Genomic DNA, 72,089 nt, shown 5'->3' with positions numbered 1-72,089 from the left:
CGAGGTCGATTGGGAAGATGGCCTCGGAACCGTAGACCATGAAGAAAGGCATGTAGCCGGTGGCCTAGCTGGGAGTTGTCCTCAGGCTCTAGAGCACCGCAGGGAGCTCGGTGACCCAGTGTGCGCCGAACTTGTTCAACCGGTTGAAGATCCTAGGCTTGAGGCCCTATAGGAGCATGTCGTTTACGCGCTCAACTTGCATGTTCGTTCGAGGGTGCGCGTCGACAGCCCAATTGACCCGGATGTGTTGTTCATCATAGAATCGAAGGAATTTCTTGCCGGTGAACTATGTGCCATTGTCTGTGATGATGGAGTTCGGTACTCCAAAATGATGGATGATGTCGAGGAAGAATAGCACGGCTTGCTCGGACTTGATCACGGAGATCGACCGAGCTTTGATCCATTTTGTGAACTTGTCTAAGGTGACAAGCAAGTGGGTGTAACCCTTGGGCGCCTTCTTGAGAGGCCCAACCAGATCGAGCCCCAGACCACAAAGGGCCACGTGATGGGGATCATCTAGAGTGCCTAGGCCAAGAGGTGAATTTGCCAAGCATAGTACTAGCACTCTTCGTAGGTGTGTATGATTTGCTCGGCGTCAGCTACTGCAGTGGGCCAGCGGAAGCCCTGTCAGAATGTGTTCCCAACCAAGGTTCTAGGTGTGGTGTGGTGACCGTAGACCCCATCGTATATATCGCTTAGTAGAAGCTTCCCTTGTTCGATGGGGATACAGAGCTGCAGGATCCCAGTGTGGCTCCATTTGTAGAGTTCACCCTCTACAAGAATAAAGGACTTGGCGCGACATGCGAGCCATTGAGCTTCCATCTTATTTGTCGGCAGCATGTCATAGAGGAGGTAGTCGAGGTAGAGCGTTCTCTACTTGTCTAGAGGGTCGGGCTCTATCACTAGATCCTCTTCAAGCTCCATGACCTCGAGGTCGGATGGAGCCATCGGTTGGTCAGCCCCTAAGGCTAGATTAAATGGGCCATCATCAGCCTGCTCTGACCCATTGCAGCGCACTGAGGGTTTGTGTTGGTCGTTGGCGAAGACACCTGTTGGCATCGACTCTTGACCGAACGCCGCTTTTGCAAGCGCGTTGGCTGCCTCGTTGAGGCACCTTGGGATGTGATTGAGTTCGAGGCCATCGAACTTGTCCTCCAGCTGTCGGACCTCTTGGTAGTATGCAACCATCTTGGTGTCGTGGTAGCTTGACTCCTTCATGACTTGGTTGACGACCAGCTGGGAGTCATCCCTGGATGTCGAGGCATAGGATGTGATGAGTATAGGCCCAATCTTCCGAGAGGTAGCCGGTAAGTTTGATTTGTGAAGATCTCGACGTTGGCGATCCGGCTTCAAATCAGACATGATTCGAACCCTGCAACCGTTACACTACTGCTCTGTTGGTTATCAACCAAGCACAACTTGATTGACCTCGCCAAGAAGGCTTTTCCTGCAAGCGAATCGAAGAGCACAAGCAAGAAGGTAAAACACGCAATCTGAAATTGCAAATATGAATGACGCGAATATCAATAGAGGGTTCAAGAACTCGGTTCCAAAGGACTAATCGACACAGTGGAGGAGATCAAGAACGGGGGCCCTGGATCACTGTAAAAGGATTTGTCACCACAGTTACAATGAACGATTCAGTTTCTCGATGGAAAACTAAACTCTAAACAAAAACCCAATTATGTAGCAGCGGTGGCGGCTGTGTTTATAGTCTAAGACTTGACCTAGGGTTGGGGACGGCCAGGGGTTGGGCGCCCACAACTTGGGCTTAAGGCCCGACACGATACATGGCCAAGTTGGCCCAAATAGGTGATGCAGCACCTTGCCGTGGTCACACAGAATGATCCATGGACCTTCTGGAGCTAGGACCAGATCCAAAACGACGGCATCGTCGTCCCCTTTCCAACGCATCCAAGAACGGCCCGTTTCGATGTCGTATGAGGAAGTTATGACCGAAACAGTGACGACGTGTCTGCTGAATCCGAGGACGACGTGGCAGCTGAGTTGGAAACAAATTGCAACTTAGGGAAGACCATGGCGTCGATGTGTCCAGCGTGGCGATGTCCTCATCATCCTCCCCTTCTCGAATTGGAGTCGTCCTCGACTCCATCTTGGTGATGTCCTCATCATCCCCTCCTTGTAGAATTGGAGTCGTCCTCGACTCCATCCCATCATCAGCGAACTCCTACAAAAGGTTAGTGACAGCAGGCAATGCACCAGACATAAAAGGTTGACAAAACATAGTATAACATAGTGCATCAGGATTATCACATAACTCAGCAGTAGCAGGAGTTGTAGCAAGAAAAGCACCTCCTTTTAACTTAATCCCATTATTTTTAGCAATGTCTGTTGGAGGTTTATTTTTGATCTCATTAGCATGTTTAATAATATCCGTAGGAGACAAAGGCAGCAATGTAATTTTCTTGTCCTTATGTATGATAGTGTATGTATTAGTTCTACCATGGTGTAAAGCATCATTATCAAATTCCCATGGGTGACCTAACAAAATGGAACAAGCTTGCATAGGGACAACATCAAAATCAGCAGTATCATGATAAGAGCCTGTGAAAAAGCTAATGCGTGCTGATTTAGTTAGCTTAGTTTTACCACTATTATTGAACCATTGAAGTTTATATGGATACGAATGTTGTCGTGTGGTCAAGCCAAGCTTGTCAACCAAATCTGAACTCACCAAGTTGTTGCAACTTCCGCTATCAATGATAGTGAGAACACGACAACCCTGCACAATGAGATACATGTGGAACAAATTGTGGCGTTGGATCTTCATCTCTTCTTCATGACCCACACGTGTACTCAACACACGCTGCACAAGAAGGCTAGGGTAGTCTGCGGCAGCAGCCACAGAGTCAATGGTGATGGCCTCCTTGTCATGATCGCCCTCGGTGGGATCTGCATCAATGTTAGCAGCAAGGGCTAAATCATCATCACTAGCACTTACATATCCATCCTCGGTAGCAATGAAAGCGCGACGACTGGGGCATTCCTTCATGACATGTCCCATGCTTTTGCATCGGTGGCAAATGATTTTAGAGCTGGACGAAGAGGAGCTAGTAGAAGCACCCGGAGTGCCACCTTTCTTCAGCTGTGGAAACTGCACATTAGACAATTTACTTACCCCAGAAGAAAATGAAGGTGTAGATGGCTGTGGTGCAACAGGAAGCTTAGACGTCTCCGGCTCAGAACGCTGCTGAAAATTCCTCGCCCGATCTTCCGAGAGGTAGCCGGTAAGTTCGATTTGTGAAGATCTCGACGTTGGCGATCCAGCTTCAAATCAGACACGATTTGAACCCTGCAACCATTACACCACTGCTCTGTTGGTTATCTACCAAGCACAACTTGATTGACCTCGCCAAGAAGGCTTTTCCTGCAAGCGAATCGAAGAGCACAAGCAAGAAGGTAAAACACGCAATCTGAAATTGCAAATATGAATGACGCGAATATCAATAGAGGGTTCAAGAACTTGGTTCCAAAGGACTAATCAACACAGTGGAGGAGATCAAGAACGGGGGCTATGGATCACTGTAAAAGGATTTGTCACCACAGTTACAATGAACGATTCAGTTTCTCGATGGAAAACTAAACTCTAAACAAAAACCCAATTGTGTAGCAGCGGCGGCGGCTATGTTTATAGTCTAAGACTCGACCTAGGGTTGGGGACGGCCAGGGGTTGGGCGCCCACAACTTGGGCTTAAGGCCCGACACGATACATGGCCAAGTTGGCCCAAATAGGTGACGCAGCACCTTGCCGTGGTCACACAGAATGATCCACGGACCTTCTGGAGCTGGGACCAGATCCAAAACGACGGCATCGTCGTCCCCTTTCCAACGCATCCAAGAATGGCCCGTTTCGATGTCGTATGAGGAAGTTATGACCGAAACAGTGACGACGTGTCTGCTGAATTCGAGGACGACGTGGCAGCTGAGTTGGAAACGAATTGCAACTTGGGGAAGACCATGGCATCGATGTGTCCAGCGTGGCGATGTCCTCATCAGGATGCCCAACTCAATGGCAATTCATAGGCCATTGATGAGCGCTTCATACTCAGCCACATTATTTGATGAGGGGAAATAGAGCCAAACCATGTACCTCATGCAGACCCCGAGGAGTGATACGAAGACCAGCTCTACGCTGGCGCCCTTCTTCATTAGCAATCTGTCAAAGTACATAGTCTAGTACTCTTGATCAACGACCGCGCGGTGGTGTCTGGACCTCAGTCCATTCCGCGATGAAGTTAGCCAACACCTAGGACATGATCACCGTTTGGGACGCATATGTGATGCCTTGATCCATCAACTCGAGTGCCCACTTTGCGGTTCTTCCCATGGCATCCTAGCTCTAGACGACCTCGTTGAGGGGGAACGATGTCACGACCGTCATGGGGTGTGACTCGAAGTAGTGGCATAGCTTCCTCTTGGTGATGAGGACGGTGCATAGGAGCTTCTAAATTTGGGAGTAGCGGATCTTAGAGTCAGATAGTACCTCGCTGATGAAGTACACAGGGCATTGTACCTTGAGGGCGTGCCCCTCTTCCTCCCACTCTACTACCAGAGCAGCGCTGACCACTTGCATGGTGGCCGCTATGTATAGCAGGAGGGATTCTCCATCGCTTGGAGGAACTAGGATCAGGGGCCTTGTTAGAAGTAGTTTGACCATGTCAAGTGCCTCCTGGGCCTCGGATGTCCACTTGAAACGGCCGGCTTTCTTCAAGAGTCGATAAAGGGGAGACCTCATTCGCCGAGGCGTGAGATGAATCGGCCAAGGACAGTGAGGCACCCTGTGATTTGTTGAACCCCCTTTATATTCTGAATCGAGCCCATCCTTGTGATGGCTGAAATCTTCTCTGGGTTGGCTTTGATGCCACACTCAGAGACGATGAAGCCGAGCCCATGGCCCTTGGGACCCCAAAAACACACTTCTCGGGATTGAGTTTGGTGCCATTCACCCGGAGCTTTGCAAAGGTTTGCTCAAGATTGGCAATGAGGTGGTCAGCCCATTTGGACTTAACTATAATGTCGTCAACGTAGGCTTCAACGGTCTATCCGATGAGGTCCCCAAAGCATCTGAGCATACAGCGCTGGTACGTAGCCCCAGTGTTCTTCAGTTCGAATGGCATTGAAACATAGCAAAACAATCCGAAGCGGGTGATGAATGACGTCGTGAGCTGGTCGGCCTCTTTCATCGTGATTTGATGGTAGCCGGAGTACGCATCAAGGAAGCAGAGGGTTTCACACCCCAAGGTAGAGTCGACTATTTGGTCTATGTGTGGCAAAGGAAATGAATCCTTTGGGCACGCTTTGTTGAGGCCCGTATAGTCAACATATATCCTCCATTTTCCGCTCTTCTTTCATACAAGAACAGGATTAGCTAACCACTCTAGGTGGTGTACTTCCCTGATGAATTCAGTGGCCAAAAGTTTTCCTATCTCTTCATCGATGGCCCTGTGCTTTTCCTTGTCGAAGCAACGCAGGCGTTGCTTCACTGGCTTAGAGCCTGGATGGATTTTTAAGGTATGCTCGGTGACCTCCTTCAGAATGCCTAGCATATCAGATGGTTTCCACGTAAAGATGTCTTTGTTGCCGTGGAGAAAGTCGACGAGCGTGCTTTCCTATTTGGAGGGAAGTGTGGTACCAATGCATACCATTCTACCCTCAGAGCTTCTAGGATCTATGAGGACCCCCTTGGAGCCCTCTGCCGATTCAAACAACCTGATCGACTTCTTCGTGTCGGGCGCTTCTTCAGCGACCTCCTCCCTGAGGGCGATGAGTTCCTCGGAGGCGATGATTGCTATGGCGTGGCCACAACACTTGACCTCGCACTCATAGGCGCGCTGGAAGGAGGTGCCATTAGTGATGACCCCATGGGGGCCCGACATCTTCGGCTTGAGGTATGTGTAGTTAGGGACATCCATGAACTTCGCGTAGCATGGTCATCCTAGGATGGCGTGGAAGGTTCTAGGCAATCCAACCACCTCGAAGGTGAGGGTCTTAGTCCAGTAATTGAACTGATCCCCAAAGGTAACAGGTAGATCAATCTGCTCGAGTGGCATGGCTTGCTTCTCGGGCACGATGCCATGGAAAGGCACTCAGGTTGGGTGGAGGCGCATCCGGTCGACGCCCATTATGTCGAGCGTCTTGGCGTACATGATGTTGAGATCGCTGCCTCTGTCTATTAGTACTTTGGTGAGTCATTTTGGGCCAACGATCGGGTCGACCACAAGTAGATATCTCCCTAGGTGTGGGATGGTATCCGAGTGGTCGGTCCGACCACCGGAGGAAGGGAGGTGTGGCCAGTTGGGCCATGTAGACTTGGCGGCACACGACCTTCTGACGACGTCTAGAGTCGTAGGCTGCTGATCCTTTGAAGATCATAAGGCAGCCGTCTGGCATTGGAAAGCTATCATCCTTCTCCTCGGCGTCATCCGTAGTGGGGGCAGGTTCCTTCCCCTACTCCCCTTTGTTGGAGCCTCCAGACAAGAACCGCCGCATGAGGCTACAGTCCTTGAGCAGATGCTTAACAGGAAAGGCGTGGTTCGGGCATGGTCCTCGAGTATTTTTTCGAAGTGGTTTGGAGTGACCTCCATGGGCTTCTGACCACCCTTGCGGTTAGTAGCGGCCATGAGTGAGTCCTAACGATGTTGCTTCTTATTCTTCCTTTTGGCAGAACGATTGGAGGTGCCTTCGCCAGTACCCTCCTCCCACCTTGCCTTGCCCTCGAGGCGATCAAAGATCACTCTGATCGCCTCTTCTCTTGAGGCATGGCTGGTGGCAATGTCTAGGATTTCATTGGCGGTTCATGGGCCCTTGCTTCCTAGCTTAGATTCCTCTATTTTCCTTTTTTTTGCCTCTCTGTTTTTCAGTGTGACCTATGCTTTTTAACTTTTGTAGACTCTTGCGATGGGGCAATTCCTTGGCACTGGCGCCCAAGAAGAGTGTTGCTCTTCAGGTGGAATAGGTGTCGTCGCCTGACATCGCTCCTGTTTCGAGCAGGAGCAGAGCTGATGTTGCGGCCTCGTCGGCCGGTCAGGCACCACCCATGGTGGTGCCCGTGCCCTCGGTGGGACAAGTAGGCACCGGGGCTGAAGAAGCGCCCTTGGGTGTCGCTGAGCAGACGACGACAGAGGTGACTCCACCACCTACATTGGAGTGGACAGAGCTATCACCCATGCTTGTGGTGCCCTCTATAGTGGGTGCGGCGCCGCAAGTCAAGGCCTCGGCGTCGCAAGTGGAGGTGGCCACGACCACACCAAGCCAGGAGCAGCCAGACGCAAGCATGGTGGTGTCCGAGGGGGTGGCGCAATCCACGCCTCCAGTGGCCTAGGCAACGGAGCCTGAGGCGGGCCGGACAGAGGGAGACACGGCCAGAGGGTCCTTGGGCACCATGGCGGTGGTAGAGAGGACTAGTGGGAGGTCACCTTAGGCCCCGATGTCAGGGGGCAGCCACTCGCTCGCGCGGGGCAAACTGTCGCTCCAGTGGATGGATCCCCGAGATCCAACTTCGACTCTTTTCTCACTCGACGATGCTACCAAGAACATAGAGCGGGGGAGTCTCGACAAAGGGATCTCGGCGATGATGGATGTCCTGAACTAGGCCAATGGCGTCCTACGTGATGTCATTGTTCCCAATGGCCGAGTATCTGCTTGATCTTCTCGCTTTCCTCTTTCTTCATGTATTTTTGTATTTTTGACACTGGTCTTCTTTTTAGACCCTCATTGCTCGTAGCCGAGAGAAGTCCTAGTTCCTCCATGAGCAGAAGGTGGAGTGGGACTACCTCGCTGAGGAGGCTCGGCTACATGGAGATGTGAGCACCTAGCTTGCTACTGCCCAACAGCAGGAAGCCAAAGCGCATTAGGATGCAGAGGAGGTCCATGGGATGTTCTAGGATCTACCAGTGAGGGTGCAGCAGGACATGGAGGTGGCCGCCAGGGTCCAAAAGGAGTGGGATGAGCTGCTCTAGAAGGATGCCGAGGCCAGCTAGTGGGCCGTCGAGCTCCTAGAAGAGCTGGAGAGGGAGCAGAACCTCAAGCTGGAAGCCAAGGAAAGGTTTGTGGCCCTGTAGTAGAGGGCAAATCAGGATGCCGAGGTGATCACCCAACTGTGCAGGGAGCAAGACGAGCTGTGCTAGACCATAGAAAGACTCCACTCAGAGCATAGCTAGGCCATCTAAGAGTGTGACAAGGTGCGTCAGGTGGTCAAATCCTTCCGGGCGGATCTTGGAGCCACGGTGACCCAAAGGCTGGAGGCCGAGAGCATCTCCGCTGGGCTGGGCATGGAGCTTGCCGAGGTGCAAGGGGGACTCTTTAAGCCGAGAGTGATGAGCACGATCTTCTATGCGCCACCATTGAGGTGGTCTTCAATGACTTGGGGGTGGCACGGCCGGAGGAAACCAGCTCACTTGTGGCCCATGCAGTGGATATCATGGCGCGGGTGGGCCAGCTTGAGGAGAACGCCTTTCACGCTGGGCTCACCCAAGCCTTTGATGTTGCCCACTCTCATTATGATTAGGAAGTTAACTTAGAGGTAATGAGCCTTGGCTTCACGCCTAGCTATGAAAACTCCAATCTAGATGAGATTGAGAAGGCGATGACTCCCATTACATGGAACCTGGCGAACAGGCTAAAAGACATAATTCTCCCTTCGAGGAAGTAGTTAGTTTAATAAGTTTGATAAACATCTATCTATAATATGTGGACAAGTGTTGGTACTTTTGTGTTCGAAAATAGATTCGTAATTTGTTTTGCAATTTTGTTTTGTTTTATTGAGCTTACTTTCTTCCCTTTTGCATTCGAGAAAAAAAGGTTTATGTGATCTGATCTTTCTGTTCGTTAAGACTATAGGGCCCGAGGTGTATAAGGGGAAATTTTGATTGTGCTGGTGAGCAAAGTTATCATAGCCGTCGGGGCATGGGCTTTTTGAAGTCTTTCCAGGCGTGCTCATTTATCTTTTCCCACAAACCTTGCCGCCAGTCTCGATGCGAGGAAAAGGTCTGATGTAATGACTATTTCAAAAATAAAAGAGGTATTCGTACCTTTATTAGCCCCCGAGTGAGATCCAACCCCTTGCAGTCACTGGGGCCGGATGTTACTAGAGACCGGAGCGAGGGTAGCTAACTTACTCTTGTATTTACACGTACCCCATACTTAGGATTTTGGCGATCGTTCCATGACCATGCGTTTGGTCTTATTGCTAGCCCGGCCTTCCCTGAGCCCTCGCGTGTGGTGGCGGTTCGGTCAAGGGTCGGCTTGTTTTGCCGTCTACGGTTTCCACAACTGGTGGGGTTGAGGCGACGTCACTTGCCTCGATAGCTCGAGTGACGTGCCTGATGAGTTCGCTAATGGGGATGTTCGAACGGAATCTGATCCTATTGCTTTACAACAGGGTCGGTGAAGCCCTCGAGTGGCGTTCCGTTGCTCCTCGACCTGCCTTCCAACAGATTCCCCCTCAATAGGGATTCTATAGGCTCAGCTAAAGGCTAGATTGAACTAGAAGGTTGAGATGACCCTAGCTCATTTTTTATGCGAGGAGGCCTCGGACCCTTTGTGGGTCAGCCTTCGAACCTTGGCCTCTTGATCTCAGATCGAGCGGCTCGAGCCCCTGAGCCCCATAGGCTCTAATAGGGGTCGGCCGTGTTTCACACGTCACCCCGTCCTTGGTTTCCACAACCGAAGGGGCTGAGTTGATGACATTTGCCTCGACGGCTCGAGTGTCACCCTCAATGAGCTCGCTAACGGGTATGTTCATGTGGAATCTGGGTCCATCATTCGCTAATGGGGTCAGTAGAGCCCTCATGTGGCATTCCACTACTTCTTAACCCGCCTCCCGACAGATGCCCAAGCTGTTCGATAGGCTGAAGTGGTCCGTTGGCCTCTCCTCAATGAAGATTCTGTGAGTTTGACTCAAGGTTAGAATCGAACGAGAAAGGTCGAGATGTCCCTGTCCGCTTCTGAGCGGGGTCGGGCAAGGCCGCTGGCACTTCTCTTGGTTTTTCTCCCATGGCTCTGTTTGACGCGAGGTGCTCTTGAGCCCTTTATAGGCCGGCCTTTGAACCTCGGTCAGTTGCCGCTCATATTGAATAAGGCGGGTGCCGCTTCGTGGCACGATACAAAGCGTTGAGATGCGACGATCTCATATGCAATATTTGGATGTATGGGTTTAATGTATGATTTAATTGAAACAAGAGCAGGGGTTAGTTGTGTTACCTTAGCGGTATGAGCGACGAGAGGCTCTTACTAGACATGCTCGTGCAGGGTTCAAGTCCAACGTTCATGATGGGGCCGGCGTGACCTGCATGAGTAGCGCAATTTTTCATTTCCGTCTCTTGATGGCAATTTGAGCCGTTCGATTGACTTTAAGCGACCTGACAGCTTCTCCTTGAAGGAGATTCTGTAGGTGGACCCCTCCAAACCCTTCACGAGAAGGCGGATGCAAAAGCTCAGGGTATGGAAAACTGTGAATTCGATTATCCTGGTGAACAAAAATACCATAGCCGTCGGGGCGTATGGTCTAGCGGTTCGTCTAGTTTTACTCAAAGCTTTACACCCACACCCCGTGTCTCCAGTTTTTAAATGTAAGGAGGGGTCAGGCGATGAGGATGTCTAAACAAGTAGACACTCTTCGCAGCCCTCAAGCGATGTCCATGCCCCTACTGTTGCTAGGGTCGGAAGGTCGGTAATGAAATTAACACGCAAAGTAAGTAAACAGAGGTGCTTATCTTTCAGCAGTCGTTAGTTCATCATTTTACATAGGCCATTTGATCGACCCAGGAGGCCCGTTGGGCTCCCCTAGATAGGGGTTCCATCATCGGGTCGTTCCATGGTCCTGCATGGGGAAGCGAAGAGTCGCCTACATGCGGGTGGGCCCTAATTCTCATGCTCGGTGTGTGGTAGTGGTGGGCCATGCCCAGGTAATGTCCTGTTTGACCAGGCGATGTCTCATTGACTAGAGCGTGTCCCCTCGGATTCCTATCAGCATTGATTTCCCATCTGCATTGAATAGGGGAAGGGAGAGAGTTTTTTGTCCCAACCTTTCGCTTTTCCTCAGCTGCTGTGCCTCTTCCTTAAATAGGGAGGGGGAGGGGAGTTCTCATCCCATTCCTTTGCCTACTTCTAAGCCGCTACTTCTTGTCCTTTCTCCTTCTCACCGAGCGTGTTCGTATGTCACGGTGATTCCTAAGTGAGAGAGGGTAATGCGAGGGAGAGTAGAACTCATAGATCCGTTCATGAATCTAGAGTGCAATGTCGAGTTGGAGGTCATCCAACATAGATGAGATGGTCCTGGCTGCCTTTGTCGAGAAGGGGCCACCTTCGCCAAAGGAGGAGGTGCACTGGAGGGTGCTAAGCGTCGTTGGCTTTGCCATTGTTCATGGTGGCCTTTCTTCGGTGAGAAACACCCCTCGCCTAGACACCATTGTTAGGGTTGTGGCTGATCATAGTAGCATAGTCCCTGGATGCCCTAGCGTAGGTGCCGTTGTTAGGGTTGTGGCTGATCATGATGGCGTAGTCCCTGGACGCCTCATCGTGGGCACCACTGTCGTTGACGTGGTGGTCAACATTGCAGATGATGGCGCCCTCGAGGGTCTCGTAGAGCGGTAGGACGTCATTGATGGAGAGCGTGGCATGGTGGCCATAGTAGTGCTCATAGTAGAACTGGTCAGAAATTATAATCGAATAAGTTGTGGGGGAGCTGCCGAGTGAATAGTCTTTTGTATTTATGAATACATCAGTCCATTTCGTGATGAAATCACTTTGTAAGTGATGATTTTGTGTGAAAAATGAATAAGTTTTCAACTTTCGTTACGTCAAACAGCCTTTCGGCTCTTCTCCCTCTTTCTATAAATGAGGTTTGGTGCCTTTCGACCCTTCCCATGGTTAAGGTCGTAAAAAACTCGACGTGCGGGTGAGCCAATTCTGATCATGCTGGTGAGCAAGAAGGCCATAGCCACTGGGGTGTGGGTTTCTCGCAGTCCTACCAGTTATACTCAGATTTTGTTCCTGAAATCCTAGCATTTAGGACTTGACATGCGAAAAGAGGAAAGACATAGAGAATGTTTGCAAAGATAGCATAGAGAGTGTTTGCAAGATAAACATACTTATATCAGCCCTCGAGTGAGGTCTGACCCCTCGCACTTTGCAGGGGTCGAATGTCACTAAAGATCGGGGATTTTTTCTAACAAAAAGTGACAAGAGAAGGTATGTGTTTATTTAAGGGTAAAAACGACGTAGCTGCTCAATGTTCCAGGCGTTGGTGAAGTCCTCACCGTCGATGGTTTTCAACTTGTAGGCGCCTGGCCAGAGTACTTCCACGATGACATAAGGCCCCTCCTAAGGCAGGGAGAGCTTGTGACGGTCCTTGTTGCTCTGCATGAGGCGGAGAACAAGGTCTCCGATGTTGAAGGCTCGGTCTCTCACCCGTCAGCTGTGGTACCATCGCAGCGCCTGTTGGTACTTGGCCGAACGGAGGTGGGCGATGTCGTGGGCTTCATCTAGCTAGTCCATGGCATCTTTGTGGGATGCCTTGGCTCCCTATTCATCATATGTTCTGATTCTTGGTGCTCCATAGTCGAGGTCGATTGGGAAGATGGCCTCGGAACCGTAGACCATGAAGAAAGGCATGTAGCCGGTGGCCTAGCTGGGAGTTGTCCTCAGGCTCTAGAGCACCGCAGGGAGCTCGGTGACCCAGTGTGCGCCGAACTTGTTCAACCGGTTGAAGATCCTAGGCTTGAGGCCCTATAGGAGCATGTCGTTTACGCGCTCAACTTGCATGTTCGTTCGAGGGTGCGCGTCGACAGCCCAATTGACCCGGATGTGTTGTTCATCATAGAATCGAAGGAATTTCTTGCCGGTGAACTATGTGCCATTGTCTGTGATGATGGAGTTCGGTACTCCAAAATGATGGATGATGTCGAGGAAGAATAGCACGGCTTGCTCGGACTTGATCACGGAGATCGACCGAGCTTTGATCCATTTTGTGAACTTGTCTAAGGTGACAAGCAAGTGGGTGTAACCCTTGGGCGCCTTCTTGAGAGGCCCAACCAGATCGAGCCCCAGACCACAAAGGGCCACGTGATGGGGATCATCTAGAGTGCCTAGGCCAAGAGGTGAATTTGCCAAGCATAGTACTAGCACTCTTCGTAGGTGTGTATGATTTGCTCGGCGTCAGCTACTGCAGTGGGCCAGCGGAAGCCCTGTCAGAATGTGTTCCCAACCAAGGTTCTAGGTGTGGTGTGGTGACCGTAGACCCCATCGTATATATCGCTTAGTAGAAGCTTCCCTTGTTCGATGGGGATACAGAGCTGCAGGATCCCAGTGTGGCTCCATTTGTAGAGTTCACCCTCTACAAGAATAAAGGACTTGGCGCGACATGCGAGCCATTGAGCTTCCATCTTATTTGTCGGCAGCATGTCATAGAGGAGGTAGTCGAGGTAGAGCGTTCTCTACTTGTCTAGAGGGTCGGGCTCTATCACTAGATCCTCTTCAAGCTCCATGACCTCGAGGTCGGATGGAGCCATCGGTTGGTCAGCCCCTAAGGCTAGATTAAATGGGCCATCATCAGCCTGCTCTGACCCATTGCAGCGCACTGAGGGTTTGTGTTGGTCGTTGGCGAAGACACCTGTTGGCATCGACTCTTGACCGAACGCCGCTTTTGCAAGCGCGTTGGCTGCCTCGTTGAGGCACCTTGGGATGTGATTGAGTTCGAGGCCATCGAACTTGTCCTCCAGCTGTCGGACCTCTTGGTAGTATGCAACCATCTTGGTGTCGTGGTAGCTTGACTCCTTCATGACTTGGTTGACGACCAGCTGGGAGTCATCCCTGGATGTCGAGGCATAGGATGTGATGAGTATAGGCCCAATCTTCCGAGAGGTAGCCGGTAAGTTTGATTTGTGAAGATCTCGACGTTGGCGATCCGGCTTCAAATCAGACATGATTCGAACCCTGCAACCGTTACACTACTGCTCTGTTGGTTATCAACCAAGCACAACTTGATTGACCTCGCCAAGAAGGCTTTTCCTGCAAGCGAATCGAAGAGCACAAGCAAGAAGGTAAAACACGCAATCTGAAATTGCAAATATGAATGACGCGAATATCAATAGAGGGTTCAAGAACTCGGTTCCAAAGGACTAATCGACACAGTGGAGGAGATCAAGAACGGGGGCCCTGGATCACTGTAAAAGGATTTGTCACCACAGTTACAATGAACGATTCAGTTTCTCGATGGAAAACTAAACTCTAAACAAAAACCCAATTATGTAGCAGCGGTGGCGGCTGTGTTTATAGTCTAAGACTTGACCTAGGGTTGGGGACGGCCAGGGGTTGGGCGCCCACAACTTGGGCTTAAGGCCCGACACGATACATGGCCAAGTTGGCCCAAATAGGTGATGCAGCACCTTGCCGTGGTCACACAGAATGATCCATGGACCTTCTGGAGCTAGGACCAGATCCAAAACGACGGCATCGTCGTCCCCTTTCCAACGCATCCAAGAACGGCCCGTTTCGATGTCGTATGAGGAAGTTATGACCGAAACAGTGACGACGTGTCTGCTGAATCCGAGGACGACGTGGCAGCTGAGTTGGAAACAAATTGCAACTTAGGGAAGACCATGGCGTCGATGTGTCCAGCGTGGCGATGTCCTCATCATCCTCCCCTTCTCGAATTGGAGTCGTCCTCGACTCCATCTTGGTGATGTCCTCATCATCCCCTCCTTGTAGAATTGGAGTCGTCCTCGACTCCATCCCATCATCAGCGAACTCCTACAAAAGGTTAGTGACAGCAGGCAATGCACCAGACATAAAAGGTTGACAAAACATAGTATAACATAGTGCATCAGGATTATCACATAACTCAGCAGTAGCAGGAGTTGTAGCAAGAAAAGCACCTCCTTTTAACTTAATCCCATTATTTTTAGCAATGTCTGTTGGAGGTTTATTTTTGATCTCATTAGCATGTTTAATAATATCCGTAGGAGACAAAGGCAGCAATGTAATTTTCTTGTCCTTATGTATGATAGTGTATGTATTAGTTCTACCATGGTGTAAAGCATCATTATCAAATTCCCATGGGTGACCTAACAAAATGGAACAAGCTTGCATAGGGACAACATCAAAATCAGCAGTATCATGATAAGAGCCTGTGAAAAAGCTAATGCGTGCTGATTTAGTTAGCTTAGTTTTACCACTATTATTGAACCATTGAAGTTTATATGGATACGAATGTTGTCGTGTGGTCAAGCCAAGCTTGTCAACCAAATCTGAACTCACCAAGTTGTTGCAACTTCCGCTATCAATGATAGTGAGAACACGACAACCCTGCACAATGAGATACATGTGGAACAAATTGTGGCGTTGGATCTTCATCTCTTCTTCATGACCCACACGTGTACTCAACACACGCTGCACAAGAAGGCTAGGGTAGTCTGCGGCAGCAGCCACAGAGTCAATGGTGATGGCCTCCTTGTCATGATCGCCCTCGGTGGGATCTGCATCAATGTTAGCAGCAAGGGCTAAATCATCATCACTAGCACTTACATATCCATCCTCGGTAGCAATGAAAGCGCGACGACTGGGGCATTCCTTCATGACATGTCCCATGCTTTTGCATCGGTGGCAAATGATTTTAGAGCTGGACGAAGAGGAGCTAGTAGAAGCACCCGGAGTGCCACCTTTCTTCAGCTGTGGAAACTGCACATTAGACAATTTACTTACCCCAGAAGAAAATGAAGGTGTAGATGGCTGTGGTGCAACAGGAAGCTTAGACGTCTCCGGCTCAGAACGCTGCTGAAAATTCCTCGCCCGATCTTCCGAGAGGTAGCCGGTAAGTTCGATTTGTGAAGATCTCGACGTTGGCGATCCAGCTTCAAATCAGACACGATTTGAACCCTGCAACCATTACACCACTGCTCTGTTGGTTATCTACCAAGCACAACTTGATTGACCTCGCCAAGAAGGCTTTTCCTGCAAGCGAATCGAAGAGCACAAGCAAGAAGGTAAAACACGCAATCTGAAATTGCAAATATGAATGACGCGAATATCAATAGAGGGTTCAAGAACTTGGTTCCAAAGGACTAATCAACACAGTGGAGGAGATCAAGAACGGGGGCTATGGATCACTGTAAAAGGATTTGTCACCACAGTTACAATGAACGATTCAGTTTCTCGATGGAAAACTAAACTCTAAACAAAAACCCAATTGTGTAGCAGCGGCGGCGGCTATGTTTATAGTCTAAGACTCGACCTAGGGTTGGGGACGGCCAGGGGTTGGGCGCCCACAACTTGGGCTTAAGGCCCGACACGATACATGGCCAAGTTGGCCCAAATAGGTGACGCAGCACCTTGCCGTGGTCACACAGAATGATCCACGGACCTTCTGGAGCTGGGACCAGATCCAAAACGACGGCATCGTCGTCCCCTTTCCAACGCATCCAAGAATGGCCCGTTTCGATGTCGTATGAGGAAGTTATGACCGAAACAGTGACGACGTGTCTGCTGAATTCGAGGACGACGTGGCAGCTGAGTTGGAAACGAATTGCAACTTGGGGAAGACCATGGCATCGATGTGTCCAGCGTGGCGATGTCCTCATCAGGATGCCCAACTCAATGGCAATTCATAGGCCATTGATGAGCGCTTCATACTCAGCCACATTATTTGATGAGGGGAAATAGAGCCAAACCATGTACCTCATGCAGACCCCGAGGAGTGATACGAAGACCAGCTCTACGCTGGCGCCCTTCTTCATTAGCAATCTGTCAAAGTACATAGTCTAGTACTCTTGATCAACGACCGCGCGGTGGTGTCTGGACCTCAGTCCATTCCGCGATGAAGTTAGCCAACACCTAGGACATGATCACCGTTTGGGACGCATATGTGATGCCTTGATCCATCAACTCGAGTGCCCACTTTGCGGTTCTTCCCATGGCATCCTAGCTCTAGACGACCTCGTTGAGGGGGAACGATGTCACGACCGTCATGGGGTGTGACTCGAAGTAGTGGCATAGCTTCCTCTTGGTGATGAGGACGGTGCATAGGAGCTTCTAAATTTGGGAGTAGCGGATCTTAGAGTCAGATAGTACCTCGCTGATGAAGTACACAGGGCATTGTACCTTGAGGGCGTGCCCCTCTTCCTCCCACTCTACTACCAGAGCAGCGCTGACCACTTGCATGGTGGCCGCTATGTATAGCAGGAGGGATTCTCCATCGCTTGGAGGAACTAGGATCAGGGGCCTTGTTAGAAGTAGTTTGACCATGTCAAGTGCCTCCTGGGCCTCGGATGTCCACTTGAAACGGCCGGCTTTCTTCAAGAGTCGATAAAGGGGAGACCTCATTCGCCGAGGCGTGAGATGAATCGGCCAAGGACAGTGAGGCACCCTGTGATTTGTTGAACCCCCTTTATATTCTGAATCGAGCCCATCCTTGTGATGGCTGAAATCTTCTCTGGGTTGGCTTTGATGCCACACTCAGAGACGATGAAGCCGAGCCCATGGCCCTTGGGACCCCAAAAACACACTTCTCGGGATTGAGTTTGGTGCCATTCACCCGGAGCTTTGCAAAGGTTTGCTCAAGATTGGCAATGAGGTGGTCAGCCCATTTGGACTTAACTATAATGTCGTCAACGTAGGCTTCAACGGTCTATCCGATGAGGTCCCCAAAGCATCTGAGCATACAGCGCTGGTACGTAGCCCCAGTGTTCTTCAGTTCGAATGGCATTGAAACATAGCAAAACAATCCGAAGCGGGTGATGAATGACGTCGTGAGCTGGTCGGCCTCTTTCATCGTGATTTGATGGTAGCCGGAGTACGCATCAAGGAAGCAGAGGGTTTCACACCCCAAGGTAGAGTCGACTATTTGGTCTATGTGTGGCAAAGGAAATGAATCCTTTGGGCACGCTTTGTTGAGGCCCGTATAGTCAACATATATCCTCCATTTTCCGCTCTTCTTTCATACAAGAACAGGATTAGCTAACCACTCTAGGTGGTGTACTTCCCTGATGAATTCAGTGGCCAAAAGTTTTCCTATCTCTTCATCGATGGCCCTGTGCTTTTCCTTGTCGAAGCAACGCAGGCGTTGCTTCACTGGCTTAGAGCCTGGATGGATTTTTAAGGTATGCTCGGTGACCTCCTTCAGAATGCCTAGCATATCAGATGGTTTCCACGTAAAGATGTCTTTGTTGCCGTGGAGAAAGTCGACGAGCGTGCTTTCCTATTTGGAGGGAAGTGTGGTACCAATGCATACCATTCTACCCTCAGAGCTTCTAGGATCTATGAGGACCCCCTTGGAGCCCTCTGCCGATTCAAACAACCTGATCGACTTCTTCGTGTCGGGCGCTTCTTCAGCGACCTCCTCCCTGAGGGCGATGAGTTCCTCGGAGGCGATGATTGCTATGGCGTGGCCACAACACTTGACCTCGCACTCATAGGCGCGCTGGAAGGAGGTGCCATTAGTGATGACCCCATGGGGGCCCGACATCTTCGGCTTGAGGTATGTGTAGTTAGGGACATCCATGAACTTCGCGTAGCATGGTCATCCTAGGATGGCGTGGAAGGTTCTAGGCAATCCAACCACCTCGAAGGTGAGGGTCTTAGTCCAGTAATTGAACTGATCCCCAAAGGTAACAGGTAGATCAATCTGCTCGAGTGGCATGGCTTGCTTCTCGGGCACGATGCCATGGAAAGGCACTCAGGTTGGGTGGAGGCGCATCCGGTCGACGCCCATTATGTCGAGCGTCTTGGCGTACATGATGTTGAGATCGCTGCCTCTGTCTATTAGTACTTTGGTGAGTCATTTTGGGCCAACGATCGGGTCGACCACAAGTAGATATCTCCCTAGGTGTGGGATGGTATCCGAGTGGTCGGTCCGACCACCGGAGGAAGGGAGGTGTGGCCAGTTGGGCCATGTAGACTTGGCGGCACACGACCTTCTGACGACGTCTAGAGTCGTAGGCTGCTGATCCTTTGAAGATCATAAGGCAGCCGTCTGGCATTGGAAAGCTATCATCCTTCTCCTCGGCGTCATCCGTAGTGGGGGCAGGTTCCTTCCCCTACTCCCCTTTGTTGGAGCCTCCAGACAAGAACCGCCGCATGAGGCTACAGTCCTTGAGCAGATGCTTAACAGGAAAGGCGTGGTTCGGGCATGGTCCTCGAGTATTTTTTCGAAGTGGTTTGGAGTGACCTCCATGGGCTTCTGACCACCCTTGCGGTTAGTAGCGGCCATGAGTGAGTCCTAACGATGTTGCTTCTTATTCTTCCTTTTGGCAGAACGATTGGAGGTGCCTTCGCCAGTACCCTCCTCCCACCTTGCCTTGCCCTCGAGGCGATCAAAGATCACTCTGATCGCCTCTTCTCTTGAGGCATGGCTGGTGGCAATGTCTAGGATTTCATTGGCGGTTCATGGGCCCTTGCTTCCTAGCTTATGAACCAAGGACTCGTAGGTCGTCCCGAACAGGAAGGCGCTTATCACGTCGGCGTTGGCGATGTTAGGGAGCTCATTGTACAGTCGGGAGAAGCACTGGATGTACCTACAGAGGGTCTCATTGGCCTTTTGATGATAGTTCTTGAGGTCCCATGGGTTCGTAGGGTGCTTGTACGTGCCCTGGAAGTTTCCCACAAAGATCTCCTTCAGATTCGCCCAACTCTAGATTGCGTCGGACGATAGGTGTTCCAACCACGCTTGTGCTGAATCGGCCAAGAACAATAGAAGGTTGTAGATAATGAAGTCATCATTATCCACACCACCGGCTTGATAGGCAAGGCGATAGTCTTCAAGCCAAAGTCTAGGGTTTGTCTCCCTAGAGTACTTAGGGATATTGGTAGGTGGTCGATACCTTGGCCGGAACGCAGCATTGAAGATGTGTCGGCTGAAGGCCTGAGGCCCTGGCAGGCCAGGGCTCAGGCTTCGGTCCTCACCGCGATGAGGATGATAGACACAGCAAGCTCCTTCCCTTAGATCATTGTAGGTGCGTCTACGAGCATCGAGGGTGCTGCGTGTGTCGTGGTTGCGGCCGGGACATTGATGTATTAGGATTGCAGCATGTTGCCTGCCTCCTTGTGGTGCCTAGTGGACTGATGCATCCCTGGCAAGATGCACCGAGGGCGTGCACTAGCTGGTGTCAAGCTCACATCACCAAGACAATGAGCTTTCCGCCTGCTACGCCGTCGCACGCTCGAGCAGCATGTGAATTTCATGGTGGGCCTAGCGATCCTTAGGCGTTGCGGCCTCTAGAAGGCCATGGAGCAAGGCCATTGCAGCGGTGATGTTCTGGCTTGCCTGAGCGAAGTGAGGAAGGGTTTCATCATCGGTGATGATCCTTCGATTCACATCATGGGCCACGGCGTGTGCGTGCCCACCGTCTCCACGGCGTTCGATCTCCCAATCGACCTCCGCGTATTCCCGCACAAGCGTGAGTCCAGCTTCATCGATCTCCCGCTTTTGGGCTCTCAACTGCTCCACCCCTACACGTGGTGGGATCACCATTCCCCCTTTGGTTCTATCGCCAGGGTTGCCTACCGGGGTAGCCTCCTCCGTGGTGACACTCTCGACATGTCCCTCGGGGGTACCTGCCATGAAACATTCCCGGGAGGGGTGATAGCTCCCCCTGGTAGAGTCAGAGCCAGAGTCCGACCCTAGCCCTCCACGAGGAGGCCATGGAGGGATTCCATGACGCTTTTGATCATCCCCACGAACTCGTTTGCAAAGGACGGGATCGTGCGCTATGCCACAAGGTGGCTAACGGTCGTCGTGGTGTTGCGGAGATCGAACAGAAGCACCATCGGGGCGCTCCGTATGGATTGTTCCAGAGAGAGGGTGAGGCGGCGCGGGTCCCCCTAGACAGTTGGGGTCCAAGGGAGACGTCGTGCTAGCACTCAAGCCTCCCATAGTTGAAGCTGATGGAAGGGAGAGACTAGATGGCAGCATGGGCCAACGCCAACTCTCCTCCCACCGTGACGATGAAGTTTAGGTCACCGAAACGCACGTGTGCACCCAAGACCCAGCTGATTGTGTGGCTAGCCATCCGAGGCTTGATTTGGAACGTGCAAAGGCCCCTACCTGGCGCGCCAACTGTCGGTGTTTTGAACAAACACCAACTAGTAAATTTATAATTGTTGCACGTTAGGCTTGGATGGTGTACTAAAGGACACAAGGTTTATACTGATTCGGGCATAACGTCCCTACGTCTAGTCTACTACTGCTCATGTTATTAGTACCGAAAAAGGTTCATAGTAGGGGGTATAAACGGTCGAGAGAGGGATATGTCCTAAGTCTCTAATGGAAAGGTCAAAAGGACGCCAAGAGCTCGGTTGCTGCTTGCTGTGTCTTGTGTGTCAAAATGATCGGTCCTCTTAGTGGGGTGCCTTGCCCTCCCTTTTATAGACCAAGGAGGGGGCAGGGGTTACACATGGGAGAAAAAGGAAAAAAACCAAAGGTAAAGAAGATCCTTTGAGGGAGCCAGGTCTTTTTTCCCCTGTGCCTGCCCTGCTAACATGGCAGACCATGTCAGGGATGACATGTTCGCTAATCCTCATAGGGCCATGCCCTGGACTCTTTTAGCAAGTGGGTGCATCCCATCCTACACTGGCAGATGGTGCGGCATGCTAGAGAGCCGAGCTGTGACCCTTCGGGGAGTAGACGGGGAAGTGACTATACATCCGTCACTGTAGATGATGTGAGTTTTGTATTGGATCGTAGTGGTTGTCGTATGCTTGTGTTAGTATCCGTGTTCGAGGGCTGATGGCGGCGCCTACAACACTGTGGGACAAAAGTCGACGCCTACAACACTGTTTGAGCTCTGTCAGGTCAAAAATGGCCTAAAGCACTCAACCCATCGTATCCTGATAGTACCTTCCTACAGGCATGCAGGGCATGGCCCTCGGTACTATGGTTGATTCGAATGTCCTGTCATACCCTGTGCTCGTCTTTATGAAGGAGCAGGGTGTAGTCGTCGGGCGAGGCGGAGCCTGCCCTCAGACATCGAGTGAGGCAGGGCCTGCCCTCAGCCGTCGGACGAGGAAGGGCCTGCCCTCAGCCATTGAGCGAGGCAAAGCCTGCCCTCGGACGCCGGGCTAGGCAGAGCTAGCCCTCAGCCATCGGGCGAGGCGGGGCCTACCCTCATACGTCGAGTGAGGCGAAGTCTACCCTTGGACGTCAGGTGAGGCAGAGCTAGCCCTCAGTCGTTGGGCGAGGCAGAATCTTAGCCCTTGGGGGTCGAGCGAGGCGGAACCAATCTACCGTCGTTTGGGCAAGAAGTGTAGTAGCATTCTTGTCTGACCGGAAGCATAAACGTTCGATGGTTATTAATTCCACCTCATTGGGTACCCCGGTATTAGGTCCCCGACACCTACAGATGAGCCGTCTCGAGCCGCCGCCTAGGCAGAAATGGCCAGGGATGGGCGTCATCTCACTAGATCCAGCCTCCCCAAGCAGATCTGATCGGGGGGAAGATGGATCCGCTGGACAGAGCACGGAAGCCAACAGCAGATGGAGCTACCGCTGTCGTCACTGCTAACGCCTCCTCAGGTTCAATCTTGACTGGAGAAGCCCCACCGCCGCCTTCCTCATGGTCGCACGGGCCTCCGGCAACCCACTCTGGCAGCGGCGAGGCAGGGGAGCGGAGATGCGGGCGGCGGCGCTGGGAACTCGGGAGTCCGACCGAGTCGCCCCAAGCAGGAGCGACGTGGGGGCAGTATGTGTTGTAGTTTGTACTTACGCAACAACATGGTCGGATTGCGAGCGCACCATGTTGCCGTGCCTATATATAGTAAAACATCCCACGACCAGAACGCCAGCAATGGACTTATGGGCATGTTCGCTTCAACTTATCAGCTAGAATCTACAGTATTTTTCTCTCACAATAAAACAGCTTCAATCGACTTATCAGTCGATTTTAATACCAGCCGAACAGGCCCATAGCTGATAATGAACAAGGTCCGCCAGGACGGCTGCAGGCCGCCGAGGGCTATAGCTGGAGGAGGCAGCACGGTGACGGGGCATGGTGGACGATGGGGAGCGTAACTGCGGCCGCCGCCGCCGCCGAAGATTTGCTTTAACCGCAACAGCAGGCCATGTCGTAGCGCTGCCATGTCGTCGTACGTACGTGTCGATTGCTAACTGCTAGCTCTGCTTCTGGCTCTAGCTCGTCTGGATATTGTTGCCCCGACGATGACGTGAGAGTCTCGAGATATATAGTCGAGATCAATGCCAGATCAATCAGCACATATTATATTTATATTTATATAACACAAATATAATTTACGTATATCGAACCATACAGTACTCGATCCGCCTCGCTCGTTCTGTCTGGGATACATACAAGGAGCTGCACGATTTAATTTGTTCAAACGTTCGGTCTCTTTGTTTCTGGGCTGATAAGCCCGACTGATGTTTGTTTGTTGTGAGAGAAAAACATTATTGATTGGCTGACTGAAACCAATAAACAAGCAGGCTGGTTGATTCTTTCTCTCAACCTCAAAGGACAAACTTTGCTTAATCAAGCAATTAACCCAAGTATGTCATCCTCATGCCGTGATTGCCCTGGCGGCCTAGGGAAACGCGCCTGCTCCTTGCTAGCGCCCCCGCCGTCGCGCCTAGGGCCCCTCTCCTTTCTCTCCAACGCGTCTGCTAGGGATTAGGAAAGGGGATCCATTCCTTTTCCCACAGTTTATTTTTATTAATTGCTTAGAGTTTGGTCTAAATAAATCTTTCGATGAAATTAGATGATTTTTAGTTAGAATCGTGTTTCCTGCGATAACTTCAGTGATTGTCATGACAAGATCACCGTTGCAGGCGTCGATTTCATCGGCATGCGGCCAAGTGGTGGTCATTATCTGCAAGGGGAGGGGTGCTTCTAGGCGCCCCAAACGAAGACAGCTACTCCAGGTCATCGATCTCATCGTTGATGGTTGCGGAGAGAATTTCAAGTTTTAAAGATGATGAATCTGCATCCTATGCTGCTTCCGACGATGTAACTGTTGATATTCTTTCATCGGTTTAGATATGTTTTGGACTGATTCCAAAGCGCTAGATGTCCAATGTTTTTGGGTTGGTCGTTGGATTCGGCATAAGGACTACCCTTTAGCTCCAGCGTTGGAGAGATGCCTTCGGGGAAGAAGAATCTAGATAGATTATTGTGTATTTTTTATTTTAGATTTTTTATGTGTAATTTAGGGATGTATTGTGCTAACTTTTAATATAATCCTCCTTCCATTCAAAAAAAATACAAGCAGGACATTCTTCGACAACCGTCTTCTGGGTCATAATAGACTGTACTGTGGATCCAGCCAGCCATTGTTCAATGGCTCTGTTTAGCTTACTCTATATTCGGCTTGTTCGGCTTCTTTTTTTAACTGGAACAGTATTTTTCTCTCACAACAATTCAGCTGGAACAATGTTTTCAGCCAGTTTCAACCAAATTTTAGACCAGCGAACGGGGCCATTGTCAAAACCATACAATAAACGTCAAAAGAAATATTATAATAACATATAAATGCGATATTATGGTTCTCTGAACCATTAACCCTTCTCTATCGGTAAGAAATAAAATTTCTATCACTAAATTATGTATTTATCTATATTTAAATTATACCTAATACTAAAGAGAGAAAATTTCTACCACTAATAATTTTTCATCCAACCTAATTTTAAACTGGCTCGGCCTCGCCATCATATCCTAAAAACCCTATCCGTTTTTTTTACAACCGTCGGTTGTTTCCGATAGATGCACCTGTCCATGTGTCCCTTTTCTGTTTCTTTTTATTTTTCCGTTTCCTCTTCCCACCATGGGTTCTGTACGTGACTTTTTCTTCTCCTTTTTATCTCCCATTTTTTATTATATATAAATAAAATAATAATAAATATATTATGAGTCTCCTATTTTTTTTTACTTTTCAAAATGCGCTCATGCCCTCCGTGTCCCGTATGAGAGTTCACACTCATGATTCGTACTCATATAAGTAACCACAATTCATATTTTTTTCTCTTTTTTTATCTCCTACTTTTTCTTATAAACAAAAATAATAAATATATTATGAGTCTCCTGTTGTTTTACTTTCCAAAATTCGCCGTGTCTCGTATGTGAGTCTGGACTTATGATCCGTACTCATACAAGTAACCACAACTCGCATTTAGCAACATAGTCACAATTGCTAGCAAAATAAAAAAAAAATCTATCAACAGTCTATGCTGGATCTGTGAGACGCGCAAAATCTACATGATACCGGAGTAGGCGAGTACTTTATCGACACATTTTTAAGTATTATTATTTTCTTTTCCCGTTGCTTTTGTATTTTTATTTTTACCAGCGCAAACTCATTATCGTGTATCAATATTAGGGATACCCAAAGTAAGGAAGTTAGCGCCCACACTAACTTCCTCGGATGGCTCGAGACGTATTAAAAGGTCTCGCCCGACCCCACGGCCGCGGGCTCTATCTCGCCCGACCCCTTGGGTCCGGGCTCCGTCTCGTCCGACCCCAAAGGACGCGGTTTCTGTCTCGCCTAAGGTCGCGGGCTCCATCTCGCCCGACCTCGAGGACGCGGGTTCCGTCTTGTCCGACGGGGACCCATACCACTGCCAACCACTCCATGTCCAAGCGTATGGGTCTGGGTCCAAACTCTGACGCCAGGGAAGAGGCTGACACGCCTCGATGTAACATGTGGCCATGATGGGCCATACATGTGGATTCACATCAAGAACAGTGTCGGACGTGCCGGTGCTGTTCTGCCTAATCCTCGTACGGACACTGACAGGCGTGTCAGTTCACCACGACGTCCGCCGAGACGGAGTGAAACGCCATGACCGTCAGATGACGCCCGCGCATGGCGCCAGTGACGAACAGAGCCACGACATGGAGCCGTTCCTGTTGATATCTATAGGATCAGCGGGACACGTAAAAGGAGAAGGACCCGGCAACCCTAAAAACCTTCTTCTCTCTCTTGTTTTTCTCCTTTTCCTCCTCTGTAACCCGTGCTTTCCCTTCGCCTATAAAAGGGAAAGCAGGGCGCCCCATAAAACGGAAGATCAGGACACAAGAGCACGACACGAGCACACGACTGAGCAGCAAGCGAGCTCTCAGCACCTGTTCACTCCTTCCACCAGAGACTTGAGATCCTCTCCCTCTCTCGCCTGTTTGTAACCCCTACTGCAAACCAAAGGCCGGTAACACGAGCAGCAGTGAACTGGACGTAGGGATGTTCCGCCCGAACAAGTATAAACCCTTGTGTCCTCCGAGCACACCATCCGAGCCAGACGCGCAAATACAAATTTACTCGTCGGTGGTCCGAAAACATCGACACTCAGACACACGATGGGTCGTGCGTTCGCATCCCGTCGAAGAGGAAGAAGAGCCACCTGGCACCAGGGGTCACGGTTCAAGGAGAGAATTCACTCACCGACGGGTGTACAAGAGGGTTTGAGTTGGTGGTCGCAACATGGTGGTGATGGTGGCCGAGATGACGTGGGCACCGCCCGCAAGGGCGGTGGGAGATGGCGGTTTGTGCAGGGCTGGCGATGGGGGCATCATGCTGGAGTAGTCGGCAGGAGCCCTGTGGTTAGGGTAGGGCGGCATGGGAGGTTGGTGGGGCAGCGATCGTGTGTGAGGAGTTGACCGTGGATGCTAGAAGCCCAGTGGAGGGGGCGGCGAATGAGGGGTGCATGAGGTCTGAGGCAGTGTGCACAAGCAAGAGCAGGGCGGGGGCAATGCCGGCAAGGAGGAATAAGGATCACACGGTTCCAAACCACATTTGCTAGTACTATGCCTATCAAAAACTTGAATCAACCGGTGCCGGACCCATGGACCGGCAACCTTGGGTGCCCCACTCGGGTTCCAGCACCTGCCCATATTAAGGTATTCAACACATTGTGCGCTTTGCTAGAAACTTAAAAACACGCAACTTCATCAGACCGCCTAGAGCCTCATCCAGGCTCCATTCGAGCGTTAGGTCAACTAATCAAATAGTATGACATGGATGGACGAGTTGCTGAAATTGGACGAGTTGCTGAAATTCAATAAGGACCCGTGTTTATGTAGGTTCTGGATCTTCTTAAAAAAAATGTAGGTCTATTCGTTTGAACTTATCAGCTAGAATCTATAATATTTTTCTCTCATAATAAAACAGCTTCGGTCGGTTTATCAGCCAACTTTAATACCAACCGAACATACCCGTAGGTTCTGGATGAATATGAGAGTGGCGTGAGGGCAGTTTGTAATAAAGTGAAGAAAAAAAAGTGGGATAGAAGAATCTCCATGTTTTTTAACATTATATGGTACGAAGATATATAATAGTTATAAATAATATGTATGACGAAATTTGCTAAAGAACAATAAAACTATTATTATTTCTGGCCTTTTGCAAGCTTTGGGCTTGGGCTCTCCGCCTCCCCCCTTTTCAAGGGGAAACATAGTGGCATGCAGCAGCAGCGGGTTCCCCGCCAAACTGGCGGGCGTCCTCAATTTCCGCACCCTTCTCTCTTATCCCTCGCCACCGCCACCACCAGGCCTTTGATTGACGCCATCGACGCCATGCCCTCGTCCTCCACCTCCGCCACGACCAGCACCGCCCGGAGATGTCGTACACGTTCAACACGCAGCCCATCGTGGCACCGGCTAAGAAGAAGGACACCCGCAATGACGCCGCCGACGCTGCCGTGAAGCACTGCAACCCGCTCTCGTCGAGTGAGCACGGGAGGGCGGCCGTCGCCGTCGACGGCGACAGGGGCAGCCAGTACGCGCTCAAGTGGGCCGCCGACAACATCCTCTCCCGCTCCCGGCCTTTCTTCCTCATCCACGTCCGCCGCAAGCCCACCTTCCTCCAGGGCCCCGGTACGTAATTAGCAGGAAGGAGAAAGATCCGGTTATTGATTAATTAGCAGGAAGGTGAAATCCTCAGAGCGATACAAACGTGATTTGATTATTTGAGGGGGTGGTTTGTCCCTAATTTTCTCAAACGACCAACTGTTCAGAAATGCAATCTTGTTTCGATTCATCATCAGTCAGATGTGTTGCTGAATGTCTGAATTTCTGATTTCCATGTGTGCAGGTGGTAAGCAGTTCGCCATATCACACGTACAGGATGACATTCCGGCCGATTTTGATGCTCAGATGGATCTTCAGGCTAAAGATCTGATGATCCCCTTCCAGTGTTTCTGCAGCAGGAGAGGGGTATGCGCCCTCACCACCTTACCTTTCCTTGTAATGAAACACAATGTTCAGTTATTTTTTCTGCATCTGAATTTTGGAGAGAAAAAAAAAGGCAATGCAGATGTTGATTAACCACTTGTTTAAATGATATTCACAAGGATCGTTGCTTTATATATGACACTATAAGTGCCCCTTTCTTTGATCTCTTCTGCATAAACATAACGATTTGGTACCATAATAACCTTTTTGTCTGACTTACTTTAATATCTACAGTTGCAATGCAGGGAAATTGTCCTGGATGGAACAGATGTGTCGAAAGCGATTGTTGATTTTGTTGTGAGCAACAAGGTCGATAAGTTAGTACTGGGGTCAGCATCCAGGAATGCATTTACAAGGTAGGGTGTAAAATCCTAAACAAATCGTACACACAATTCTATTTCTCAAACGATTCCATTGGTATCAATCATGCTTGGAACAAAATTCTCCAACTTCAATGAGCGAGTGTGTCATGCATGTTTCCCCTTACTTTTTCCAGAACAATATGGAAACTGGATGTGCCAACATCTGTCACAAAATCTGCACCGACCTTCTGTTCAGTGTATGTGATAGCAAAAGGAAAGATTTCTTCTTTCAGGCCTGCCACTTATGCAAATGACACAGGCAAAGAAGATTTGAAATCTGATCTGCCTGGACACAATCTTTCAAGGTGAGTTTACTTTTTTCTTTCCATCTGCAAAAATGATCATCTTTGTCAGCTGTAGGCAAGCTACTCTTGTTGCAAATTTTCAACCGTACATGAAAACAGTGAGTTTTCTCACAACCACGTCGAAATTGTCTTCTGGTCAATATTTGCACTACCACATCTATCCGCAATTTGTTTAGATTTGCGCTGATAAATTATTTGAACTATTTGTCCTCTTCAATGCTTTTTTTGAAGAAAATTTGTCCTCTTCAATTCCATCATTCCATGACTCTTCTGTGTTTTTTTGTTTTTTGTTTTTGTACATGCTGCTAGTTTCTGTTTCTTTCACAACATTTGAACTCTGTTCAGGCCTATACCAGTACGTGCTCTGATGCCCATTTATGCCAGTTCTGATGAATCAACAGAAGATGGAAGCTTCATGTCATCAGATCAACAACGGCATAGCGACTCTTCATCTGTACAAACAGCATCTTCATGCCCAAGTGGATTCCTAAACGACGTTGATCAGCAATATAGACATCCATTGCTTTCTCTGAATACGGACAATGAACAAGCATCTCATGCTCCACGTAGACAATTCCTGGGATTTGATGACTCAAGCCTCAAGGATAGCACTCTAAATCCTGGATACAATGTCTACAGTCCACTGTCGCCAACGGCAAGTGAAGAATGCACTGAATCAAATTACCACCATCTAACACTATGCTCTCAACACTTCCACATGCTATCTGTTGTTTTGAAGATCCATTCATTTGCAAAAATGTTATTGCGACGTATACACACGGGCTTACCAACAGCATATATATGATCTGCAGGAAGATGATGAAGCTGAACTAAGCCTCTTCAGAATCGAACGGAAGGAAAAGAATGGCGATATGCTTCCATGGAATAATTACACAGAGGTATTATTGGTACCTTGTGCTTGCTGATGATTATTACTTACACTGTAAAATGATTGTGGTTACAATTCCGAATCTGAACTAAATCTGAAGCAATCATTTTGGCCACAGTTTGTTGCCTATTTGGGCCTGATTGTGTGACTGAAAATTCATGTGAAAGTTTTGAACAGGAACACAAGGAGATGGCCAGAAACCCAGAAAGCTCTTCCATCCCCCCATCTCACAGAAACAAACCGGAGGCAGAAGCAGAAGCATGTTCTCAGTCAGCAATTGGACCAAAGCATAAACTCCTGACCCTCGACCCTCCACCTCACGACGCTCGTGGAGAAAGGATTACAGAGGAGTTGAAAGATCATGATTTGCAGGATGTCATTCACCCGATCTTGAGACGCTGGCCACCGATTAGCTCGCCTAGAGATGACAACAGGACTGGGTCTACTCCGGAAGAGACTCGCAAGCTTGACCTCAAGCTTAAAGCCTTGCCAAGGCCAATTGAGACTAAAAGGATGCTAGAGTGCCTGCCTACTAGGCTGGAGTGCAGAATATTTACCGCAGACGATATCACGAACGCGACTAATCATTTCGCCGACGAGCTGAAGATTGGAGAAGGAGGCTATGGACCAGTCTACAAGGCCACACTTGACAACACTCTTGTGGCAATCAAGATCCTCTATTCTAATATAACTCAGGGACTCAAGCAGTTTCAACAGGAGGTATATAAGTAATATATATGCTCACAGCTGATTTTGTCTGACGAAAGCATATCCTGTTTGCTGCTAGCATTCCTAATTTCCAAAGTCCAAACTATATGTGACCTTTGTGTAATTTTGTTTGACGAAAGCATATTAATGATGTCTCTAACTCTCTATATTCTTGCTATTCGAAGCCATTGTTTAATAGGAACGATAGATATTACAAGCCTGTTGCATACGCGATTGGTTTCGCATTTATGAATGAAGAGTTATGATGAATAATCTTTCATCATTCGTCAGGTTGAGCTGCTGAACAACATTCGTCACCTGAACATGGTGCACCTTGTCGGGGCGTGCCCGGAGTACGGGTGCCTGGTGTACGAGTACATGCCGAACGGCAGCCTGGAGGACCGCCTGTTCTGCCACTCCGGCACGCCGCCTCTGCCATGGCAGCTGCGGTTCAGGATCGCCGTTGAGATCGCGAGCGGCCTGCTGTACCTGCACAAGATGAAGCCCGAGGCGTTCGTGCACCGCGACCTCAAGCCGGGCAACATCCTGCTGGACGGCAACTTCGTGACCAAGATCGGCGACGTCGGGCTGGCGCGCATCATCCCGCGGTCCATGGACGGCGCCGTGGCGACGACGCAGTACCGGGAGACGGCGGCGGCCGGCACCTTCTGCTACATCGACCCGGAGTACCAGAAGACGGGGCTGGTGTGCACCAAGTCCGACGTGTACGCGCTGGGCGTCATCTTCCTGCAGATGGTCACCGCCAGGGAGGCCATGGGGCTGGCGTACACCGTCTCCGACGCGCTGGAGGAAGGCACGTTCGCCGACCTCCTGGACGGCAAAGTCACCGGCTGGCCCGTGCAGGAGGCGCAGGCCTTCGCCGAGCTCGCGCTCAAGTGCTGCGAGATGCGGCGCAGGGACCGGCCGGACCTGGAGACCGTCGTCATGCCCGAGCTCATTCGGCTGCACCGGCTCGTCTCGCCGTCGGAATATCCTTCTTCTTCTTCTTCCTCACTTCCTCCTTCCATGGATCAAGCTCATCACCGTTCAGCAAGTGACAAGGTGACTTCTCCAACTGATCTCGAGATCGATCATGCTATCACCTAGTCTAGGCATAAAGTTTGTGATAACTGCAGGATTTGCGTTTGGACAATGACCTGGTTGACATTCTGAGTGACGGGAGTTTGAAGGGAGGAGCATCGTTTGCAATATAAACATGACGAGGACCAGAAGTAGGTCTAACTGTCTATAAATCTGCTGTTGTTCTATAAATCTTCTGTAAACATATACCGCCTTAGAGCATCTTCAAGAGCTTTTCTAAATCCCGCTCTCTAAATCATTATTTTGAAAGCCATTTGCATAAAAACCGTTTTCTATATCTCATGCACACTCTAGAGAGCCATTCTCATCTTCTATTTTTTGCTAGCGAAAAATCCAGAATAAAAGATGGCTATATTTGGATGACCATTTAGAAAAGTTGTTGGAGGTTGGTTTTTCACCAAAATCTCTATTTCTAGCAATTAGGAAGTATATGGAGAGTATCTTGGAGATGCTCTTAGCCTGGAAATATTTTGGTGACCAAGTATGCATGTTTGGCCATTATATTCTGGAAATGTAATGTGTGACGCTGGGATTAACCATCGACCTGTAAATCAAGAACAAGTTTGTTTTTTGTGGAATCAGGAGAGGAGGGGTTGCCCCCTGCTACTGTCTCTCCTGTTTGTCTGTTCAGGAATCGAGTGCAGCATCTTTTGTTGGTGGGTAGTTCGATGGAAGATATTTTTAGTAAGGAGTTAGTACCTGACAAAATATGATGGTAAATCAAGCTTCCCATGCAGAAGAAAAATGTGTATTTGGTGTGCTTTCTTCGTGAAAGGGACATGTCATGTCCCTCCTAAACTAGGACTACGTGTCAGTGAACACAGTGTGGTTCCAAACAATATGCTAGAAACAACGTACACAGCCAAAAACTAGTGACAGAGCCTGCCTAACACACCGATGTCTTTTCTTTTTTCTTTTTCCAAATGGAGAGTGGTGCTTAGCTGATTCCAGTAGTTGGGCAGCAAACCGTGGGTGCTCAAACATTTCCCGTTGGCGGCCCTGCTGGCATGAACGCCGTTAGCCCGTTAGGGAGAGTGAAAGAGGCACGTCGGCGGTGACACCGAGGGGAGGGAGATCGCCATATTGTTCTGGTACGTTTTGCCGTCTTGTAGCCACCGTCGTCTCTCTCGACCAATTGATGAAGCAAAGGTGGAATCACCATCACCTCTCGTCCTCTCTCCTACGGAGTACTTGAATTCAGAATCAGAACCATCTTCGTACGTTCTCGCACCGTGCTAGCTAGCTCCTCCGATCCTCTCTCTCTCTCTCTCTCTCTCTCTCTCTCCGCCGTGAATAACATGCTCGTCAACACGGCCGCTGCCTGCCTGCTGCGTCTAGACCCGGCGGCGGCAAAGCTCGCCGAGTGCCAGAGGCGGCTGCCGCTGCCGCGCCTGGCTCATCGTCCTGCAGGGCGAGGACGACCGTACCAGCGCGTCCAATGGCTTCCGAACACGCTGCATGAAGGTAGCCCACCAACACGGCCAACCTGATCAAACCCATCGGAGTCGTCGATGTGCACTTTATTCCTATCTCTGTTCATATACTTCTTGTAGTAAGACGAAATCTCTGTTCATATACTTCTTGTAGTAAGACTACAAAATCGGCTAACTGCATCTGTTGCATGCAATGCCTGAAAGTACAAAGAACCTTGTTTGATTTGAGATTTTGAATGGTGCATGACAACATGAATAATAATAATTAAGGTATCATAATCACAACAAGAAAAACTTCATCTAAGTGACATCTGTAAACGCCATTTCTTTTCCCAGCCTTCGTTGAGCCGAAAAGCGAAAAAGGAGGATTCAATACCGGCCCCAGGATCCCACCCGTCGGCCATGAGCACCATAGTCCCATAGACAGCCGCAAGCACTCATTCAATCATGAATGCCAAGCTACATTGGGCATGTACAGTGGCAGACCACTGGAATGGGATTCAAACAGGTGCAACACAGAACCGGAGGCCCTCAAACAGAACACCAGCGAACCAACAAATGCAGCAGTAGATAGAGAAGCATGAGTCATCAACATAACATTAATTAAGGCAGACGTTCTGCACCTTAAACATCATCCCTCCCATTCCCAACAAGTCAGCAAGAAAACGCAAATCCCCCGAAGATACAGCACAACCATTTTACTAACAAGACATGGTTAGCTCGAATTCGTCAACGTCCATACGAAGACTGCTTCATCCCACAGACACAGGTGCAGTCCTGATCCAGTTTAACAATCATCCTTCTTCAGAGCAGCTACACGCCACAAAATTCATGATGCCCCAAGCTGACCAAACAGTGCAGCCTATTGATGTTCTAAGAACTAAAATGACGGTACAGATGATAGCACTGTAACCTATTATGGAGCAAATGTAAAATACGGAAAAGGAAAAAGAAGTTGCCCGATAACATAACCTACTGTCATTGCGAAGGAAAGTTTCAATGAAGATGTGTAAGTCAAATGCTTCAGTGAAATTTCCAATGAAGAATCAATGCAATGATCTGCAACGAAAGAATGGGACCGAATATGCTCCCTACAAAGCAAATGGTAAGAGCTTGCAGTTCCTTAATGCCACAGGTCCATGCAGAAACCGGAAGGCATGGAAGGCCGCTTTTTGGTATATATCCTCTCCGAGAAGCTGTCGACGAGCTGGCCAGAAAGACTGACAGGGTCCTCAATAAGAGTATCCACATAGACAATAACTATCTTTCTCTCTTGCGGGGTGGCATGCAAGCTAAACCATGTAAGAAACTTCACCCTGAAGTTTGTCTCAATATAGCCCTCACACTCCAGCCACCTGACCACCTTTACACAGTACTCATAGGACACTTCAGAGGAATTATCCTTGTGGCCAAGGTCCTCCATTTTACCAGATGTTCTTTTGTTTGACGAATTGCCCGGTTCCCTTTCAGGCTTTGAAGAGCCATTTTGAACAACGTTGTCACAAGGTTTGGGTTTGAAGCCCCTTCCACCGTTCTCCTTGCTGTTTTCCACACCTCTTGTTGCAATGGGTGGCACAGAACCAGCATATCGAGGTCCAACAATCATCAACTCATTTCCAGCCAGTACATTAGATGTATCCTGTGATCTAGGAACTACAGCTCTTTGATTGTGTTCTAGTGAGTTTGACTCCCTGAGAAGCACTGTTTGAACACAAGCATTGGGTTCCTCATCCAAGGCTGAGGCTGAGAGCCCAGGAGCTTCTTCCAGCTCAGTGACTTCTGTTACCCTATCTGCAGCCATCTGTATATTTTGCAAGTCATCGATGCGTTCACTGGGGCGATGAGACGCTTTATCTGAATCTAGGATCTCAGGATTTTCACAGTACTCAAAATCACTTTCAGGGGACTTGTTTAGATCAGCATAAACAGCAATATTATTGTTTGAGTCGACACCCTCTGAGGAAGGATCAGACTGGCCATCACTGTTTGCCTTTGGGCTCTCACTATTGTGTCCTAGTCCAGTACCACCTGGCATTGAACCCCTTGGATCATCCTTTTGACAGATTGTCTTCATTCTAATTTCCCATGACCCCAACTCGATTGAATTCTTGAAAGCAATAACCTTAAAGATATAGCTTGTAGCCGGTGCAAGCCCAGTGACAGGTAATTTTTTCGATGGCGCAAGTATTATGCCACTCGGATTTGACAGGTACGATTCAGTAACAGCCACTCGGTGCCAGATATTAAATGAAGTTGCCTCTTGGGCAAGCATAGGACAGTGAACCAAATCCAAAAATACCACGACAGATGTTGGGGTTATAGCTTCAAACTTTACAAAGTTTGGTGGTATCATAGATGGTCCTGAAAATGGAAACATGGATCAATTAGTCAAATTCCATTTGTATATGTGAATATCAAAAATAAAGGGTACAAAACATACGCTGAATTCTTGAACTAGCAGGAGATACATCCGAGAACAATGATTCCATAGCATCTATTGCTTGAGCACAAAGTTTCTGAACTTCAGCACCAACAGTAAGTCGACTAACAATTCCACGGCTCATATTTGGAGCTCCAGATATAGGACCGACCTCAGCCTCCAGTTTCTTCAATGCTGTATCAACAATCTCATGCAATACCAAGTACTTCTCTGTGGAGATGAGGATCTTATGACTGAGATAAATCCGGTGACACAATACATCCAATCGCCGAGCATCTTTTGCTGTCACCAGCTGTTTCTTCCAGGACCTGAGAAATGAGAAAGGAAATTTAATAGTCACGTGCTCAGCATGTTAACAATACCAAAATGGCTCTGCCGATTAACAATTCATGCATTCCAATCAATAGAACAGAGCACTTGATGTAGTATCAATCTGAAACCAATTTGAAGAACTACGCTTCTTCATTTCTCCTCTTGTGAGGTAATTCAAATGAACTGACTAACCTAACAGATAATTGTCCATGCTACGTTCATATTTACATGTACATCCTACCTTGTCAACTCAAATGCTCAAATTTTATCACACTATAAACTCATCCATTCCATACCTTGAAACTAGAGCTAAGATACCTCAAGAAGATACAAAAACTAGAAAATTAAATAGGGTTCAGGACCTGTTTTCATAGTCTGCTATCTAAAATACTCGCAGCATAAAACTGCCTGTCCCGACTCCCGACAAACAAATCTTACTCCAGAGGGAAACTGGATGAATCAATCATACAACCAGGTAGAATAGAGTATACACAGCAATAGCTCATTGCATAAAGTTAAAGCATGACAGGTTGAAATATCTAAAACTTGTTTCTCTACCTGTGAGCATTCTTTCCTTTGATTAAATGATGACAGTACAAGGATCAATCCCTAAGAGCAGAACAGCAGAGCTAAAAGAAAGTGATATATAATAAGTTTTGATCTTTTTCACCAGGTAAGGTACATTACGTGTAGTATTTGAAAGATAAATATGATGAAAAATATCAAAGTTAAACCTCACGACTATCAAACTAATATTTTTCAATTGTTTACATCTATCAGTGCAAGATATACTGGAAGCTCAGACTAAGATATGGAGGCAATAAGACTGGAAGCACAGGAACAAAAAAGAATCAAATTGCATAAAAACTGTATGACAAAAAGATGCTACAGAACAGTACCCAAGCAAATCATTCTGTTTCCAACAGCGAGTGCAATAATAGCTACCATCAAGTTTTTTGCATTGTCCACTCTGCAGAATACCAGTTCTTTCATCCTTTAGAGCACATTCAAGATGACATGAAAAACCACAGGTATCCTTTTGTAAGTGTTGGTCTGAACTACACGACAACCAGAGGCTTGGGTCCTTGTTATCATCATAATTGAAACAAATGCAGCATGAACAGCGTCTGCAAAATTTGTCCCTGAGAATAGCCCTGCAAGCTACATTTTGGCAGAAGCGTGGATTATTAGGTGGCCCAGTTACATCAGATGCTGCAGAGTTGTTTGTGATAATCGGTAATCGTGATGGATTGTCACTCTTTCTCGGTCGTTTGGCAGGGGACTGATGGTTAGTTGTATTGGGCTCAGGAATTGACTCTTTCTCTTTCTCTTTCTCTTTCTCTTTCCCTTTCTCTTTCTCTTTCTCTTTCTCTTGTACATGTTCCACAGGACCAGATGATTTTCCAGACACCACCCTGAAGAGATAATCTAGCATTCTCTGTTTGGATAAACCAGTATATTTCCTCTCCCTTCCAAGATCAGAACAAAGAATCTCTACAATTTCCCGACGGGTCCATGCTACAAGCCTGTCAGGAGCACTTTCTGGGCTCTTTGATAAATCACGAACGAGTTCTCGCTTTTCATCCACACTCATCAATCGACATTTAGCAGGATCAATCACTGTTCCTGGAGTAATAAATAACACAACATATTACCATCCATTCAATATATACAAAATAGAATTCAAGTTTTTGCAGCATTATAATCTTAGATACATCACCAATATGCTTAAAAATATAGCAGAAGCATGTTTGAAAGAAACTTTGTAGTCATAACACATAATAACAAATCATCAAAGTTGAAGCCCAGAATAGAAACTTTAAATTTATTAGATCCCATAAAGCATCCAAGGAATACTGGTTGCAAAGATTGTAGGATAGTCATTCCAACATAATCCTAGAAACAGATAAACAAACAAGAAATAGTGTTGGAACAGAATCATGTGTAATCAAGCTAGTATTAGGATAGGAACCTTCTATTTACATAGCCTCTACCTATAAACAGCAAAAATGGAAGGCAAGAAATGCACTCTGCTAAGAACTTAAACCCTCTGTAAACCTGCATAACAAATAGAATCAACACACGGCTTCCTCCGTCAACCTAAAGCGGTCACAACAAGAAGGCAAAAAAAGAAGACATGCGAATAAAAATCCTACACGGCCAGGCCAACGCGATCAGGATCACCCAATGGGCATCCAAATGCACGAACTGCAACAGTAGCCCCCAGCATATATTATTAGCTAGTAGTATTTGGAACCATCTACCTGCCTAGCGTCAACCTATAGACGGCATCAATGGAAGGCAAGAAACACACTCTGCTAAGAAACTTAAACCCTCTGTAAACCTGTATAACAGATGAAATCAACACACAGCTGCCTCCATCAACCTAAAGCGGCCATACCACCAGGCACACAAAGCAGCGCACCCAATGGGCATCCAAATCCACAAACTGCAACAGTAGCTCCTAGCATATATTACTAGCTAGTATTAGGAACATTCTACTTGCATAGCCTCTACCTATAGACAGCAACAACGGAAGGCAAGAAACACACTCTGTTTCTGCTAAGAAACTTAAACCCTCTGTAAATCTGTATAACAAACGAAATCAGCACACAACCGCCTCCATCAACCTAAAAAGTGGGCACACCACCAAGGAAAACAAAGCGGCGCATCCGAATAAACATCCCACACGGCCAGGTCAACGAGATTGGAATCACACAACGGGCATCCAAGTCCACGAACCGCAACAGTAGCCCCCAAATGAGGCGGCAGCCGTGGACACGTACATCCCCGGACAACGACGTAAAGGCACCGAATCCCCCGGCCGCCCCCGCCGCACTCGCCACGGGCGAAACGGCCGCAATGCGCGTAGGCGTAGCCACCGCCGCATGCACGCGAATCTAACGTTACCGGAGCCGGCGCCGGCGGCGCCGAGCCCGTCCTCCCCATGCGGCGGCGACTAGACCAACCCCGCCAGCAATTCAAGCGCTGGAACCGCCAGGCCCCGCGCATGCACGATAAATCTCGGATTCGCGGCGACGAGCGCCTCGTGCGCCGCGCGAGGGACGAAGGACAGCCCGCTGCCGCCACCCCCGCGCGCGCGAGAGAGAGCGCCATGGAACCTCGACGCCGGGACGCGAACGGAGAATCCCGCTCCGCATGGCCCAATCAGCCCCGGCCGCGCGGATCGAGCCGCGCGGCGACCGCGGCGCGGAGAAGTACGGGGAAAAGGAAAACCGTGGAGGGAGGGGACGAGGAGCGCTGACCTCCGCGTGGGGGATCCATGGCCGAATTGCTCGCCCGCCCGCCCGCCGGAGAGGCCGAGAGGAGGAGGAGGAAGGGTCGGAGGTGGGGAGAGATCTCTCTCCTCTCCTCCCTCGTCTGTTCCCTCTCCTCTCCTCACTCGCGTGGACTCCTCTCTCCTCCAGCTGGAGTGCTGGCTGGCTGCTGCACGACGCACGCGAGGTTAACGCCCAGCCTTCAGCCTTGGGACTCGGCACGCGGATCAACGACGCGATGATGCCGCTTTTGCGGTGGGAACCCCCGAGTTCCTGCGTATTCCGGAGTTGCCCCGCTCCGCCTTCGTTGAACGGGCAACGAGCCGCTTTGGTTTCGGATGCGGTTGGCTTGGACGTTGTTACGGTCAAATTGATTAGGCAGAGAGCGCGCGGTTTTCGCCGAGTGGTAGGAGTACGTCTCCTGCTCTCGTTAGCCTCGACGATGACTAGAGATGAGAGGTTGTTGGGCAACTTTTAAACCGGCGAGGCTAAAGTAGAGGTATCCATGATGTCTCCGTGCCGTATTGGTGATGTAACAGTGACAACACACATGTTAGTGTAGTATTAGTGAGAACGAGAGTTCACGTACATGTGTGGCATGTGTTGGGCATACCGTGCGGATGCAGTTGTGTTAGGCCAAGTTGTGTGATTGTGAGGTTTAGATATATCTGAAATGGATTAACTCGATAGTACGACTAATGTCACGGCAATTGAGCTCAATGGTAATGTCATGGCAATTGAGATACTTTTATCGATTAGTGTCAGAGGACATAGGAAATTTGTATCAGCGTATCTTCTTTCTCCTCATTTTCTTCTTTGTCCTCCTTTGGTACCACAGCAGATCTCATCATTTGGTATCGACGGATCTCATGCCTTTGCACATGTGCTACATAATTCGAGAATGAGAAGACTGTGCTACATGGTTCCGGCTATATAAAAATAAAAATAATAAATGTGGTATATTAAAAATAGGAATAAATGTATTTGTTATTATTGTCTCAGTAAATATAAATGGATATCATTTATTTGGCTAAAATATATGGGATAGCTTTACCTAGACATGTTGTGCTGGTCGATGTCTATCAATAGCATCCAGCCATTCAGTTAGCTAAAATCCTATTTATTTTAGCTTTAAATAAAGAATCTTCGGTTGCAATTCATGAATGTTAAAGAGTCTACAAGCAAAGAGAAGCAAATTGTCGAATTATAATGCTTTGACATGTGGATGGATATAGATTGGGAGCTATTTATTTCAGCTTCCACATCGTAATAGCGTATAAGGCATGTTCCATGATCTACAAAGCTAAGATAAACATCATCTAAAAAGGATGATCTTAGCTATTATTGTGGTTGTGGATAGACGAAAAGGACATTACGTGCCCTCTAGGCCACTCTAGCTCACAAAAGATAAGCAAAGCAGCTCTAATCGCGATTACATGCATGAAATAAATCAACACAACATAGTGTTGCATTGTTGATACGAGCAGCAGTGAAACAACCATCACAAACTACATCTATGTATTAGTACCACCTACACTCTTGTTTCTCTTTTTAAGAACTGCCTATCATCCCGGTATTACTATTAATAAACCTTAAGACAATGTGACATATAACGTCGTGCATGGTTGCACTTGATCCTTGTCGTGGCTACAAAAGATAAGGCACCAATTTCGTATGGGTAGCGACACATGAGTACACGGAATCTTATTTAAAGATAGTTAGCAATGCAATTATAGCTTTGGTAGAAAGAAAGGGAAAATAGAGAAAGATCGGACGGCTGCATGTTTTTTGTCTTTTATTTATGCCATGGCATCGATCCGTTGAGGTAGAAAGGACCTGTTACGTGCTCCTCTAGGCTGCTCTAGCTCACAAAAGATAAATAAAGTAGCTCTAATGGATATTACATGCATGGGAAAAGGCACTTGACTCTCGTCATAGCTGGAAAAAGGCATGGATTTAGTGGGTAGCGGCATATGAGTATACAAAAGTTGACGAAATATAGTTAGCAATGGAGTTATAGCTTGGCTAAAAAGAAAAGAAAAATTAGAGAGATTTTGCATGGTTGTATGGTTTTGTCTTTCATTTATGCCATTGCATCGATCCATTAAGATGGTAGAACAGACCTATTACGTGACCCTCTAGGTTGTTCTAGCTCACAAAAGATAAACAAAATAGCTATGCTCGCAACTACATGCATGAAAAGATCAACACAATATAGCATTGCATTATTGTTGGTACGAGCAACAATAAAATGCATAGCCATCACAAACTACTCCTATACATTAGTATTACCTACACTCTTGTTTCCTTTTTAAGAATTGCCTCTTGTCTCGATATTATTATGTCAGTGAAAACATTAGGACCAGCATGATGTTGCACCTCTCGCTCTCATCATGGCTAGAAAAGACAAGGCATTGATTTAATGGGTAGCGTCACATGAGTACATGAAAGCTGATGAAATATAGTTAGCAATGGAGTTATAGCTTGGCTAGAAAGAAAAGAAAAAATAGAGAGAGTTTGCATGATTGTATGGTTTTTGTCTTTTATTTATTCCATTGCATTGATATGTAAGATGGTAGAACAGACCTGTTACGTGACCCTCTAGGTCGTTCTAGCTCACAAAAGATAAACAAAGTACTTACAATCACGACTACATGCATGAAAAGAATCAACACAACATGGCATTACACTATTGTTGGTACGAGCAGCAACAAAATAGGTGGCCATCACAAACTACTCCTATGCATTAGTATTATCTACACTCTAGTTTCTTTTTTAAGTATATATTGCCCCTTGTCTCGATATTATTATCAGTAAAAACCTTAAGACAAGCATGTCGTATAACCCCTTGTATGGTTGCACACTTGCACCTGACTCTCGTCATGGCTAAAAAAGACAAGGCATCAATTAATAGGTAGCGGCACATGAGTACACAGAAGCTGATGAAAGATAGTTAGCAATGGAGTTATAGCTTAGCTAGAAAGAAAGAAAAAATAGAGGTAGTGTCGGGTATCGATATTAGGGATACCCAAAGCAAGAAAGTCAGCATTCCTCGGATATAGCAAGACGTATTAAAAAGTCTCGCCCAAGACCGCGGGCTCCGTCTCACCCGACCCCTTAGGTGTGGGCTCTGTCTCGCCCGACCCCTCGGCCACGGGCTTCGTCTCACCTGACCCCTCGGGTGTGGGCTCTGTCTCGCCCGACCCCTCGACCGCGGGCTCTGTCTCGCCTGACCCTAAGGTCGCGAGCTCCATCTCGCCCGACCCCTCGACCACGGGCTCCGTCTCGCCCAACTCCAAGGTCACGGGCTCCGTCTCACCCGACCCCTCGGGTGCGGGCTCCGTCTTGCCAGACCCCAAGTGTCGGGTTCATAAACCTAGGGTCCCCAATAGACCCGCTTCCCTACAACACTCGGCCCAGCAGGCGGTGCAGCGATAGTGCACGCCTGGTCCGACCCAGATACACAATGATAGGCTGAGACCACGATCCGATTCCCGACCGACGCCTCCGGCCAGGAGACCTGGTCGGAACCCCAACTGAAAGGCCTGGCCGTGATGAGATCGTAGTCTAATTCCAACCCCGTTCCTCCAACCAAGGATATGTCTAACCTTTGCTCACCTCTCCTCCCCGACCGACATGGTCGGGGAAGACTGGGAAATGACCAACCGGGGACACCCGCTCGGTGTGGGTCCGAGGAGTAGGCAAAGCAGATAAGATAAGGCGCTCAAGTCAACCGTAATACCAAGGACCATATCCTACCATACCCTACGCACCTGCAGGATGGTGCCACCAGGCTATGATAGATGGACACTATACAACCTTCCAACGCGTCAGAGCATAAACAGTATTGTAGACACCGATGTTTGCCGTCCCTAGCGAACATTGTGTAGCCTGCCAGGTCATGAACAGTAAGGTGGCCGATGGCGTGTCATACCCGACAGCATGGGCAACAAAACTAGGTAGCACACATACGTACTCTCTCTCTTTCTCTTTGACTTGTAAGGCCATCCCCGTCACCTATAAAAGGGAATGCACTCTCTCTCAACAAAGGGGCGCTAGACGACTCGATGACCTGAGGACTAGAATAGTTCAATAGCTTTAGAACTCGACACCTACACAGAGCATACGCTTCAATGTTTAGCGCATGTTAAAGCACCTGTCACTCTCTTCCATTTGGTTCAGAGTCCGATCAGGCCATTAACACTCCCTTCTCATTTTCACTTGTTTGTAACCCCACAACAAACTTCGAGCACCTAGGCTCAGAAATAAAATCATCGACCGACCTCAATTGGACGTAGGGCATGTTGTCTAAACCAATATAAATCCTGTGTCATTGAGTGCTAGGCCACATCCGATCACAACACACGGTAAAACTATAAATATTTACTTGTTGGTCAAATTTCACACCGACAGTTGCGTCGTCCGTGGGGAGGACGCCGTGCGTTCACGCTTTTGGTCATCGGATGGCCCACCTTTCCACCATCTTCGGCATGGCGGGCTCGAGCGATATGATTCACTTCAGCTCGCTGGAGTTTCCCATGTTCCCACCTATTGGGATGTGGGTTCCTCCCGTCTTCATGCCACTCTAGACCTTCCTCTTTGGGAGTCTGGACTTCATTGCCGACCAGCTCAGCGTACTCTACCTTCGTGAGGAGGCGCTTATCCCAGCGCCCACTAGAGGGGGAGCGCCCTCCACCAGCCCCAGGCCACTCGATGACCTCAATGTCGAGACACCCACGCTTCGCCTCGAGCCCATGCTGGGCTCAAAATCCACGGTGAGTGATGTACATATTGTTCTTTACTCACTATTTGAAACCTTCCACTGACTCTCCGAAGGGACCCCATTGTCCCCACCATGACCGTCGTGCAACTAGTTCCACTATGGCTTCGTGTCTCTCGTGGACGCATGCACGCGGAGGCTTCGAAGGATGTTGATGCCACCCCCTCTCACATCTGAATTCATAGGGATGGCGGGCTATGCTCCCGCTTCCTTCCACAATCAAGCACGAGGACCAAGGTGAAAGGTCCTAATATGGCTAGAGAGAGTGAATAGCCTATTTAAAAATCTATAAATAAACTAGAGCAATTTGATTAGTATGACAAATAGCGAAAAGCAAACTTGCTCTAGCCCTACAAGGGTTGCAAGCCACCTATCCACCAATTCTAGTTATTATAATCACTAGGCACATAATTTACTAAGTCACCACTCACTAAGAGCTCTTACACTTGCTACACTAAAGAGCTCTACTAGATGAACTTGAGTTACAAAGCAAACTCTTAATTCTAGCTACACTAAAGAGCTTGCTACAACTAGTTTATGGGAATGTAAATGAGTAAGTAAGGTGATTTTACCACCGCATAGAGGAGTGAACCAATTACAAGATGAATACTAATTCAATCACTGGGAGAATACCAAAGGGCAAGAGACAACCAATTTTTCTCTCGAGGTTAACGTGTTTGCTAGCATGCTAGTCCTCGTTGTGTCGACCAACACTTGGTAGTTTGGTGGCTAAGAGATGTTGCATGAACCTTGTTCACATAATTGGACACCATGAGAACCTACCCACAAGTGAGGTAACTCAATGACACGAGCAATCCACTAGAGTTGCCTTTCGGTGCTCTGCCGGGGAAGGCACAAGATCCCTCACAATCACCGTGATCGGAGCCAGAGACAATCACCAACCTCTGCTCGATGATCCTCGCTGCTCTAAGCCATCTAGGTGGCGGCAACCACCAAGAGTAACAAGTGAATCCCGTAGTGAAACATAAATGCCAAGTGCCTCTAGATGTAATCACTCAACCAATGCACTTGAATTCTCTCTCAATCTCACAAAGATGTTGAATCAATGTTGGAGATGAGTGGGAGGGCTTTGGCTAAGCACACAAGGTTGCTATGTCAATGCAAATGACCAAGAGAGTGAGCTAGAACTAGCCAAATGATATTTATAGACACCCCAAAACAATAGAGCCATTGGCTCAATTATTGGGCTGATTGCGGGACGATCAGACGCACCGATCGTGTGCACCGGACGCGTTCGGTGTGGCAACCGAACGCATCCGGTCGCTATGTCCAGTCACTGATAGACCACCACGTGTCCCATTTAAACAAAGTAGCCATTGCCGCCCAACTACGATTGGACGTGTCTGGTGTGGGCGACCAGACACAGGAGACATAGCGTCCGGTCGAGTCTAGAGAGCTCCTAGAGCCGCTCTGGGTCGACCGAACGCGTCTCGTCACATCGGACCGAACGTGGGAGACACAACATCTGGTCAAGTCTAGAGAGCTCCTAGAGCCGTTCTGGGCCGACCGAACGTGTTTGGTCACACCGGACTGGATGCTCCCAACGTCCGATCAAATATTGCGCTGAAACCTGAGACTGGTAGTTCACACCGGACACATCCGGTGTGGCGACCGGACACGTCCGGTCGCTTTCTACAATCTAGTATCGACCTACATCACTTTAACCTGATGCTGAATAGTAACTCTTCAGCGTCTGGTCATTTCACTGAGCCAGAGTTCGGTCACTTTCACTTAGTCGCTTCACCTTAGGTCCAAATATCGGACGCATCTGGTATCCACACCGGACGCGTCCGGTCACTCCAGTCTGACTGCCTAAAGTCTGGATAAAATACCGAACGTGTCCGGTAGGCACACCGAATGCGTCCGGTCACTCTGTGACTAGCACGACTAACTCATTTTCAACTCTATCTTCTTTACCCTTGCTCAAATGTGCAACCACCAAGTGTATCACCTTGTGCACATGTGTTAGCATATTTTCACAAATGTTTTCAAGGGTGTTAGCACTCCACTAGATCCTAAATGCATATGCAATGAGTTAGAGCATCTAGTGACACTTTGATAACTGCATTTCGATACGAGTTTCACCCCCTTTTAATAGTACGGCTATCGATCCTAAATGTGAACATACTCTCAAAGTGTCTCGATCACTAAACCAAAAAGCTCCTATCAATTTCACTTTTGCCTTAAGCTTTTTGTTTTTTCTTTCTTCTTTTCCAAGTCCAAGCATTTGATCATCACCATGCCATCACCATCATCATGTCATGATCTTTATTTGCTTAATCACTTGGAGTGTGCCACCTATCTCATAATCATTTTGATAAACTAGGTTAGCACTTAGGGTTTTATCAATTCACCAAAACCAAACTAGAGCTTTCACAAGATGAGTGCCCCTCCACACAAAAGGGCAAGAAGAACAAGAAGGATCGGTGTCGACCGACCAACCTAGATTTGGACGTTGCAGCCGACCGAGTGGGCAAGCGGCCCCAGCAGGGCTAGCCCAATCACTTCAATAAGCTCATAGAGAGTCCATGCACCAACCATGCCTATCCTATCAAACACCTCTATAAGGACTGTGAGCTCCTCAAGCACTTCCTGCGGCAAGCCGCTAAGCCAAAGGAAGGGAAAGGCACTGAGGAGGAGGCCAAGAAAGGAGGCACGACAGGCAAGGATGAAGACGGCTTCCTCGACCTCGAGGAATGCCTCATGATCTTTGGGGGATCCGATGCTATCCACTCCAAGCGCCAGCATAAGGAACGCTACAGAGAGGCATGCATCGTCGAGTCGGTCATCCCCTCTTTCCTTAGCTGGTCGGACTCCCCAATCACTTTTGATCAGAGAGACCATCCTTCCCACATCGCCCGACTAGGTCGATACCCGCTAATCATCGACCCCATCATCCACAAGAAGCACCTCATTAAGGTGCTGATGGATGGAGACAGCGGTCTCAGCATTCTCTATGTCGATGCCCTCGACGCGATGTGCATCCCCTAGTCGGAGCTCCAACCAATGAACTCTCCCTTCCACGACGTGATCCTAGGGACGCAGGCATACCTACTTAGGCAGATCGACATGTCCATCACGTTCGGAGACCTTGCTAACTTCCACTTAGAGGTCCTAACCTTTGAGGTAGTGGACTTTTTGGGGTCCTACCATGCCATCTTGGGGCGGCCATGCTACATCAAGTTCACGGTGATCTCCAACTACACCTACCTCAAGCTAAATATGCCAGGGCCGAAAAACATCATCACCATAGGTAGCACCTTCTCGCACACCTACACGTGCGACTGTGAGTATTACAAGCTCGCCACTACCATCATCAACTCCGCCGAGCTCCCGGAGCTTGAGAATTCGGTGACTCTAGCAGCCCTCGACTGCAACAAGCCAACTTCCTCAAGTGCCTTCCATCCAACCGAGGAAACTAAGGCGGTGGAAATCAACCCCACCGACCTGCCCAAGACAGTGCGGATCAGAACCAAGCTCTCGGCCAAATAGGAAAGCGAGCTCGCCGACTTCCTACACACAAATCATGATGTCTTCGTGTGGAAGCCTTCTAACATGCTAGGCATACCGAGGGAGGTCGTCGAGCACGCACTACGCGTCATCCCAGGCTCAAAGTCCACCAAGCAACGCATGCATTGCTTTGACGATGAGAGGCGTAGGGCCATAGGCGAGGAGATCACCAAACTTTTGGTAGCCAGATTCGTCAAAGAGGTATACCACTTCGACTGGCTAGCTAATCCTGTTCTTGTGAAAAAGAAGAATGGGAAATAGAGAATGTGTGTCGACTATACTAGCCTTAACAAGGCATGTCAAAAGGACCACTTCCCTTTACCACGCATAGATAAGATAGTCGACTCCACCTCAGGGTGTGAAATCCTCTCCTTCCTAGATGCCTACTAGGCTACCACCAGATCATGATGAAAGAATCCAACTAGGTCGCAACTTCATTCATCACCCTGTATGGTTCATATTGTTACGTAACCATGCCTTTTGGTCTAAAGAACGCTGGCGCCACCTATCAACGGTGCATGCAGCGATGCTTCACCGACCAAATCGACCCGCCTAACCAACCAGACCAAGTCAAGCAGCCAAAACCAACAATCATTGTCTATGTAGATGACATAGTGGTGAAAATGGCTCAAGCTAGCGACCCGATCATAAACTTGGCCACAATATTCGTGAACCTCCGAAGGTTCAGCATTAAATTGAACCCAAAAAATGTGTTTTCAGGGTTTCAAAGGGGAAGCTGCTCGGATACATTGTGTTCGAGCATGGCATTGAAGCCAACCCTAAAAAATCATAGCCATCTTCAACATGGGCCCTATACACAACATCAAGGGCATACAGAGGCTCACCGGCTGTTTGGCCACCCTAAGCCAGTTCATCTCTCGACTAGGCGAAGGGGGATGCCTCTCTACAAACTTCTCAAGAAGACATACATATTCATCTAGACAAAGGAGGCATAATAGGCTTTGGAAAGCCTCAAAGCATCACTTACATCAGCCCCAATCCTCGTCGCTCTCGAACGAGAAGAATCCCTCCTCTACATCGCGGCAAACAACCATGTTGTGAGCGCCGCCCTCATCATCGAGAGGGAGGAGTCAAGACACCCCCTAAAGGTCCAACAATAGGTGTACTTCATTGGTGAGGTACTTACTAATGCTAATGTTTGCTACCCCTAGGTCTAGAAGCTTCTATATGTTGTTTTGATGGTGACCCGGAAGCTCCTGCACTACTTCACCGATCATGAGATCATCATCGTCACTTCATGCCCATTGGGAGACATCGTCCACAACCGTGATGCCATAGGACGAATCTCCAAATGGGCTCTTGAGCTCATGGGCCACGACATCAGGTATGTCCCCACAACGCTATTAAGTCTCAGGCTCCCACCGACTTCATCGCCGAATGGATGGAAGTCCAGGTCCCGACCCCGAACGTCACCCACGAGTATTGGATGATATACTTCAACAGATCAGTCATGGTGCCCAACTCGGGGGTTGGAGTGGTTCTGATCTCCCTAGATGGGAGTAGACTCTGCTACACAATCTGTCTTCATTTTAGCCTCAAACAATGCCATGGAGTACGAGACCCTCATCAACAGACTATGCATCATCGTCGAGCTCGACGCCATGCGACTGTATGTCCGTGGTGACTCAAAGTTGGTCATCGACTAAGTCATGAAGGAGTCCTCCTGCAAGAGCCCACTCATGGCAGTGTACTACTAGGAGGTGCGCAAGCTCGAGGAGAAGTTCTAAGGGATTGAACTACGTCATGTCCCTCAAAAGGACAAGGACGCTGCTGACTTCCTCACAAAATTGGTGGCCAGACAGGAACCATCCACTGATGGGGTCTTTGTAAATGACCTCCACGAGTCATCTATCCGCATCTAAGAGGATTCGACCTAGATATGCTCCAACATCAATCTAGCACTCGGGGGCTTGTCGATGCGGGACCCAAGGGATACACCACAAGGAAGAGAGGAGATCTAGTTTGATTAGGATTCCTCCCATGTAATCCTAGTAGTAATACTACCCTATAATCCTAATAGGACTCTATATTATAAACCGACTAGGACTCTGGCCTCCTGACTATGTAAAGGAGGGCGGAGTTCCTAGACTTAGAGAAGATAACGCAACACAACACTAACAGTCAATCCAACGCAAAGATTAACGCCGACTGGACATAGGGCTATTACTCGATCATGATCGAGGGTCCGAACTAGGATAAATCGACTGTCTCTTGCATTTACCATCAAGTTCCGCATACGCCGAAGCCCGAACATACTGCCCCGAGGACCTCCGTAGTAGGCTATCGGTGGTCAAACATCGACACACGTACATCTCTGACCTACACGTACAAGGCTTCAGGGTCAGATATCGCGCATACACCATATGCATCTCTGAAGTCAGAATTACGAGCACTCAAACTCGGCATGCAACACTAGGCGCGTCCTGGCACGATTGAAGCTGTCACCGGCGGCACACGACCATGACTTCGAGTCAGCAAGCAAGACCACGTCTGAGTCCTCAATAAGAATTAAGGAAGGAGGCGCACATAGCTACGTAGGTTTTGACACAGCACCATGCGGCCGTCAATCAAGCTAAGTCATGGTTTAATATTTTTTCAAATATTCTTTAATCGTCATATATCTTCGGATATTATCCATATATATGCCTCCGCAGCTCTACTATAGTTGCATTCCCGACTACTAAAGTCTTCTCTTAACGGTTGTTAATTTACCTAGGTTGTTGAGGCCTTAATCCGTGAAGCCTACTCGTCGGAAAGGTGCGAGAGGTGTTTAAATGTAATAGGCTACCTACCTAGAGAAATTACATAGTCTAGTAAGAGCAAGACGCAAAAAAATTTAATATGCATTTTGTAATGTCTTCTCTTAACGGTTGTTAATTTATTCGGGTTGCTGATGCCTTAATCCGTGAAGCCTACTTGCCAGAAAGGTGCGAGAGGTGTTTAAACGTAACAGGCTACCTACCTAGGGAAATTACATAGCCTAATAAGAGCAAGACGTGAAAAAATTTAATATGCATTTTATAATACTGGGATATACTTCCAACTTGATATCTTGTATATCAATTATTACATACTTTTATATGATTACTTTACAGGGAACTATTTTCTAGACCATGTCATCAAATAAGGAGCTCGCCCACCGCTGGCTGCCTTACTTGGCAAGATCATACATATCCTCAGAAGAGGTTTTTAGTTCTTTGAACAACTCAGATTCAAGACCCTCTAACTTTTTGTTTCAAATAGCAAGAGGCTCGGGGGCTACACTCAGTGAGTACGCTTTTTCTTCAAAAAAGCGCACATCACTCTAAAAAAGCACACACCACTCAAAGATCCCAAGAAGCGCTACATGGTTTCACTCAGGAAAGCACTCGGGCAATGCTTGTTCCTGCTCGGCAAGACCTAGAGGAACAAGACAAGCCTTCCGGAGTTCAATCATGAAGTGCTCGGGGGCTTATCGATGCAGGACCCACGGGATACACCACAAGGAAGAGAGAAGATCTAGTTTGATTAGGATTCCTCCTATGTAATCCTAGTAGTAATACTACCATATAATCCTACTAGGACTCTATATTGTAAACCAACTAGGACTCTGGCCTCCTGACTATATAAAGGAGGGCAGAGTTCTTGGACTTAGAGAAGATAACGCAACACAACACTAACAGTCAATCCAACGCAAAGACTAACGTCGACTGGACGTAGGGCTATTACTTGATCACGATCGAGGGTCCGAACCAGGATAAATCGACTGTCTCTTGCATTTACCATCGAGTTCCGCATACGCCGAAGCCCAAACATACTGCCCCGGAGACCCCCGTGGTAGGCTATCGGTGGTCAAACATCGACACACGTACGTCTCTGACCTACACGTACAAGGCTTCGGGGTCAGATATCGCGCATACACCATATGCATCTCTGAAGTCAGAATTATGAGCATGCAAACTCGGCATGCAACGCTAGGCGCATCCTGGCACAATTGAAGCTGTCACCAGTGGCACGTGGCCGCGACTCTAAGTCGGCAAGCAAGACAACGTCCGAGTCCTCAACAAGAATTAAGGAAGGAGGCGCACATAGCTACGCAGGTTTCGACATAGCACCACGCGACCATCAATCAAGCTAAGTCATGGTTTAATATTTTTTTAAATATTCTTTAATCATCATATATCTCTGGATATTATCCATATGCCTCCATGGCTCTACTACAGTTGCATCCCCGACTACTAAAGTCTTCTTTTAACGGTTGTTAATTTATCTGGGTTGTTGAGGCCTTAATCCGTGAAGCCTACTCGTCGGAAAGGTGCGAGAGGTGTTTAAACATAATAGGCTACCTACCTAGAGAAATTACATAGCCTAGTAAGAGCAAGACGCGAAAAAATTTAATATGCATTTTATAATGTCTTCTCTTAACGGTTGTTAATTTACCTGGGTTGCTGAGGCCTTAATCCATGAAGCCTACTCACCGGAAAGGTGCGAGAGGTGTTTAAACGTAACAGGCTACCTACCTAGGGAAATTACATAGCCTAATAAGAGCAAGACGTGAAAAAATTTAATATGCATTTTATAATACTGGGACATACTTCCAACTTGATATCTTGTATATCAATTATTACATACTTTCATATGATTACTTTGCAGAGAACCATTTTCTGGACCACGTCATCAAATAAGGAGCTCGCCCACCGCTGGCTACCTTACTTGGCAAGATCCTACATATCCTCAGAAGAGGTTTTTAGTTCTTTGAACAACTCAGATTCAAGACCAACTTTTTGTTCCAAATAGCAAGAGGCTCGGGGGCTACACTCAGTGAGTGCGCTTTTTCTTCAAAAAAGAGCACATCACTCTAAAAAAAGCACACACCACTCGAAGACCCCAAGAAGCGCTATATGGGTTCACTCAAGAAAGCACTCGGGCGACGCTTGTTCCTGCTCGGCAAGACCTGGAGGAACAAGACAAGCCTTCTGGAGTTCAACCATGAAGTGCTCGGGGACTTGTCGATGCGGGACCCATGGGATACACCGCAAGGAAGAGAGGAGATCAATTTTGATTAGGATTCCTCCCATATAATCCTAGTTGTAATACTACCCTATAATCCTACTAGGACTCTACATTGTAAACCGACTAGGACTCTGGCCTCCTGACTATATAAAGGAGGGCAAACTTCTTAGACTTAGAGAAGATAATACAACACAACACTAACAGTCAATCCAACGTAAAGGCTAACGCCGACTTGAAAGTGCATCTAGCCCTTTAGTAGGTTTTGGATGATTGAATGACAACATGATTAAAGGACTAACCAATTTGCTAAGTGTGAATAGGTAATAGGTTATCTCATAGGTACTTAATGAAAGCCAAAATGATGTATTGTTGTATAAACAATCTAGTTCAAGCACAAGACAACAATGCAAATGGAATTCATGTGAAGGCTTATTTCTTGTGGGATTTCCATGTACTATGTGAAAGCAAGCTCATAATTATTAGTTAATGAGACATAAGGGATTGCATATGGAATGGTCTAAAAAGATAACAATACATATGAATGGATGATTCAACACAAGATGTGACTTGATGGCTTGAGATGGTGAAGATAGCAAGGAAAGGCTTCGAGGTACTAAGCAAGGGTGAAGGGCAAGCGACGACTTGGCGGCCGAAGAACCTAGCTAGGGTGAAGAAGAATGTACTTGCATTTAGTTGAGGTACTAATCAAGCTAAGATGGTCATATTGATGTGAAGGATCAAATCTATAATGAAGTATTTGATGGAAGTGACTTGATACATTTGGGATTATTCAAACTTGATGAATGGAATCAAGTCACATGCTCAAGATGGCTATGCTCAAGTGAAAAGATCAACATCAACATGTTAGCACCCTTACTTGATGAAGATTGAAAGGGACGGCATCAATTCAAAAGAACAACTCAAGTGGTACAAATTCATATTTCCATTTATCTTGAGTTTAATAGGTATGCCGTACTATTAAGAGGGATGCATTATGTTGATAGATAATGTTTCATAAGTGCTCAAGCCAACCCATGTGAGTTTTGAGTATTTGAGCGACAAAAGAGCTGACTGTTTTTTTGCTAATCTGGCAATACCGGACGTGTCCGGTACTCATACCGGACGTGTCTGGTATTTGTCCAGCAGCTGTAAAATTGTTGTTCTCGGGTTGGTTAGTCGGGAGTTCCGACGTAGGTCGGGAGTCCTGGCATGGGTCGGGAGTTCCGATGTGTCGCACTTCAACTGACTTGGAGGGTTCACTGTCCTGGTCATACCGGACGTGTCCGGTATTCATACTGGACGTGTCCAGTATGGATGACCAGAGGCCAACAGCTAGTTTCCAAAAGCCATGAGAGTCGGGAGTTCTGATGTAAGTCGGGAGTTCCGATGGTCGGGAGTTCCGACATGTGTCGGGAGTTCCGACACCTCACTAACTTTAACTCAGTTACACATTTTTCAAAATTGCTGAGGGTCAGGGGTTCTGACTTGAGTCGGGAGTTCCGATGGTCGGAAGTCCCGGCGCTCTTCGGGAGTTCCGACGCCTTACAACTTCACTGTAACTTAGTTACCGTTGGCATAGTGTGAGTCATACCCGACGTGTCCGGTATGCATACCGAATGTGTCCGGTATTGCAACGGCTATAAAACGACTAGTTTTTCAAGGGGGCTATAAATACCCCCAAGCCTCCACCTTTAGAGGCTGCTAATTCTGCTGACATAGACACTCATTTTTGAGCCTTGCCAACTCTCCTAAACCCTCTCTTAGTGAGTGTGTGATCCAAATTGCAAAATCAATTTGTGGGTTAAGAGAGAATTTGAAAAAGAGAGCAAGCCACCACTTGAGCACTTGTGCATATTGTCAATCTCATGATTCGCATTTGTTACTCTTGGACTCTTCGGTCCTAGACGGCTAGGCGTCGCCGGAGAGCAACCGAGAGATTGTGGTTGCTTCGGAAAGTTTATAACGATCGATTCCGCCGCCTCGGAATCAAATTAGTGGAAGGAGGAAAAGGAGTTGGAAAAGACTCTGGCTAGAGTGACCTTTGTGATACCCTCTAGGGCTGACCTTCGCTGGGTCGCCCGCAGCCCCCTCAATGGAGAGTAGGACTCGAACGAGTCCGAACTTTGGTAAAACAAATATCGTGTCTAAATTCGCATTTCATTTGATATTTGTGTTGCTCTAGCTATTCTGCAGGTTCTCTGTGTATTTTGTCATCTCCATTAGGTGCCTGTAGTTTGGTTTGAAGATAGAAATCGAAAGGAGCAAGTTCGGGGCCGATCTGCAGAAATCGTGTATACCGGACACGTCCGGTATTTATACCGGACATGTCCGATATTTCCTGCCTGCACTGAAAATATTTATTCTCTGTTCTAACTTGGTGTTGTAGGGTTGTAGCTTCTAGATATATTCTTTATACCTTGTTTACTTTGTGGCTAACTTGTGAGGGGTGGTAGTACTCTTAATTTGGAGTTTTCATTTTGGAAACTCTCCTTTCTAATTGTTTCTGCTTTTAAAGGTGTTAATTTTTAGAAACGCCTATTCACCCCCCTCTAGGCGGCATCCTAGATCCTTTCAATTGGTATCAGAGCAAGGTTCTCACCTAAAGCTTCACCGCCATGAGAAAAGGATGTCGACGCCTATCGAGTTGGAGCCGGTGCTTCTCCAAAATGATGGTTGAAACTTTCTACCTTGGTCAATTCATGTACTCAATGCTTTTAGACATATTAGTCCTATTGTTGAGCATATTGTGTTTGCAAGCATACCTCTTCCTATAGTTGATTGGAGCAACTATAAGAATTTATCAAAAGAGGAAGAGATATGCGTGCAACTCAATGCTCAAGCTATTAATATCATTTTGAGTACATTGAGTGCAGAGGTTCAAGATGAGGCAATATTCAATGGACAACCACCTTCGGAGAGTGCTCATCTCATTTGGACCAAACTCGTTGAGTTATATGGAGAATCCAAATGCGATGATGCACTTGAGGTCGAGTCAATGGAAAGTATGTCCATTGTGTCTTCATGCAGCAAAGAAGCCTCACAAGACCTCATGAGCACCGAGCCAGAGCAAGAAGTGCAAGCAGCACATGACGTGCTGTCTGCCTGCACATACCGGATGTGTCCGGTATGGCCGAGGCAGCAGACCAACAAGCAGCTGTTTGCAGCGATGCTCAAGCCCGATGGCGACCAAGTGATGAGTCAACCTCAGTATCTCATGATACTCATCACTTGTGTCTCATGGCCAAGAAAAGCAAGAAGAAGAATAACAAGAAAGATCAAGAAAAGGAGAAAGCACAAGTAGATGATCAAGATAAGAGTGATGTTGAAGTTGAAGACAACTACAACCTTGATCATCTCAACCATAAAGACAAGTTCATCATCATGAAGATAGTTGAAAAGAATGATGAGCTTGAAGAAGAGATTGAGAAGCAAGAGCAATCGCTTCAAAATCAAGAAAAGTTTCTCATCTCCAAATTGCAAGAGCTAAAGGCAATAAATGAGAGGTATGAAAAATTATCAATTGAGCATGCTTTAGTTACTAACTCCTCTTCTAGTGTTTCACAATTAGTGAAGGAAAACTTCGAACTCAAGGCAAGGCTAGATGAACTATCAAGCAAGTATAATGAGCTACAAGCAAATTATGTTCATCTAAAGTGCTCTCATGAGGAAGTAGTAGAATCAAGCATCATGCTTGAGGTGGCTCATGAGGTTGTGATTACATCAGTAGAATTCTCTCAACCTCTCATACATCCGCTCACTAGTACACCATCTCAATTAAATAATTCTTGTACTAATGAATGTGCTACTCAAGCAAGCCAATCTTCGATTGAGCTAAATCTTATAGAAAACATAGAGCTCAAAGAAGAAGTGCAAAGATTAAAGAAAGATGTGATTCAGTTGAAGGGTAAGGAGAAAGCACAACCTTCTCAAGATAACCGTGATAACATGGTGAAGAAGCTTGAAAAGGGTTCAAACCTTGCTTCCTCTAAAGCCCAACAAAAGATTCACATCTCAAGGAAGGCCAACACAACCAAGAGCAAGAAACATGGAAAAAGGATGTGCTATGGCTGTGGATTGTATGGACATGAGTGGGCTATGTGTCCACACAAGAGTTGGGCCGACAAGGTTGAAGCCGCAAATCAAAAGGCTTCTACCAAGGAGGCCAAGCAAATAAAGAGTCATGGACAAAGTGCTTGTCTCATGAGCAAGAAATTGGGGCATCCTACCAAGAAATGCCCAATGTACAAAGAAGCAAGAAAGGAAGCCCAAGTTGCAACTAGAAGATGCTATGGGTGCAATGAGATGGGCCACAAGGTTGATAGATGTCCATACAAGCAAAACAAGCATAGAGCAAACAAAGGTCGCATATGCTATGCTTGTGGAAGAAAGGGGCATCTAAGCTATGATTGCCCAAATGGTAATATTCCTAAGCGGAACACATTTGTTTATGATAATATGCTTAGGAAGACCACAAGCACTAGCAAGGTGATGTGTTCACCACAAACTAGTACTAAGGCCATTTGGGTGCCTAAGCACTTGTTGACTAACCCAAAAGGACCCAACAAGAGTTGGGTACCAAAATATGCTTAGGTTGATAATGTAGGTACTTGGTGGTGAGATGAAAGCTTCGGGGTGGTTGAGCAAGCAAATTAAAAATATTCACTCAATCTATCAATCAATTCTTATCATAATCTCATATATGGTTGACCCGAAGATAAATCAATGACCATATCGTTTACTTCATCTCTACCATTGGTAACAAGTACCTAAAAACCTTATAGGATAGCCACTTTGTGTTTAGTGCTCAATGGCTCACAAATAGGTACATTTGTGAAATAATGAAAGTGGCTAATTAATTTCACTTGAGATTTATCATATTTGCCATATGATGCCTTTATTAGCTCTCTAGTAGAGTAATTTATTTGTTGAGATGCAAGTATACAATAAATAAATATTATAGTTAAAACGAAGAATCACAAGCAGCAAATTAATTGGTTCTGTCTTGCACCTATCGGACGTGTCCGGTATGGCCAGGGATAGAAAGTTGGTGTTTCCATCCTGTGTATTCCGGATGTGTCCGGTATACTACCGAACATGTCCGGTATTGCATGGACCAGAACACTAATTGTGTTGCAACTAAGTATTCGATCCATACATTTTTTATATATCCCTCACATACTCAGAAGCTTGTGTCTTATCAAATCTAAGTGGATTGTGAGCATCTCTTAAACTCACTTTTAAAAATGGCAATCTTATTTGGTTTATGGTCAAAATGAAAATTGGCTCTCAATTTCTTATCAGAATAAAAGTGCTTATTGAAAGTCATTCAAAATACTTGAAGCACTTATTTAGGGGGAGCTAAATTTCTATTTTGCACCATTGTGGACTAACAAATTTATTTAGCACTCTTTGTAGTCCTTTGGATGAAAAATTGAATTTGTATCAAGCATAATTACTTGGCAATCAAGGCCAACATAAAGATTATCATGCCATGTATCTTCTTAGTGGTATTCTTGTGGGCTCAAGGCAAAGGTATGTTTTTACATACATGTATTGTAAGTGCATCTAAGGCCCTTTACATGTTAGAATGTGCATTTGTGTGACATAGGAGAGATGTTTTTCAAAACCCATAACTAGCATGTGTAGGTGGTGTGAATTTGAAAAACCATTTGAATCTTGGTCTTTGCGACCTAGCCCTGTCATGTGGTGATTATAGCTCTCCTTGATTGTTTGATCGGCTAATCACACATGACATGGTTTTCTTAAGTCCACAATCTACTTTATCTCACTTTATCTCTCTCAAGCAAGCAAATTATAGATTATGCCATATATTTGGAAAAGAGAAAATAAATTGATGGCATTCGATAAGAAAAGTGATAGTACTCGGTTTGGATCAAGATCATACACCTTTTTGGACTGAGCAACAACAGAGAAAGGGATTGGAAGAGACAAAACACATTTTGGAATAATTTGGGCCAGCCCATGAATACCGGACGTGTCTGGTATGATACCGGACGTGTCCGGTATGAGCGGGACTATAAAAACAGAGCATACCCCTTCGGCCCAAACAGACTTGCCTCCTCCAAATCAACCAGCCGACGCCCTTCTTCCCACCTAGGGCGACCAAAGATTTCACCAAGGAAAAGAGAGAGAGGGAGATTGCATTGGAGAAGGCTTGGATCAAGGATTGAAGGCCCATGGATTTGGATTTCACATCGCTCTCTCTTCTCTCCTCTCAAGGTACCCTGATCACGGACCTTGTCTGATCTACATGGTCAATGCATGATTTTAAAATTCCTTCGGTGATTATGCTGCATTGGTGATGGAGAAGCAATGCCCAAAGTTTGGTATTAATCCGTGTTGGTTTGAATCAAGGAACCCTGGTTAGGGTTGCTGGTCGCCCATACCGGACGTGTCTGGTATGCTACCGGACGTGTCCGGTATGACACAGCAGAGCAGGCTCTCTGCTTCCTTTGATTCAATGCTATCCTAGAATTGTTTATTAGGCACAGTTTCTTCTGTATCTATGTTTTGCAAACCTTGTGACAATGGTGTGTCAAGGTGATTGTAAAACCTTGGATAAAAGAATCTATGTCTAATTACAATTCGAGAATAAGCTATGGGCATGTATCTAAAATTCTATGAAAATCTTTGGATATAGGACAGCAGCCATGAGTGGACGACAGGAGCTGAGGTCCAAGCACAGGCATGATCCAACACTTGAGAAGTACAAGAAGGCGAGACAGGATATGCATCCTGGATTTTAGCCGACCAGCAGGAGGTCCACCAGGGCTGCCTCTAGTGCAGCAGCTCAGTATGTAGAGGGGTCCGGGAGCTCTTCTTCTGACACAGACACTGATGAGTTTAGAGTGGAGTCTAGAGATGAAAGAAAGAGGAAGAGCACTGACAGAGGATCAGATGGTGACAGCTCAGATGAGGAGCAGGAGATTGAGGAGGAGGAACCAGTTCCTCCAGTTCAGCATCAGCCTGGTCAGGGGATGCACTATGGTCTCCTTGAGACACGTCTGCCCAATGTACCCTCCTATGTTTCTAGGGTTGATTACAGAGGAAAGGGTATGACCAAGAGAGCTAGAGATGAGCGAAGGGTTGATCCGAGAGGCTTACCTAAGGTTTAGTACGATCACCGCTTCCAGACAGCCTTTCACCTGAACTTCTACTCCAGTGTGATTCTCACCAGGAACCCTGTGATTGCCAGGTCTCAGTGGATTGACTGGCAGTACGTTACAGAGTTGTAGAAGGCCTCAGTTGATCATGCCATTGCTATTTGCCAGTGCACTAGGGTTTATGAGATCATAGAGTTCCAGCATGACTGGAACACAGAGGTAGTAGCTTAGTTCTATGCTACTCTGTTTGTTGAGGAGGATGAGCGGCGGATGCACTGGATGCTTGAGGGCCAATGGTACAGTGTTGACTATGATGTTTTTGCCGCCCACCTTGGCTTCTCAGAGGATGATCTCCAGAGGGACAAGATCCACACCGAGCAGGTGTTACCCCCTGAGCAGCTCGCATATATGTATCCTCCTGGTGGTGAGAGAGGAGCTGTGGGGAAGGTTCTAGGTCTTCACCCTACCTATAGGTACCTAGACAGGATGTTCAGGAAGACTATTTACTACAAGGGTAGAGACAAGGGCAACATTGCTGATTACTCTAGGAACCTACTCCACAGAATGGCACCTGATGCTCGGCCCTTCAGCGTGTTTGATTTTATTTGGTCCGAGATCAGAAGTGTGGGAGAGAGGCCCCTCAAGGGCTGTGGTTTTGCTCCCTACATCATGCATATGATTGAGCAGGTGACAGGGCACACATTCGAGTATGATAAGATTCACAAGGCCCTGAAGATTATTGCAGATCTGCCTGAGATAGGGTTACCTCCAGTAGGACCAGGAGGAGCAGCCGCAGCACTAGAGGCAGATGCACCTGGGAGTGGTGCATCGGTAGGAGCTTCACCTTCACCACGTGCTCCTTCACATTCTACTTCATGCCATGGCAGTCCTCCCTCACCTATCCGCAGGCTTTTCAGCTCCATATTTGGGATGTGCCGTGACATCCAGACTAGGCAGCAGAAGGAGAGGGAAGCTAGGAGGAAGGACACTCGGACTTTGAAGCAAATTGCTTCTAATCTTGAGCTTGATCCTCCTAGGTCTCCTCTATCAGATGAGGTAGCTAGTGAGCCTAAGACTGAGGAGCAGCAGCAGGCTAGATATGATAGAGAGTATGTTGAGTTCATACAGCGACAGCAGCAGCAGCAGGCACCTGAGCACCCTGACACTCTACCACTTCAGGCTCGTGTGCCTACTCACACTCAGCCACGTCCCAGCACTACAGACGACTATGCTACAGATTGGTGGAGTGACCTGACAGGTGGTGGTGGCTTCTACGGGTCTGGTGGCTATGACCCGTCTGGTGCGGGTGGTTCTCGTCCAGCCGGTGTTGCACGCTCAGATGATGAGGATGCTGGTCGAGATGATGATGATGAGTGATCTTAGATTTTCGTGACAGCTTGTAGCCCCTTTGTCCTTAGTATGTCATTGTTGGACCTTTGTGGTGATAGATGACAAAGGGGGAGAGAGACTGATTAAAGCTTCAGGATAGTTTCATTTGCTTATCTTTGTACCTGATGATATGTACTGTAGGCTGTAGTTTGTTTTTGAGCTTCATTGATGTATCTTGGATTTGAGATAGATTGTATCATGTGAGAGATGAGACTTACTTATGCTTTATCTATGTATCTCTTGAGACATGATCTTTATCTATATATATCAGTGGTTTCTGGACTTGAAAAAATTTGTAATGAGTGCTATGTGTGAATTACATGTGTCATATATATTTTCATAAGGACTATGCATGCTAGAATGAAAATATTTGATGTGATGCCTTTATATTTATTCTTGTATGATATATCTTGTCATATGCATCACAGTTTCTCTTTGTCACACACACATGCACCCCACGGATGCAATGATTTAGGGGGAGTCTCCTATTTGTTTTAGTATGTGCAATTGACATTTGAGGTCATTTTGTGGATTCTAATTATAAGCACATATTAAGGGGGAGCCTCTCATAAATCATTGAACCCAAAAGTTTAAATGTTTATATCATTTTGTAAGCTTTAATCAAGTTGTCATCAATCACCAAAAAGGGGGAGATTGAAAGTGCATCTAGCCCTTTAGTGGGTTTTGGATGATTGAATGACAACATGATTAAAGGACTAACCAGTTTGCTAAGTGTGAATAGGTAATAGGTTATCTCACAAGTACTTAATGAAAGCCAAAATGATGTGTTGTTGTATAAACAATCTAGTTCAAGTACAAGACAACAATGCAAATGGAATTCATGTGAAGGCTTATTTCTTATGAGATTTCCATGTACTATGTGAAAGCAAGCTCATAATTATTAGTTAATGAGACATAAGGGATTGCATATGGAATGGTCTCATATTTGAAGCTTGCTAAATTAAAATGAAAAAGATAACAATACATATGAATGGATGATTCAACATAAGATGTGACTTGATGACTTGAGATGGTGAAGATAGCAAGGAAAGGCTTCGAGGTACTAAGCAAGGGTGAAGGGCAAGCGATGGCTTGGCGGCCGAAGAACCTAGCTAGGGTGAAGAAGAAAGTACTTGCATTTAGTTGAGGTACTAATCAAGCTAAGATGGTCATATTGATGTGAAGGATCAAATCTATAATGAAGTATTTGATGGAAGTGACTTGATACATTTGGGATTATTCAAACTTGATGAATGGAATCAAGTCACATGCTCAAGATGGCTATGCTCAAGTGAAAAGATCAACATCAACATGTTAGCACCCTTACTTGATGAAGATTGGAAGGGACGGCATCAATTCAAAAAAACAACTCAAGTGGTACAAATTCAAATTTCCGTTTATCTTGAGTTTAATAGGTATGCCGTACTATTAAGAGGGATGCATCATGTTGATAGATAATGTTTCATAAGTGCTCAAGCCAACCCATGTGAGTTTTGAGTATTTGAGCGACAAAAGAGCTGACTGTTTTTTTTGCTGATCTGGCAATACCGGACGTGTCCGGTACTCATACCGGACGTGTCCGGTATTTGTCCAGCAGCTGTAAAATTGTTGTTCTCGGGTTGGTTAGTCGGGAGTTCTGACGTAGGTCGGGAGTTCCGACGGTCAGGAGTCCTGGCAAGGGTCGGGAGTTCCGACGTGTCGCACTTCAACTGACTTGGAGGGTTCACTGTCCTGGTCATACCGGACGTGTCCGGTATGGATGACCAGAGGCCAACGGCTAGTTTTCAAAAGCCATGAGAGTCAGGAGTTCCGACGTAAGTCGGGAGTTCCGATGGTCGGGAGTTCCAACATGTGTCGGGAGTTCCGACACCTCACTAACTTTAACTCAGTTACACGTTTTTTAAAATTGCTGAGGGTCGGGGGTTCCGACTTGAGTCGGGAGTTCCGATGGTCGAAAGTCCTAGCGCTCTTCGGGAGTTCCGACGCCTCACAACTTCACTATAACTTAGTTACCGTTGGCGTAGTGTGAGTCATACCGGACGTGTCCGGTATGCATACCGGACGTGTCCGGTATTGCAACGGCTATAAAACGACTAGTTTTTCAAGGGGGCTATAAATACCCCCAAGCCTCCACCTTTGGAGGCTGCTGATTCTGCTGACATAGACAATCGTTTTTTAGCCTTGCCAACTCTCCTAAACCCTCTCTTAGTGAGTGTGTGATCCAAATTGCAAAATCAATTTGTGGGTTAAGAGAGAATTTGAAAAAGAGAGCAAGCCACCACTTGAGCACTTGTGCATATTATCAATCTCATGATTCGCATTTGTTACTCTTGGACTCTTCGGTCCTAGATGGCTAGGTGTCGCCGGAGAGCAACCGAGAGATTGTGGTTGCTTCGGAAAGTTTGTAACGGTCGATTCCGCCGCCTCGGAATCAAATTAGTGGAAGGAGGAAAAGGAGTTGGAAAAGACTCTAGCTAGAGTGACCTTCGTGGTACCCTCTAGGGCTGACCTTCGCTGGGTCGCCCGCAGCCCCCTCAACGGAGAGTAGGACTCAAACGAGTCTAAACTTCGGTAAAACAAATATCGTGTCTAAATTCACATTTCATTTGATATTTGTGTTGCTCTAGCTATTTTGCAGGTTCTCTATGTATTTTGTCATCTCCATTAGGTGTTTGCAGTTTGGTTTGAAGATAGAAATCGAAAGGAGCAAGTTCGGGGCCGATCTGTAGAAATCGTGTATACCGGACACGTCCGGTATTCATACCGGACACGTCCGGTATTTCCTGCCTGCACTGAAAATATTTATTCTCTGTTCTAACTTGGTGTTGCAGGGTTGTAGCTTCTAGATATATTCTTTATACCTTGTTTACTTTGTGGCTAACTTGTGAGGGGTGGTAGTACTCTTAATTTGGAGTTTCCATTTTGGAAACTCCCCTTTCTAATTGTTTCTGCTTTTAAAGGTGTTAATTTTTAGAAACACATATTCACCCCCTCTAGGCGGCATCCTAGATCCTTTCACGACTGGACGTAGGTCTATTACTCGATCATGATCGAGGGTCCGAACCAGGATAAATCGACTGTCTCTTATGTTTACCATCGAGTTCTGCATACGTCGAAGCCCGAACATACTGCCTCGGGTACCTCTATGGCAGGCTATTGGTGGTCAAACATCGATAGAGCTCCAACCCCCCAACGTGCCCTGACCCTAACCGAGCACTTAGGGGCTCCGACCTTGGTGCCTTTATGGCAACGTTGCCCACCAATGTCACCATGATGGCACTCGATTTGACCAACTAGAGAGCACCACTGCTCGCCTACATCCTCAAAGAAGTCCTCCCATTAGAAAAAAATGAAGCACGAAGAGTGGCTCAACGCGCCAAGATGTTCCTCACCATCGGTGATGAACTTTACAAACGGAGTTCATCGGGAGTACTCATGAAGTGCATCCCAAACGACCAGGGGAAACAACTCCTTCTCGAGGTCCACGCTAGGATCTATGGACATCACGTGGTCCCAAGGTCGCTAGTTGAGAAAGCCTTTCACCAAGGTTTTTACCGGCCCACTATGCTGCGAGATGTAGAGGCAGTGGTCCGCAGGTGTGAAGGATGCTAGTTCTACGCTCGGCAAATTCACCTGCCGACGTAGGAGCTTCAGACCATTCCCATCACATGGCCATTCATGATCTAGGGCCTCAACATGGTTGAACCCCTCAAAAAGACCCTAGGTGGCTTCACTCACCTACTCATGGCAGTGGACAAGTTCACCAAGTGGATAGAGGTGAAGCCCATCACCAATATCCGCTCGGAAGAGGCGGTCAAGTTCTTCCTCGACATCATCTATCGGTTTGGTGTTCCTAACTGTATCATCACCGACCACAGAACAAACTTTACCAGGAAGAAGATCCTGGTCTTTTGTGACGGATATGGCATTAGGATTGATTGGGCCTCGATCAGACACCCGCGTACTAATGGTCAGGTTGAGCGGGCCAATGGCATGGTCCTCCAAGGACTTAAGCCCTGTATCTTTGACCAACTCAAAAAGTATGTCGGGTGATGGGTTGCGGAGGTCCCAGCAATCCTCTATAGCCTAAGAATAACCCCAAACCGGTCCATGGGGTTCACCCCTTTCTTCCTGGCATACAGAGTCAAAGCAGTCTTGCCATCCGACCTCGATCATGGCGCCCTAAGAGTAAATGCCTTCGATCGAGACCGAGTCATGAAGGCTCAATAGGACATGGTCGACCTACTCAAAGAGGCTCGTGAGACGACCATCATCCATGCTGCTCATTACCAGCAAACTCTCCGTAGGTACCATAAAAGAAAAATCAGGGGGAGGATGCTCAAAGTCGGTGATCTCATACTCCGCAGGACCCAGTTAACCAAGGACAAACATAAACTCTCTCCACCATGGGAGGGACTGTATGTTGTGGCTAAGGTGATCCATTTGGGTGCCTACCGGCTGAAGGATGACAACGACAAAATTCTCACCAACACATGAAACATCGAACAGTTACGTCGTTTCTTTCCCTAAAGCTCGGTCTTACTGTTTATTTCCATTCAACGTTTGCTCCTGCAGTGCTCCAGCCCAAGCACTCTCAGCCTAGGTCGCTCGGGGGCTCCACGTGGTGCGATACCACCCCTTTTCCTCTTTACTATCATGTAGTAACATTTTTTGCCCAAACGAAAGGGCGTCGCCCAACGAAAGGGCATCCCATTCCTCTGATTATCCTACGTAACTAGCGCTTTAACCTCCTGACTGATCACACCCTGCCATGACCTATGGTTATGAGTAGCTGAGCCTCGTGGGCCATGCCCGGGTTCTTAATGTTGCAGCCTACGGGTCAACGGGCAGGTGCAAAAAAGAAAGGACAAAAAAAACAAAGCTACGCAAGGATAAAAACAAGGGCAGATGGGACAATCTTCCCCTCACAAGTGATTTCATCACAAAACAAACTTAAAATATTCACAAATGTAAAACTATTCACATGGGGGCTCCCCTATGAATTCATTTTTTTACATAAACTGACTATTTCTACTCTAACTCTATTGTGCCCCTCGGTCGATGGTGCGGTTTGCAAGGATGAAGGCAACTCAGTTGTGGTCGGGATGATGACGCTTGACTTAGCTACGGTTGGGACGATGCTCGCCTCTGACCCGGCCTCCGTTGCCTCCGTAGGCTGGACGACGTCTTCCCAGCATACATCTATAGCCACGGTCAAACAATGAGCCTCCATCACCCACTACATGGTGGAAGGCAAGGAAGGAGATGACCTCATCGGGTTAGGGTTGCGGAACAACCTCCCTCAGCATGGGAGCCCTCCAATACACCACCTCCTTCACCGGGACTAGCCCCTTCTCGACGATGGTGACCAGCACCTCCTCATCCACGTTGGAAGGCCTCTAGTTCGACATTGTGCCTTAGATTTACGAATGAATCTGGCCCACCACTACCATAACTCAGGCATAGGAAATGACACGCAACCGCACACAATCGACCCTTTGCCTTCCTAGGCAAGGTTTAGAGGAGCCCACCGATGGAATCTCCATCAAGGAGAGGCCAGCGGGTCACCTGAGTCGATCGAATGGCTTGAGCAGCTACGAATAGACAGGTAAGGAGCAATGGGATGTCCCATGTGGGTTATGCTAATTCCGTCATGAACGACGGACCTAGATTCCACTCAGACATATCCGATAGGAGCTCCACAAACCCATCACTCCAGCTATCGTGGTAACTTTACCAACCCCCGTTTTACTTTTCTAGTGCATGAGCATACATTCATCCATTCTCATGAATGCATTCATACATTCAGTCACATATTCATCCATACATTCATCCCATGCATCCAAGCATTACATATGCAATTGATGCATCACAACGCTTCACGTCGCGTCATGAAGCGGGAGTCGTCTCATTCTATATGAGTTGCGACCGACCGAGGTTTGAAGGCCAGCTCACGATGGGTTCGAGGCCGCCTCACATCAAATGAAGCTAGGGAGAAAATGTAGATGAGCCCCAGCAGCCCTTGCCCGACCCGCTCAAAAGCAGATAGGGTCATCTCGACCTTCTCGTTCGATCCTAACCTCATGCCATACCCACAGAATCTTCATCAAGGAGAGACCAGCGGGCCACCTAAGTTAGTCTTTGGAATGACTCAGGCATCTGCTGGGAGGCTGGTTAAGGAGCAGTGGAATTTCATATGAGGGCTATGCTGACCCTGTTACGAACGACGGACCCAGATTTCACTCGAACATGCCCGTTAGCGAGCTCACCGAGCGCGACACTCGAGCCATCGAGGCAAGTGAGATTAGCTCAACCCCTCCGATTGTGGAAACTATGGATGGGGTGATGATCACAAAGACGAGCCGACCCTCGATCGGACCCTTGCTATGGGCGGGGTCTCAAGAAAAGTTGGACTCACAAGGAGACTAAATGCATGGTCACAGAACGATAGACCCCCGTAGGGGTTGGAATCAGAAAAGACCCTTTTTGACCCACCAAATCTCATGGCTATACCCCCGAGGGGTCCGATCACGACGAAGGGAACCGCCACCCTACTAGGACACGCCACTGGCTACAAGAAGAAGGCCAAGGCCCTTAGAGTTCTCCCATCCGGAAAAGCCTCCAAAGTAGTATTCTACTCCTCTGTATGCTCAGGGGCTACTGTCGGGTATCGATATTAGGGATACCTAAAGCAAGAAAGTTAGCGCTCACGCTAACTTCCTCGAATGTAGCAAGACATATTAAAAAGTCTCACCCAAGACCGTGGGCTCTGTCTGGCCCGACCTCAAGGCCGCGAGCTCCATCTCGCTTGACCCCTTGGTCTTGCATGACCCCTCGGCCGCGGGCTTCGTCTCACCCGACCGCTTGGCCGTGGGCTTCGTCTCACCTGACCCCAAGGTCGTGGGCTCCATCTCGCCCGACCCCTCGGCCATGGGCTCTGTCTTGCCCGACCCCAAGGTCGTGAGCTCTGTTCACCCGACCCTAAGGCCACGGGCTCCATCTCGCTTGACCCCTCGGGTGTCCCTTAGGTGCGGGCTTCGTCTCTCTCAGCCCCAAGTGTCGGGTTCATAAACCCAGGATCCCCAATGGATCCGCTTCGCTACAACACTCGGCCCAGCAGGAGGTGCAGCGACAGCACACGCCTAGTCCGACCTAGATACACAATAATAGGCCGAGACCATGATCTGGTTCCCGACCGACGCCTCTGGCTAGGAGACCTGGACGGAACCCCAATTGAAAGGTCTAGCCGTGATGAGATCGTAGTCTGACTCTAACCTCGTTCCTCCGACCAAGGATATGCCAGACCTTTGCTCGTCTCTCTTTCCCGACCGACACGGTCGGGAACAACTGGGAAACGATCGACCAGGGACACCCGCTCGGTGTGGGTCTGGGGAACAGGCAGAGCAGATAAGGTAAGACACTCAAGTCAACCACAATACTAAGGATCGTACCCTGCCATACCCTACGCACCTACAGGACTGTGCCACCAGGCTATGACAGACAGACACTATACAACCTTCTAGACGCGTTTGAGCACAAATAATGTTGTAGGCGCCGACTTTTGCTGTCCCTGGTGAACACTGTGTAGCCTGCCAGGTCATGGATAGTAAGGTGGGCGATGACGCATCGTACCCAACATCATGGGCAACAAGACTAGGTAGAACATGTATGCACTCTCTCTCTTTCTCTTTGACTTGTAAGGCCATCCCCTTCACCTATAAATGGGGATGCGCTGTGCGCTAGACGACTCGAGGACTCGATGACCTGAGGACTCGAACAGTTCAATAGCTCTAGAACTCGACAGCTACATAGAGCATACGCTCCAATACTTAGTGCACGTTAAAGCACCCGTCACTCTCTTCCATTCGGTTCAGAGTCCGACCGGGCCTTTAACACCTCTCTTTTCATTCCCACTCGTTTGTAACCCCACAACAAACTTCGAGCACCTGGGCTTAGAAATAAAGTCACCGACCAACCTCAACTGGACGTAGGGCCTATGCCTGAACCAGTATAAATCATGTGTCATTGAGTGTTAGGCCACATTCGATCACAACGCACGACAAAACTATAAATATTTACTTGTTGATCAAATTTCGCATCGACATGTAGTTTACATGGTTCTATGGTTTTTGTCTTTTATTTATGCCATTGCCTTGATCCTTGACGTTGAAAGATCCTATTATGTGACCCTCTAGGCCATTCTAGCTCATAAAAGATAATCGAAGTAGCTATAATCGTGACTACATGCATGGAAATAATCAACACAACATAGCATTGCATTATTGCTGATACGAGTAGCAACAAAGTAGGCAGCCATCACAAACTAGCCTATGTATTAGTGTTACCTACAATATCGTTTTTTAAGAATTGTCTCTTGTCTCGATATATATTACTATCAGTAAACATTATGACAAGTGTGACGTATAACGCCTTGCACGGTTGCACCTAACTCCTGTTGTGGCTAGAAAAGACAAGGCACCGATTTAATGGACAACGGCACATGAGTACATGAAAGTTGATGAAAGATAGTAGTGGAGTTATAACTTAGGTACTCCATAGAAAGAAAGAAAAAATAGAGTTTGATTGCCATATGACTTTTGTCTTTTATTTATGCCATTGTATCGATCCATTGAGATAGAAAGGACTTGTTACGTGTCTCTAGATCTAGGTCGCTCTAGCTCACAAAAGACAAACACAGTAATTCTAATCGTGATTACATGCATGAAAAGACTACACACAATGTAGCACTGCATTATTGTTGGTATCAGCCGCCTCTTGTCCGGATATTACTATTAACAAACCTTAAGACAAGCGTGACGTGTAACGCCTTGTGCGGTTGTACCTAGATCATGTTCGCTTAAATTTATCAGCCGGCTTATCAGATAAAATCTACAATATTTTTTTTTCTTACAACAAAATAGCTTCAACTGACTTATCAGTCGGCTTATGTATCAGCCGATATTACTGTCAGTAATAAATCTAAAGACAAGCGTGACGTATAACGTCCTGTACGGTTGGCATCGATTTAAGGGGTGGAACATGAGTACACGAAAGCTGATGAAAGAACAGCCACTTTATAATTGTCCCGGTCTGGCGGCACCACGTCCTGCCATGCCACCCATCTCCCACGCGATATCATGCATGATGGCCTCGTTCGCTTTGTCGAAAAAATAAATCAAAATACTATTTTAAATGATTCGTTGTAAGAGAAAATATGATTTCAATTAAAAAAATTAATTAAAAAATACGGATTATAAGAGACAAAAAAACAGTGTTTTTCTCTCACAACTATTCAGCCGGAACAGTATTTTTCAGTCAGTTTCAACCAAGTTTCAGACAAGCGAACGAGGCCAGATACGGCCGATGTTGCGCTGCGGACCCGGACCGCCTGCCTTTAATCGTCCTGGTGCCATCTGCCATGCCAACAACCAACTGCCACACCGTGGCAGGAGGTCGGTCAGTTTCAGCAGGCAGCAGGCCAGCACAGCAGCGGCGGGACCGCGAAGCAAATACGCCGGACCGGGAGGGGCCTCCCCGCATATAGGATATAGGACGCGCGCTAATCATCAGCACTAATCATAATCGCGTTGGTCAAGCAAGCAAGCACACGCCAGCCTCGATATGAATTCGCAGTAGGGTGGGATAAAATATTATTTTATTCGGATGAGACTATGGGAGGGAACGGGAGTGGTAGGATTAATTAATGGAATTATAGAGGAGAGGAGGTGGTGGGCTACGAAGAAAGGATGGAGAGGGGAGAGACGAGAGCGTGGGCTAATTAATGGAGGCCGAGGGGGCTGGCGCTTGAAGATGCGCGCCAACGACTACCCCACCGTGGTGTCTGTTGGTTGGGGCGTGCGAGTTGCCAGCTCGTCTTCCGAGCCAGGCCTTCACTCCTGTGCTCGTTTCCGAGCGCACCCTCGGAGCCGGAGTGGCTGCCATGTGGACCTAGCAGGAGCGGGCCCGGGACCACGGTGCAGACGTGCATGCAGTGCCGCGGCGGACCCGTTACTGCCCCGTCCCGTACCGAGTACCGTGTTTCTTTTGCGCGGAACCGTTCCGCTTCCGACGTGTATTCTCCTTGTCTGTTTTCTCCTTATTTGGACCTTTTCACGATGCAAATACTCGTACTATACAAATCCCCTCATTTCAAATTATATATAAGATATATTTTAGCTTTTTTAGATATATTTTTTTACTATACACTTATAGATTATATTTATGTCTAGTACATAGCAAAAAACAATATATCTACAAAAACTAAATCTCTTATAATTTAGAACAGAGACAGAGCCCATGTCATTTTAGATTATACTAGTACTGGTTTTTGTACAATTCTACTCTAAAAAAAACATACTGGTTACTTCTTCTTTATTCTAAGTAATTCTCTTTTCTCTTTTCTAATTTTAATTATGCTTATAGAGAGATGTACTAGTAACATATACGAGTCCAAATAGATGCTCCATCAAAATCTATCTAATGACATATTGTTTTTTTTTTCATAGTAGCCTCGCTCTATCCTAAGGGAGCGAAACAAATAGCTCGTCGTCCGAATAGACAAGAGGTCAGTCGTCCGGATAGACAAGAGGTCAAGAGCCATTTTAATTAGCTCTCTCACGGAAGCAAGCGGAATCCCGTCTCAACGATTCTTAAGACGCTCCGATTTGGTAAAGGAACCAAACACCGAGATTTGCTTGGAATCCTCGTTCAGCAACACAAATATTTTTTCGGCACGATGAATGTTTTAGAGCCGGCAACCTCTTTTTTCGGCGTGAATTAATCCCTTTTTTTTACCTGGACCTGTCAAGTGACACATCAAAATTGTGTTACTCGATTCAACATTAGTTCTTATTATTTGTTAACTAAACTGAAGTAAACACGCTACTGTACATGGCTTCATCCCACCTTACATAAAAACATCAAATCATGCGGTACGAATCTGACGCCACCGCGGCATGCAGATGCAGGCGATGACAATTGACAATGATCGACATCGAGTTGGCCCGCCGGCTTAATTAGCGAGAGTTGTTGCTTACACGCATGAAAGAGTGTACTAGTATAGGAAAAAGGTGACATGTCACGTACTCGCATTATAGGTCTCCTACTAATCATATCATATCCTCATACGTACGTACACGTACCACCTATACCGATATAATTAATATGGAGCCCACACAGTACGTACTGGTAACGCTCCTGCTCGATCAACAGTTAAAAAAAACTAAAATTTTAAAACACTTCTCATC

General features: G+C 47.5%; 3 protein-coding genes across 4 annotated transcripts; 2 read left to right on the top strand and 1 right to left on the bottom strand.

Moving 5' to 3' along the window:
* Positions 1–27,490: 27,490 nt before the first annotated feature.
* LOC136471086 (U-box domain-containing protein 52-like) lies at positions 27,491–32,094 on the top strand. 2 transcript variants are annotated; one of them, XM_066468818.1, is made up of 9 exons: positions 27,491–27,821; positions 28,039–28,160; positions 28,413–28,534; positions 28,675–28,845; positions 29,230–29,500; positions 29,658–29,744; positions 29,912–30,454; positions 30,734–31,504; positions 31,579–32,094. In XM_066468818.1, exons 1-9 carry the CDS (start codon positions 27,566–27,568, stop codon positions 31,654–31,656), a joined length of 2,421 nt encoding a protein of 806 aa, XP_066324915.1. In that variant the 5' UTR covers positions 27,491–27,565; the 3' UTR covers positions 31,657–32,094. The 2 variants fall into 2 exon arrangements, with proteins under 2 accessions (XP_066324915.1, XP_066324914.1); XM_066468817.1 differs by having other exon boundaries at positions 29,191–29,500.
* A 1,463-nt stretch (positions 32,095–33,557) lies between these two features.
* On the bottom strand, positions 33,558–39,195 carry LOC136475684 (VIN3-like protein 2). The gene is made up of 4 exons (XM_066473272.1): positions 38,995–39,195; positions 36,628–37,354; positions 35,417–35,724; positions 33,558–35,337 (listed from the first exon to the last, which is right to left on the bottom strand). The coding sequence occupies exons 1-4, from the start codon at positions 39,011–39,013 to the stop codon at positions 34,100–34,102; spliced, it is 2,292 nt and encodes a 763-aa protein (XP_066329369.1). The 5' UTR covers positions 39,014–39,195; the 3' UTR covers positions 33,558–34,099.
* A 7,681-nt stretch (positions 39,196–46,876) lies between these two features.
* Positions 46,877–47,299, top strand: LOC136468545 (uncharacterized). The gene has a single exon (XM_066467076.1). It carries the CDS (start codon positions 46,877–46,879, stop codon positions 47,297–47,299), a length of 423 nt encoding a protein of 140 aa, XP_066323173.1.
* The last annotated feature ends 24,790 nt before the right edge of the window (positions 47,300–72,089 follow it).

The sequence above is a fragment of the Miscanthus floridulus genome, chromosome 8, assembly GCF_019320115.1.
Source record: "Miscanthus floridulus cultivar M001 chromosome 8, ASM1932011v1, whole genome shotgun sequence".
Lineage (NCBI taxonomy): Eukaryota > Viridiplantae > Streptophyta > Magnoliopsida > Poales > Poaceae > Miscanthus > Miscanthus floridulus.
The sequence above is the reverse complement of the archived record's forward strand: the minus strand, read 5'-3'. Positions and strand labels throughout refer to the sequence as shown.

Excerpts from the sequence above, each read along its gene's own strand:
- LOC136468545 (XM_066467076.1), top strand. The coding sequence starts at position 46,877 with ATGTCCATCACGTTCGGAGACCTTGCTAACTTCCACTTAGAGGTCCTA.
- LOC136475684 (XM_066473272.1), bottom strand. Across the intron at positions 35,725-36,627 it reads AAACAGAATGATTTGCTTGG|GTCCTGGAAGAAACAGCTGG; the intron begins GTACTGTTCTGT and ends CTCATTTCTCAG. Across the intron at positions 35,338-35,416 it reads TGCTAGTTCAAGAATTCAGC|GACCATCTATGATACCACCA; the intron begins GTATGTTTTGTA and ends TTCCATTTTCAG.
- LOC136471086 (XM_066468817.1), top strand. The coding sequence starts at position 27,566 with ATGTCGTACACGTTCAACACGCAGCCCATCGTGGCACCGGCTAAGAAG. Across the intron at positions 28,535-28,674 it reads TCCAGGAATGCATTTACAAG|AACAATATGGAAACTGGATG; the intron begins GTAGGGTGTAAA and ends TACTTTTTCCAG. Across the intron at positions 28,846-29,190 it reads CCTGGACACAATCTTTCAAG|GCCTATACCAGTACGTGCTC; the intron begins GTGAGTTTACTT and ends AACTCTGTTCAG.